We start from the raw sequence: 72,089 nt of genomic DNA, 5'->3' as shown, positions 1-72,089 counted from the left end.
GACATTCTACCTTTTTACCAGTATCAAATGGACTGTTCTGGTCAAACTGTAAAGGATGTATTCCTGATATGACATTCTACCTTTTTACCAGTATCAAATGGCAGCACAATGGTTTATGGAACATGAATAAGAAAGGATTATAATTTTATATTATTGCTTGTCCCCCCCCCCCCCCCAACAAGGTTAGCAGTGACATTTAATGGGCCATTGAGTATTATAAGGATTACTGTGTGGTTTTCCTCTAGAGACAAGGCTTAATGTTTTAATCCTTATGTGGAGCAGATAAAGGCTAATCCTGTGCCTGAATGCTGAATACTGGCCCATATTAGGCTGAGAGCTTTTGGACATTTCCTATGTAAATCTTTCTCCTGTTTTCATGGCATTTTCCCACTGGGGACCAAGGCCATCCAAAGGCTTTTCCTCAAGTGTAGGTATCAGTGAAAAGCCTCTGTTATGCATTTCTATTTCTTTAATTGGGAACATTCATAAATATCGAGAACTTGCCACCAGGAGTTGGAGAGAAAAAGGGGCTGTGCTTTGTGTATCACATACCACTCTGTCCTTAAATCAATATACTGTAGATACATTTACTAATTAAGTTAATTTACCTTTAATTTGAAGTAGTGTCCATGTTTGTGTACTTGTATAAATCTAGCAGAAATTTTGTTTTAATTTAATTGAAGGACTGTCCATTTCTACTGTCCACCGTCCATTTATGTTGCTTCTATCTCACCTAATCTACCTCACATTCACACATCCACATTCCTTTGGATTAAAAAAAAAGTCAATGTGAATGTGAATGTAATACTCTCTGCAGTGTAACTGACTGGTTACTCATACTGTATGCATATGGTACTCTCTGCAGTTTAACTGACTGGTAACTCATATTCATCAAATCAAATCAAATCAAACTTTATTTGTACGACGCATTTCATACACAAAGGTAACACAATGCGCCTCACAGTAGGAAAGAAAGAAAGGGGGGGGGGGGGGGGTGTTACAAATACTTGTAAAGAGACACAGATAGAAAAATAAGTATTCATACAGTTCTCTTTGACTGATACCTACACAGTTGCACTTGCACGCTCCGCACCCCAACACACCTGAATGATAATGCCCTGTGTACAGCTTCACTATTGCAATGACAGCGACATTACGTCTCTAACTTTTCCCACTGCTTGGTCAAATCTGTAATTGGGTTTACATAGTGATATGGATAGTAACCTGAAGGGCCTACATTCAATGGCATTTGATATGCACCATCCTGCTCAATTTCTCTCTTCCCCTGTACAGTGTCTTCCTCCCTCTCTGTACACAAAGTGCATTCAGTGAAGGACCAGCTAGCTCAAATGAAAATGGGAGTTCCCAATGTACATTTGCGAATCACCATAAAAAGGTACAAGTTGTGTCTGTTGCCTAGCAACTAACATTGCATACATAGTCTATTCTAATAGCTAAACTTCATTGCTCTTCAAGTAGTTCTGGCAAAGCTTTGATGTGTGTTTTGATCTATTATCCTGCTGCTTTATGAATCACTTCTCCACAAAACACAGTCCAGAGGGGATTGTAAATCTCTTCACTGTGTGAAAAGAGCACACACCAGTATAATCCGTGTATACCTGTCTACTCCACAGATTCTCAGATGTATCCAGGAGTTGGCTCTCTTGTTAGGCAGACTGGAATGCTCCTGGATATGGACCAGATTTGGGAACCTGTCTGGAGCCACTGTTGCCATGGTGAGTAATCTCCTGGGGGCGTTTGCAAGGGCACTTTTACATCTGACACCTTGGGCCACCTCAATTCACCTCACCTGACCTCACCTCTCCAACCCCTCCCCACTGGGCTCCTCTGGCATGTCCTGATAGGAGGTATTGGGGGCCAAGCAGGAAAGCTGTGTAGGCACCAATTGTGTTTCTATCTTTTCTTATTATCATGCAACATGCAAAAAGGTACCTCTCCTTCGAGACAGTCACCTTGTGCCTCAATACACAGCTCCTGCCACGCTTAGGACGCGTTTCTACTTTATAAAATATAAAACTTCATAAAACTTAGTGTCACCAACATGTCAAATTTGGAGGTGCATTTATGCTTGTAACTTCAATTAGTGCTTGATTTTTCAAAAATACCTCCTTAAAAAAGGACCTCCTTTCCTTTCTTGGGTCAAGCGGAGCACAACGCAGCCCATGACGCCAATTTCTGCTCTTTTGAATAGGCCTACATTTTTTTTTTTTATCAAAATGTACCAATCTTCACAAAAGTTATCAGATGGATTTTAATTGTCTCTGTCATTTGTCCTTTACATTGAATCAAAATGGGCCACCAAACACAAAGTGAAGTCATCTATCAGCAACACTTAAAAACACTGGGCTTTCATGGGCGTAAGATCACACTGCAAGGAATGGTGTTATTAATCACTAAAATCCCATTTTTGAGGCTAAAATAATACTTAATAATAATAATGATTAATGAATAATTGTTTGCTCATTTATTTAGAAATGGGATGCTCAGATTTTTTTAACTACAGAGTGCTGGATTGAATTTACAAACGCACCCCGAGCAAGCATGTCTATCCTGTAGTTCATGGGTCAGCAACAGGTGGCCTGCCAGCAATTTCTTTTTTGACACATCAGATTATTATGATACTAGCCGAGTTTTTTTTGTATCCTGTCGACAGGCTCACGAATTAGGCAAGCTGAGGCTAAGAAGAAATGAGCGAGAACACCAGGGCATCATGATTTCCATTCTTAATTTCATCATTCGTCTTTATTTAACTTTATTCAGCTAAAAATGTGTGTTTAAACATATATACATGGGCTTTCCATTAGGCTCGGTTTTTGTTGTCAACTTTCCTCTTTTTGTCAAAAACATCGCTCCCAGCTAATTCTTTGCTAACTTCTCTCTGCATGCTATTTTCCCCAAACAATAAACATTGCTACATTGTAAGGAGGTCGTCAACCAACTATTTCGAAATAAAAGTAGCCTAAGATATAATATAAGTAGTATCCTAGGGCTAATTAGGAGGCTCATTGTTGAAAGAAGTCCATCATTGCTATTATTCACAATAGGCGAGGCTATATTGACAGAGGGGGATAAGATAGAGTTCATTCAAATAATAAAATGATTCAAACAGACCACCATGGGCTCATAAACATGGTTTATATCATAAGCTATTTTAAGTAGACCTATCCATTATCCGTGTAGGCCTAGTTGTTGCAAGTGCACGTAAGGGGCACCTATCGCAGCGTCTAAATTGGCAGTAACCCAGACTCTCGCCCGCCACCTAGTGGTGAGGAAAAATACTGGCCAGCGGCCCAAGTAACTTGCCAACCCCTGCTGTAGTTTGGTAGCACTAAGTAGCTCAGTAGCAAGCCCATAAATGGTTAGACTGCTCAAAAGCTTGAACATTTGAACATCTGAATGAAGACCTACCAGGGTCTGATTGCCTTGACCAAGTTAATGTAACATAAATATGAATCATAGTTGATGGAGACGATAATGGAAGCCCGGATATCTTTCAATCATAGGAAGGCTACATCTGCCACCTAAGCCAAACTTTTTGGTTTCTTCTGCAAAAGGAGAGGAGGTATGAGTGCACAAATGTAGTGATGTACTGCTCCCAATCTGCTTAGGGTGGACAGTATTGACTAATTGACCTTGATAGCTGAGCCAGGCTTACACATACTAGCTAGTTAGCTCATATAAGCACATATTACCCATGTTTCTATAGATACTGGGGTAACTAGGGGTGTAAAAAATAACCGATATGTATCGATATCCGTTTTCAGCGTCCAATATCGGTTTTAAAATGTCATGAACCGGTCTTTGCCCATTAAAAATTATGAATCGGTTCACAAGCGTTTGTTTTTTTAAACATAAAACACTTGCTGGCCTGTTGCTTTTGATCTCAGTCAGAACAATGACAGCCTGTCATTGGCCAAAGCCCGCATAGCATAAACCAATCAGGCTGTTTCTCAGTATTAACGCCAAGACCTGGAGATATAATTCATTCATTTGATCGGCCAATGCTATGCTAGCTACGTTATTCATTTTTGATGGCCAATGCTATGCTAGCTACTTCAGCCAAAGAAGACACATTGTTGTTGATTGCGTGTTTCTTTTTTTATATATATGATTTATTTGTAGAAATTTCAAAACAAGACTTAAATGTACAATAGTCCTCACTGCATGAAATGTGGGATTTACGACAGTCTTCGACCCTGTGTATTGCCGTAGAAGCCCACATTGGTGTGAAAGCCTAATTAAAACTTCACATAAGTCCACTAAACAATTCCCACTTAAACTAACTATAACTAGATCAGAAGCTCCAGTAACAGAAGAGAAATACCCCAGAGGAGGGGGGAATGATACACCAGTGACATTCTCGCACCGACGAGCTGAGCTCTTAACTAGCACAATGGCTCAGTGGCGAGAGCACAGAACCGGGAACCTGAAGAATGCAGGTTCGAAACTCGCGAAGCTCGCGCAAGATTTCATAATCTTCCTGAGGCCCCCTTTACACGGAGTATAGATTCACTGAATCTGGTTCACTTTTCACACCTATCGAATCTTTTAATTGCGTAAGGATGGAGCCTGGTAACGAGAGACTTGCGTAAAGGAGCCACCAGATTGTGTTGAACTGGCTGTAGAACATACCCCACGCCTGTTGGTGGCGCTTTAGCGCTGCTACAGACAACTGAAAAAACGTAGAGGAAGGATTACACAGCACATGGTAAAGGAGCACAGCACACGGATAAACACATTACACAAGACATTCAAGCTCCAATTAGCAACATTACATTATGGTGGTTAATAAAATCAGTGGTCAGATTAAAGGTTATGCAAAAATTCTACTTTCTATTTTCTACTGTTAATAAAGAGTTTGGAACAGTACAACATGATATGTCTGTCATCCCATTTCCCATGAGGCTTTGCTCTGACCATTTTACATCAATTTATGAATAAAAAAGCAAATTAAATCGCTGGCCAATTTATATTTGTGGTCGTGAAAGTTATGTAACGTCTGAATAAAAAGAACTAGATCAAGATAGGAGGCTAAACAAAAATCAGTAGGCTGTTTTTTTTTAGAGTGAATTCGAGACCCACCACAAGTGAGATGTTGAAGGAGAACAAGTGATATATATACTGGTTGGCGATCGCAAAGCGATCACGTGGGGCAATGACGTCATCAGGTTGCGTGAATCCGTACAGACCAACACCAGCCCCCGTACCGATTCAAATCTACTCACTTTCTACCCCCGATTCGGATCGTTGCGGATACCGTGTGCGGATTGAGAGTTTTCCTCTAAATGATAGGGCTATCTGTATTCTGAACTTTACGGACGGAGACAAACTAGACTTCGTATAAACAGCCTCTGAAAGACACAGGTTTGATACTCACGAGTGGCAAACATGTCCCAAGTTGCGAAATGAGTACCTCAGTATCAGAGTAAGCGCGACTCTGTATAATTACATGCCAAAAGTGAATCTCAAGAACATTACAGTAAGGAAGCTCCGGAATATGAGTGGAACAGCCTCGAAAGTACATTGCGATCCTCGAACTCTGAAAACGAAAGGCAAATCAAGAGTTGTGATAACCCTGGAGCAAAACCCTAAAGACAGAACTCTGAAACTCTGAAAACGAAAGGCAAATCAAGAATTGTGATAACCCCGGAGCAAAACCCTAAAGACAGAATATCAATTAAATTATTATCGAGTAAATTATTAATTTCGTTTTTATGGGGCAATAGCTGTAAATGGGAGGGAATACGTTTTGTCAGTTGAAAGCTGACCAATAGACAGAATCTCATTCCGTCTCATCACAAGACGTTTTTATTCAATTCCTTGTCGTTTTCAACCAATGGCTGCAGCAGGGTGTGTGTGGCTAGACTGCTGACAGTCAATATGCTAATAAGAGCATTTCGCACCTCTGTCAGCGGGAGGTGAGAATGCTAAACACATCGCCCCCCCCTCCCCTCGCCGGTCTGTTTCCGGGAAATTCCGTTCGTATGCGGCAGACGGATATTTCAGGGGAATGGTGATCATTCGCGGCTGTATCACAGCGTGTACGGGCCCGATAATCTTGCTTTTCGTGCAGTGCCTCAAAGATAAGAAGTGAGAGGATAACATATCAGACAACCAAATGGTGAGGATACACAATACAGCCCCCCCTCCCCCCTTCCAAAAACAAATATACAACTAAAGCAATATAAGACACAGACAGAAAAGAAAATTATAAAAGCAAACAAAAAACACATCAACAACAATAACTGGCTATTAAGTGCTTGCAGTGGCAGATAATATTGTAGAAACATATGCTTATGCTCATTCTTTCTATCCCACCTTCTCTGACCTTCAACTCTCTCACTCACATCCACACTCTCACACACACACACACACACAAGCACATCCACTTGCATTAATTGAGCCAAGTAAAGACTTTACATAAGGAGACAAAAACATATACATAACAATAAATAATACAACATTTAAAAAAAGACAATAATACTGCTGCATGCTGCTCATATATGCTACCAATAAGCTAGTTAAAACAGGGCACTGGTGCGTTGTTGGGGCGAATCAATCAATGGTGGCAATATCTAGTTGGATAGACCTGACGTGGTCTAAGAAGGGTTCCCAGACCTTACAGAACTTAGAAGAGGTGCCTTGCTAAGAGTACTTCATGTTTTACAGAGTCATAAAATGAAGGGCATCTCTAAGCCATTGAGAGTTGGAGGGGGGCTGGGGGTTCTTCCAATGTAGCAAGATAACACGCCTCGCTAAAAGTGAGAGAAAGGCCACAAGTTCACAGAAGTAAGATGGTAGTGAGTTCCCAGAAGGAAGGACACCAAACAGGGCAACTAATGGTGAGGGACAGATATTGGCAGAAGTGACAGCTGAAAGAGTGTCAAAGACACCCTTCCAGAACGGCGCAAGTACAGGACAAGCCCAGAACATATGGCCAAGACTGGCTAGTCCTAAATGACACCGGTCACAGCGTGAGTCTACACCTGGGAATATATGAGCCAGTTTACTCTTGGACCAGTGGACCCTGTGCACTACTTTGCATTGCAAGACTCCATGCCGGGCACAGACAGAGGATGAGTGGACCCATTTCAAAGCATGATCCCATACTGCAGGGTCTATCTCTAAATTCAAATCAACCAGCCATGCAGTGCGCAGGGCATCAGAGGTTGAGGATTGGTGTGTAAGAAGAGTGTAGTAAATCCTTGATATGGTACCTTTGCGGTAAGGGTTTGAGGATGGTGTCTATAAGCGTGGGAGACAAAATGGCTGGAAAATTGGGAAAACGGTTACGTACAAAATCTCTTATCTGCAAATACCTGAAAAAGTGGGTTGAAGGCAAGTTATAAGCCTTTGCTAACTGACCAAAAGAAGCAAATTTACCATCAATGTAAAGATGGTTAAAGGATACAATTCCTTTGTCTCTCCAGATTAAGAAAGCATTATCAATAATGGATGGAGTGAACAGGGGATTAGAGTAAACAGGAGCCAGACCAGGTATAGATTGCAATGTAAATTGTTGTTTAAATTGTGTCCAGATTTTAAGACAGTTTTTCACAACAACACTGTCTGAATGCACATATGATGAAATAGTTGTGGGGAAGCACATGAGGGACATCAGAGAAGATGAACCACATGAGGCCTCCTCAACCTGTAGCCAGGGCGGGGGTTGGTCATTAGTGCAACAGCAGTGTAACAAGGCCCTAATGTTTGTCACCCAGTAATAGAGTGAGAAGTTGGGGAGGGCTAGCTCACCCAACTCCTCAGGTTTTTGTAAAGTGTCTTTTTTAATTCTAGGGGGCTTCTTGTTCCATACAAATTGGGAGATTGTGTGGTCAAGTGAACGAAAAAAACGTTAAGTAAGGAAAATGGGTATTTATTGGATGAGATAAAGAAATTTCGGGAGCACATTCATTTTAACACAGTTTATCAGCCCTGCAAGATAGAGAGGCAAAAGAGACCAACGCTGAAGATCCAGACTCAGCCTTGCCAGAAGAGGGGAGAAATTAAATTTATATAAGTCTGAGTATTTTTTGGTTATACAAACACCTAAGTAATTAAAATGTTCAAGAGATGTTTTGAAAGGCAGGTCAGACAATGGATATACATGGCTGCAGCATTGATCGGCATTAATTCACTTTTTTGAAAATTTAGTTCGTAGCCTGTAATTTGACCAAACTTCTCCAGTAAGTTTAAGACAAGAGGGAGAGCACTGTCTAAATCAGAGACGTAAAGTAAGAGGTCATCCGCATACAGGGACACTTTAGGTTCGTCGCCACCCCTTGTAATACCTGGTATCTGACTTGACCTTAGGGCCACTGCCAATGGTTCAATGGCAATAGCGAACAAGAGTGGAGAGAGTGGACACCCCTGACGGGTCCCACACTTGAGGGGGAAGTAGTCAGAGTAATCATTGTTTGTACGAACACAAGCTTGGGGGGACGTATACAAAAGCCTTATCTATGATATGAAGGTATTACCAAAGCCAAAGGGTTTCAACAAAGAGAACAGGTAGGACCATTCTACACGGTCAAATGCCTTCTCTGCATCCATGGAGATAACCACCTCAGGGGTGCCAGAGGGAGTCGGTGCATAAACAATATCAAATAAACGTCTAACATTATGAAAAGAATGTCGGTCTTTAACAAAGCCTGTTTGGTCCATACCTACAATAGTTACAGTCTCCAAACGCCTAGCCAACATTTTGGCCATGAGTTTGACATCTGCACATAGCAGAGAGATTGGGCGGTAGTTACCACAAAGAAGTGGGTCTTTGTCCTTTTTTAAAAGGAGAGAGATAGTGGCTTGTCTTAACGTGGGGGGAAGATTGCCATTTGGCATAGATTCATTGAACATGTTAAGTAAAATTGGAGCTAATTGATCTGAGAATGTTTTAAGGAACTCCGCAGGTAGGCCATCCGGTCCCGAAACCTTACTACTCTGCATCAGCATTAAAGCACTACTGAGTTCACCAATCGAAAAGGGTTCATCCAGTCTAGATCAGGGGTTCCCAACCTTTTCGACTCCGAGGCCCAACTTTTCGTATTTGTAACAGGTCGGGGCCCAACAGACACCCCGCTTATTTTAGCGAATCTATATTCCATTAGGCTAATTTAATATATAATCCATTCATTCTAATTAATAAGCGATTGTTATGTGTGAGAAAAAGCAACATCAGCACCTGCCACAGTTGGAAGCCTATAAATAAATAAAAGAAAATCTAACTCTAGATATTGCATTGTGCACCAGAAAACACAAAAATACACACAGAGAACTCAATTGCAGTAGGCCTAGGCCTATTTGTGCACAGCAAACAAGCAAGGAAATCAAACCAGAAAAGACCCAAAAGATAGCATGCACTCAAAACAAGTGATGGAACATGCAAACAAGACCACTCAGCTAGGCCTAATTAAAATAGGTGATGCTTCAGACATGCAAACAAATAGGTTCAAATAGGTCAATATAATGATCAGAATAACTTAAATAATGAATTAAATCTGTGGCTGCAATCTATTTTCAACATAAATAACACCAATCATTCCTGGGCAGTCGTTTGAGTTGGTAGCTGTCCACAGAAAAGCATAACCACTCAAATGATAACACACAAAAACAGCACTAATGCAACTTTCCTGACGTCCGTCGAATCCTATACATTTACGAGTAATCACTTCAGACAGCGTGTATTTTAGACACTGTTGTTTAATGTTATTTATTTCGTGCTCTCTCGCCGCAAGGAATACATGCGAAACACAATGCTGCCACTCAACGGTAAATCCTAACAATTATCCCCTGAAGCAATTCGGGAACACCTCAGTCAGCCCACCGTCTTCAACTATGTTGAAGAGCCGACAGTCACCACCAACCCAAACTGATACAGCGTTGGTAACCTTTTCACGGACTGGTCTAGTTATTTACCTAGAAACGTCGTGGAGTGTGGGTTTGCAATCATCTAACCTGGGACTCTTTCTGTCGGGTGCTTTGCATTAAGGTGATAACTAAAAGACGAGTTGCTTCTGTGACAGCTAAATTCAGCTTGACAAATGCTACATACAACTTTAGATTTGCCTCTTAAACAGAAACTTTCCGCCAAACAATCCCTCAGCCCTTCATCTTTCACTACCGTCTCGGTCGCTCCTGCCTAACTGACTGCAGCCACACGCTGGTTTCATGCCAGTGGCCAACGCACACCGGAAGTAAACAAAGTTGTACGCGTAAACCATGTAAACTATGTACGCGTTAACTTTGACGTCCTTAATTAGTATTGTTCTCAATTTAAAATCAGTTACTCGCTCCGCGGCCCACCAATGGGGGGGGAAAAAAAAACTGAAACATTTTCGCGGCCCAATGGATAGTGCTCCGCGGCCCCCATGGGTTGGGAAACCCTGGTCTAGATGATGCTGCGCTGTCAATGGAAGGAATCTCTAAAGTGTTAAAAAAAAAACGTCATATTGTTTCTCATCAGCCACACATTCAGAGGTGTATAGTTTGGCATAGAAGTCTCTGAAACGGTTGTTAATTACCTGTGGATCAATAGTTGTTCCATCGGTAGAACTTATCTGAGTTATATGTTGTGATGAAGATGCTTGTCGGAGTTGGTGTGCAAGCAGTTTACTAGGTTTGTCTCCAAACTCATAATATTTATGACGTGATTTTAACAGTGTTTTTGCAGCTTCATTGGAAGCAAGGAGATCAAATTCAGCCTTTTTTATGAGTAATTCTTTTGAAAGATCTGCATTAGGTGAGTCCACACATTTAGACTGGAGTTCTGATATATCTCTAGCAAGGCTGGCACTTTTCTCTGATGTGATCTTTTTCTGATAAGCTGAGTAAGATTTTATCTCTCCTCTCAGGTAAGCTTTGCATGCCTCCTAGATGACTGCTGCCGATGTTTCTGGGTTAACATTGGTAGAGATAAAAAGATCAATGCAGCTCTTAATAGTCAAAACAAAGTTTGGGTCAGAAAGCAATAAAGAATTAAAGCGCCAGGGAGAGCGTTTCATAGATCTACCAGGAAGAGAGATGTGGACAAACACTGTTGCATGGTCAGATATCACAATAGGATTGTAGGAGCATGAACTGACAGATGGTAGGAGTTTGCTATCAATGAGAAAGTAATCAATACGGGAGAATGTGCCATGAACAGGAGAGAAGAAAGAAAACTGTTTAGTACTAGGGTTGAGAAAGCGCCAGGCAACTGTGACTGCATATTGCTCCATAAACATCTGAATTACTTTGGATGATTTAGATAGACCAGAGGGCTTATTGGATGATTGATCGAGTGAGGGGTCAAGACAGCAATTGAAATCACCAGCAAGAATGAGTTGGTGGGAGTTCAAGTCAGAGAGAGAGAAAAAACATTTTTGATTATCATTATCATTGTCCCAGTTTGGGCCATACACATTTGCCAAAATCAGGTTATGACATCCTATATTGCCTGTGATGATGACATAGCGCCCATTTGTGTCAGACACCACTTTGGTCATGGAGAATGGCACTGATTTGTGAATAAGAATTGCAACCCCCCTGGCTTTACTTGAAAAAGAGGAGTGAAAGAATTGGCCCACCCACCCCCTCCGGAGTTTAAGGTGATCTGATGGCAGAAGGTGAGTTTCTTGCAAAAAGTAGGGGTGGGTATTGCCAAAGAAGTCACGATTCGATTCGTATCACGATTCACATGCCACGATGCGATTCTATCACGATGCATCGCGATACTTGAATTATTGCGATGCATTGCGATGCATTGCGAATTTTCACTGAACACTGTTAGAAAAAAATGAAGCCATTACCAGTGGCTGACTGGCTGTGTATGATCTGGATAGTGTGTTCAATTGATAACTCAAAGCAACTCAGTTCATACATAGCTGTATTTATTTAAACGACTTTTGGAGGTTACTTAACACAAATATTATTATTACTGGATACACTGCATGTTTGGTTTATGAATGACTTGTCGCAGTATTGCGCAGCCAGAAATGCTTGATGTTCACCAACCATTCATGCAATTTAAAAAAAAAAAAAATATATATATATATATATATATATATATATTTTTTTTTTAATTAATAATCGATACTTGGCGTCAACAATCGATGCAGTAGATCGTGAAAATTAGAATCGCGATGCATCGTCATGACGATTATTTGGCACACCCCTAGCAAAAAGGCTATTTTAGTATTTAAATGAGTAAGATGGTTAAACACTTTGTTGCGTTTGACAGGTGAGTTCATACCCTTAACATTCCAACTAACAAATCTCAAAGCGCCACCAGGTGTACGCAGGGTATTTGTGTTCGCCATCATATGATATGGTACTTTTGGGGGTGTGTGGGAATAACACACAACGCCTGTTCCCATCTCAGCACCAAAGATGAGAGGTAAAGCACTAAACTAAGTTGGGCACTAAGAGCAGCATGCACGTATGATAAAAGAAAAAACACATAAAACACATAACAAATAAATGATATTACATTAACCCAAAACCCCACCCCACCCCCCATAATTCCCGCTACTACATTGACACGCAGTAACATGAAACACTCAGATTCTCTGATCAGCATATTTTCCAAACTTCCTAACGTCAACGCGCTGCTCCCTTTTAGAAATAGTAATAAAAAAAGAACAGTTGCAACAGGCATAAACCGGTTTACATTTAGAAATTGCGCGCCAGACAAATGCCAGACAAGCACGGTCCAGCTCAGGGAGAGAGCCAATCACATTTGCGCCAAAGACATCCAGTAGCAGTTGAGAAAAGAAAGTGGACGGACGATTGCCTTCTGTGTTCTCAGGTAGGCCGATTATCCATATGTTTTGATGTCTGCTACGACCCTCAAGATCAGCCATCTTGGTCCTAAGAGACTCATTGTCACGATTCATGGCAGAGCACGCCGTCTCCAGTCCAGTCTCCAGTCAGATGCGTTGATCAGTGTCGGAGGCATTATCCTCCAAAGAAGATATTCTTTGACTATGGTCAGCGACCTTTGTGTGCAGGGTGTCCAGTGTTGAAGTCAGCAAATCGAAGGATTTCTTGAAGTCAGCAGCAAGTGCAAGTCTGTGTTCCTCCAGTAATGAGCTAATCTCTGCCACGCTGATGCTAGCACTAGCAGACGCAGAAGACAGTGCAGGATGGCTTTTATCTACTTTGCCCTTAGGTTTGGACATTGTGAGTTTGCCTATATGGTCAATACTATTTCTAAAACTTTTTGCAAGAGATTATTCTTTTAAAAGGCTAGCATAAAAAGGTAGATGAAAAGTTTAGTTGTGGGAGCGAGCTGAGCACACATCTACTCCACACGCTGCATTCCGGAAGCCTCTGATTGCATGTTTCTACAGACATCCTCAGATTTAAATTATTTTGAAATAGTAAATAGGAGAATATTTGTATCATTAACAACTGTGTTTAACATTTATAGTCATGATTCCGAGACCGAGCCATCATGATGTCCTAACATAAATATAAGCACTGATTGAATACTGCAAATGACAGTGCAGACATCCCAAGCCTCCTGGAAGTTCCGGGAGTCTTCCGCATATTGATAACGACTCCCTGATACTCGCAAATTACTTAAAATCTCCCGGAATCTAGAGCAAGCGAGCAAGACCGCGCACACGAGACAGACATGCTCCAAACTGCGTTAGCATCTGTGTAGCGCGCGCACGACAGAGAGGGAGAGGCATAGATATATATATATAAAGGCTAGATATCTCGCCCGCGTTTCTGGCCGACGGAGTCGAATGACCGCAGATGGAGGCCATTTTGCGACAGGATAGCTCGCTCACCCTTAACATTGTGTTGCTAGTGGTACATACTTTTTAAATAACCAGAACTTGCTCAATTTTCAAACGGGTTGGTTTGTTGTAGTTATGATACTGCTTACTTATGAAGAACATAAACATGGGTTTTGATATGAAAATAACATTGAACAAAACAGATAGATGCAATAAATACACATGCTAAAGCTATTTATGTATCTAGGCTACTAAAACTCAGAATGGCAACAGGAGATAAATGTATACTATTATTATCACCTTTATAAAAGCAATATTACTGATATAATAAAATAAAGGTGATCCCGCTTCTCGTTTCAAGGGAACGTTCAATAGAGCAGGCTGCACAAAAGTCTGGCATCTTCATTGGCAATAAAGTCAGCAATTTCCTGTAGAAATCATAATGTAAGATGTGTAACAAACCAACCCGTTTTCAAAATCATGTGCAACTTCAGTTGTATTATGTGCAACTTAAGTTATATTGAAAAGAAAGAACAATTATGCCTCGCCAATTGATGTAAAATGACTGATACACAATAGCCGTGATACACAATTAAGCTGCACATTAAAACATGTTCAAGCATTCAGATTACCAAGGTAATGACGTTTGTAAATCAAGTAATTTGTAAATCCGTCAAGATTTCCGCGAGATAAGAGTGAAAACGATTGTGAAGATCACTGACGTTACCTAACGTACCACTGATCCCTCCCAGAAGCTATCCTGTCGCAAAACGGCCTCCTGTGCGGTCGTTCAAGACTCCGCCATGAGTCATCTAGCCTTTATATATATATATATATATATATATATGGGGAGAAGGACCTAGATACTGTACATGTGTGAGGCAGTGTGTGTGTGTGCCTCAGTAGCATCCTGATTGGCCTGTTTCGGTAAGTCAACCAATCAATTTTCAGTGTGGACGGGCTTTTATCTCTTCTGCCGAACCGAATTAATCAGTTCAGTGTATCTAGGAACAGGGGCACCATGGCACAGGGAGAGTGCCCCCCAAAAAGAAAATATAAGACATTTTACAACAGACTATACAAAGGTGTACCCCTGTCTTATAAAAGTAAATCACAATGACAGTCTTGTATGCTGTACTGTGTATATGCCAGGTTTGTTGGGAATTGTAAGGATCCTTGGAGCCAATCACAAACTGGCTATTGGCTACCTGGCTATGACCTGGCGCGCCATTGGCGGATTTAAAATTAACCACGACTACGTAACAAAAGCGACGGCAAACAGAGTTTGAAAACATTCGACATGGAGGCCTCCGAAGCACAGCACACAGCACTTCGATACTGCTCTCGCGGCTGTCTTGGATGATTTCAAAGTCAAGTTTTCTTTGAAAACAGAACAGAAACTGCAAAGTACGTCACCTGTATCGTTGGTCTGATTGGTTAAAGGAGTGTCCAATTACTTGACTGAAGTGGACCGCCATTTCGTAGTTCGCCAGACTAACTGAGCAAATGAAATGCAGTGAAGGGGGTGGGGATTCCCAGACAAATTTACATCCCTTCTGTCAACCATTTATGTAGCTTCTTAAGCTTGTTAGGTTCAATTTCCCTGTCACATGCAAAACCTCGGCTGAAACATAGACTGTCATTAATCCTCATTGGTGGTGGTTTCTTAATTGATTAAAAAACGTAGCAGCTGAGCAGCAAAATGTTGGATGGCTCTGTTTCCTGCTAACCCTGGGAAATAAACAATCTATCCCATTAAAAAGGTAAAGGTCAGTAGACGCTTTTGTCCAAAGTGACTTAAAAAAAAACATTCTGCTTTCGCCAGGAGACGAAACAGTCAGCCGCACTATCCACTGTGCCATCAGTTTAGTAGTACCATGGTCAGTCTCATATCAGAAAGTGTCAGATAACAGCCAGAATGGGAACTGAATACTGTGGTTGAATCTTTCATTTAAAGTTTTTGGAAAATCTCTGATGGGAATAGTGTGGTTGAAATAAAAAAAAGATGACGTCTAGCCTATAGCTGGCAGGGCAAGGAGTGTCACAATAGGCCAATTGTCCACCATTTATTTCAACAGGAAATAGTTGCCATAGTTGGAATGGTGTCAATCTTTCAAAAGTGCTGGGTGGAATAAGAATTAATAAAACTTAAGAAAGGCAATAGTGTGCTAAGCAATGCTGTGTGATTGAGCAATTAGACTAATATGAAAATGTACAAACACAATGGTTGCCTTTCTGCTTGGCCCCCAGTAACTAGCCTAGACTAGAAGGCAGTTTGTCCAGGGCATCCAGACAAGCAATTTATGCCTATATATATATATTTTTTTTACTTCTGGACAAACGAATATGAAGTAAATTAAATTGCAATTTTGTGTTATAATGAGGTAAAGGCTTTCATTTACATTTTATTGGTTACCTTAACCAATTAATTGTACAGCACTTTGGTCAGTGTGAGCTGTTTTTAAATGTGCTTTATAAATACGTTGGCTTGACTTAACCTTCCTGCAGATAATTTAATTCAGTCCATCTACAGATCAAATTCCACCCTCTTCCCCCACAAAGGACAGGGTGGTGTCAGTGTGGAACAAAGTCTCTTATTGTACTTCTGAGCAATTTGACACAAACTGTTTTATTTTTTTAACACCTCACCATCTTACTGAGGGATATGTGATTAATTAAAACAAGATGTCTTGACTTGACAACGGAAATTGAAGACTTTGATTGAGGGTAAAATTACTTTTCTGTATCTATGATCATTGTCTCCAGCTTATTTTTCTAAAGAAACAAAACCTGAGCACAAGCCGTGATATGAACCCTTCGTAGCCATTTTAAAGTAATTCATAAAGGTATGAGGTTTCAATAGTATTCGTTTTACGATATTAGTCTTTTGGAAGTCCGGTTCTGTCAAAGAAAATGTTATTTACCTATTGATCATTGCAGGTCTGTCCTCTCTGTGGTCTCTTTGATTGGTCCACAAGTCAATGTCACTATAGATTCATCTTTTAAAATATGAAAATAAGCAAAGGACCAACAAAGGAATTGTGCAGTGAATTAGGGTCTTGACTGGTAAAGTAAATGTAAATGTTGCTATCTCAGGGTACTTAAGGACCTGTTATCTGTGTGATCTCAACCCTGTTGTCTATGTCTTTCAGGGGAGTAAATCCACAGTGTGCGAGTGGAGCAGGAGGAGAAATCAGTTCAGTTGAAGCGGACATCAAACCTTTGCTTGGAATGGTGGGAACCATTGCTGTAGATCTGTAGAAGAGTGGCGGCATCCGATAACGGGGGAGAAAGCACTTCAGCAGCTGATCACCTTTCAGCCCCAGATGCTCGCCTTTCACAGCATGGCCCCAGAAACAGATTACTCTCCCCTGCTCTGAGGGAACAGAGAAAGAGAACGAGACACTGGATACACATGCATGCACTTACATGCGCGTGCACACAGACCATCAAACTGCAGTAAAGGGAGAAGGAAAATGCAGGATCAATTGCTAAAGCACCAGCCTTCACAACTGTGTGTAAGGCCATTTGTTTCTTAAAACAAGTAGTTTAAAACACACAATTATTCTATGATTTGCTGCTTTGTGTGTGTATAAGACTTGGCGACCTGGAGCACATGTTGGATGGACCAAACATGGTGTGGCTACTGCTTAAGATCCAGCGCTACTTCCGGCGGAAACCTCTGCGTTTTCTCTCCGTCCTCCTCTTCTACCTTGTGGCTGGAAGTCTTGTTTACCTCCACACTGGTTTCTCTAGCAGAAGCCCCGCCGGTTCCAGGAATCTCCTGGTGTCTGAGAGGGGCATGGGGGTGCCCTCCTCTGAGGGGGGCCAAGGTGTTGGTGTCATGAGGAGGGTGTTTAAGGACACACAGAGGTCCCCTCGTTGGCACAGACCCCACTGGATGAAAGAACATGGCCAGGAAGGTCCAGAACGGGGAGGAGGCCAGGAAGGGGACCACAGCATGAGGTTGAGCCCAGTCAACCATAGGAGTACCAAAGATCTGGAGGACGGACGAGGTGAGTTTGTAGTCAGTAGGGAACTGTCAGAGGGAAATTGAAAAATAAGATCTAGCTTTTCATTTTCATGTTTAGTATGATGTAACCATAAAACTTCTAAGCTTGTGACACTTTATTTAATCTGTTTCCCCCTTTTTAGTAGTTACCTGAACAGACAGCAACTCCCTTCAGAGATATACCCAACACAAATATGTTCAAGGAAATGTGTTTAACTGCATTTGATTAAGTTGCTGAGGCAGCATTGTAGCATGTGGAAAAGGGTTCCCTTGACAATTCTTGGGTAGAACTATATTTCAAAGTGTGTACTTAATTTCAACTAAGGTATACAAGTCAAATAAAGGAACATAGCCCCAGACCATTATGTCTCCACTTCGAAAGCTTTGCTGATTGCACTACGGTATTCATGCAGGTAGCATTGCCCTGTAGCGCTAGATAATAAAGCATGATTGCCAAAAAATAAAGCATGAGTTATTACTTCAGACAATACATTTTCAGTCAAGATTCCAATGCCAGTGTGACTCCCTAGTCTATTCACAAGCCTAATATGAAAGAGGAGGTATGTGAAGATGGTATGTAATGTGTGTGGATGGATGTGTACGTGTCAGCTTGGTAGTGATCCTAGTGAGAGGCAACATACCTGCCTGATGGTGACTGCCCCCAGTCCACCTGGGCAGGGGGTGTGGTCCTGTGAGGATCATGCTCTTCACCTCCAGTGTCTTCAACACCATCCAGCCCCATACTGAGAGACAAGCTCACAGAGATGTGGGTGGTCTCCTCTAGGTGATCTGCAGCATGGACTTTACCGGGAGACCACAGCATGTCAGGCTGAGGACCTGCTCCTCTGCCATTGTGGACAGGAGCACAGAAGGGGACTGTGCCCTCCTCTGTCTTGGCCACCGTATTCAACTCTAGCTTCGAGCACAGCTCTGAGTGGTGCCACATGTACAAGTTCTCAGACAACACTGCTATTGTGGGGTACATTACCAATTTTCAAAAATAAATACACAGATACATGCCAAAAGAAGCGGCACTTTTAAGCACTCAAGTACGCTCTAGTGTTAAATAGGTTATTGGTGAACGGGACGATTGAGCCCAGCGGCTGAATGAAACCGTGAATTGAAGAAAGGTAGACGTTTTTAGATGAAGAACAAACTTGGCTCTGATTGTGATCCGATCACAAGTGGTAGGCGGACCCGCATGTGGAGACACATTCTAATGCCAGATGTGAACTGACATACCTAGAGCGGTCCACTTGGGAACGGATCATGTTAATACCAGATGTGAACAGCCTCTTTGTTCTGCTGCTGAATATCTCCAAGACCAAAGAGATGGTGGTGGCTCAGGCCCCTCCTGCTGTGTGGCTGAGTAGGCTGATGAGAATAGCTGGCACTGTGGGTGACATGGAGCTGGGCTCCCTGGTGTCAGTTGCAGAGAGAAGGCCAAACTGAATTTTATGACCTGGGCCCTATTTTTAGATAGTGAGCAATGGTATTAGTGTTCTGCATGTTCAGAGCTGATTTGACCCAGGATCTCTACACGTTTCTTAACACACTTTTGTTTCTTCTCTTTGCTCTTGTCAAGTTGACCAAAATTGTTGCACCTCACTTAAGTTGCTTTGGATAAAAGCATCTGTCAAATTAATTGCTGTACATTTTGAAAAAGCTCTCTCTCTCTCTCAAACGAAAAGTTACATTTTGCTGTGTTAATGTGGCTTGGTTTATGTTTCCCACAGCAAAATACATTGGCTGCTACACTGATGACACACACAACAGGGCACTCAGAGGAGTGTCATTTTTTGACTACAAAAAGATGACCCTCTTCCGTTGCCAGGACAACTGTGCTGAGAGGTAAGATAGAAGCATTACTAATTATGTTGAGTGTCAAGTGAAATTATTAAATGGTAATTGCATAAAGACAGTAACGTTAGATCAGTGTTTGTGTAACACTTTTTGCTATGCATAAGAGATGGCTGAGAAGAGTAACATTCAAGGGGAGTTGCCCATTGGCTACTTTCACATGGCCAAACCAACCCAGGGAGAAAACACAGAAGAACAATTACTATAGACTTAGACTAAGGACTTTGGTACAACCAAGCCAAGAGAAAGATTCAAGTGGACATCACTGTGGCTTTCAGAGAGAAACCAATGGGATTTCAATGAATGAAGATACCAAGCTTTCTGTTTTTGGCTGGAGAGGTGAGTCATTACTTAAATTTCATTGAATAGCCAATATACCTCTACATTGTGTCTATCAGTTACCCAATCACCATAATAACGAGTATCAATTCAGCTAGCAAGCAAGCCAGCTATAGCTAATCTATGGACTGTCAGATAAGTTAGCTTATCTCCCTCTGGAATGAAATACTGTTTTCTGATTGGCTAATGGGGTGTACATTAAGTTCGTATAGACGGATACCTTGGACGTAGTCCCAGTAGAAAAGTTAAATCGCCGTTCCATATCAACGCTCTTGAATGGTTACCATTGACAACCAACGAGCTGTACAGTTCTACAAAGATAATGGACTTCGCGTCGTGGAGTTCTTTGCCCCGCATCGTCTATTATCTTTGTAGAACTGTACAGCTCGTCGGCCGTTATCCCTTTCCTGCTTACCAATCGCTGTGGTAGCTAGATATTGTATTTTAGCTAATTTTGACCCTGGCCTTCATGTCTAGCCTTCGGAACATAACTTCATCACTAGCTTTTGATCAAGAGTACAAACATTAGTTGGCTATCACAGCTTCCTAGCTTGCCCAGCTCAATAAACTAACTAACTTTGGTCTGACGATGTATGATAACTGGCCAGTTAACCAATTAGTTAGCCATGCAAATATATTAACTCATCTACAAATAAGAAGCGTTTTGGACCCTCTATGATGTTACCTTTATAGTCCTTGTCATCACATTTCAGCTACTGTTGTCCTCAGAACATGAGCCCTTTTGATATGGTTACATTGTGTTTGGTTTCTCGATTATTCTTTAATGTTGCAATATACATCTGTGTTTCTATAGTTATGAGAGATACTCGCACAGTGTAAGTTTGGAGCATCAAGACCTCCATCCTGTCCCTTTCTGACAGGTGAGTAACTTCTTAACAGAAATTGGTATTGGCTATCGAAAAAAGTAGCCGGAAGTTCTAGATTGTGTGATGAAGTCATTTTACGTAATTCTGTCTACTTTCCATAAAATCAGCAGATTTCAGTGGTTTCAAAGACTTTACACATAGCTCTTCTCCAATATCTTTGATGGTCTTGTTGTTTAGATGTCACCAACACCAATAGTTCACCAATAGTTGCCATTGAAGACTCAGGAAATGGTCAGGTCAGGTCTCTGGTCTCTGTCTTCTTAATAGCGCTATACTTATCGGCAAGCAATAAGTAAGTAAGAAAGTAAACAAATCAATACATTTAATTAGTAAAAATTAAATAATAAAAAAAATATATACTTTTTGACCAGGAGTCCATTAAAACACTTTGGCTGACACCACAAGTATTTTAAAACCAGCACAACCAATCAGACAGGCTAGTGAGAAGAGGTGGGTCATCCACAGTGCAGTGGCCATGAATTAGAAGGCCCAGTCACCCCTCAGACTTCAATCTTCCTCAGGGGATGTGAGAGGCCCAGTCACCCTCAGACTTCAATCTTCCTCAGGGGATGTGAGAGGCCCAGTCACCCTCAGACTTCAATCTTCCTCAGGGGATGTGAGAGGCCCAGACACCCTCAGACTTCAATCTTCCTCAGGGGATGTGAGAGGCCCAGTCACCCTCAGACTTCAATCTTCCTCAGGGGATGTGAGAGGCCCAGTCACCCTCACACTTCAATCTTCCTCAGGGGATGTGAGAGGCCCAGTCACCCTCAGACTTCAATCTACCTCGGGGGATGTGAGAGGCCCAGTCACCCTCAGACTTCAGTCTTTCTCAGGGGATGTTTCAAAGCAACTGTGAAGAGGGTCTGAGAGGCCCAGAGGGCAGATGCTGCCTGAAATATAATGGGTTGCAAGTCCATTTAAAGCTTTAAAAACAAAAAATGAAACATTTTGTAAAATCCCAAATTGCACTGGTAGCCTCTACATGATGTGATGTGCTTAGTCCATTGTAAAAGGAATTGCAGAAGTCATGTCTGGAAGTAATAACACATGAATAAAAAGATTGGAAGAAACCTACCCCTCAAAATTAATACCAGATTTATCACATATGCTTTATTTTAGAATTCCGAAGCTGTTTTGGAAATTAAGGACCAACAAAGATGACTTCTTCATGAATCTTGCCCTCATTTAGCTAAAAAAAAAAAATTGTTAGCCCTACAAAGTCTAATGCAAGTAGACTAGCTGCAAATCTGTCAGCCTATTAATAGTCATGTTTATTTCTTTACACTTCAGTCAGATCATTTTCCTTTACACACTAAGTTGGTTGGCCTCAGCATATTTAATTCAACTTCAAGGTTAAACTTGTTTTCTTTTTGTAGCCATGTTGAGAATCACTGTGAGAAAGCTTTCTATTTTCTAGAGATGCAAAACATATTCCAGTTAGAAAGGTGAACAGCCTAAACAAACAGTGAATAGACTATACATTGTTTTGTTTTGTCAACTTGAACTACCTTTTCAAAAGCAGTGCTATTTCTTTTTTTTATAACCACAAAAAATAAATATCAATTTGACTTTTTATATCACTGAAAGGGTGATTGGTGATTGTAATAGGCTTGACTTGTGGATGACTTATAATGTTGAGGCGAAAACCTTCAGTGTCATGGCATCAATACCAACCATGTTTGAGAGGTCATGAGCTATTGTGTAGGAGTCGAGCAGGATTATGTTGGCAGAATTTCTAGTCAACTGAAAGTAAAGAGGTCATTGGTCACTTTAAGGAGAGGTGTTTCAGTGCTGTGACATACTGTCATCAAATGTTGTGGCTGGAGAAATAAAAGGAAAATTGAGAATATAGTATTTGTCAGAAAGTGTCATGGTTTTGGACGTTTTTGTCATTGTCAGCCTTTGTACATACTGTACATCTCGCTTACATCTAGTATAAATCCCATCCCTTTGCAAGAGGAGGTGGTCTTGCACTGCTCTATCACAAGATTGTAAAACTAACTGCAATCACTCTGCATGATCAAACCTCCGTTGATCCCCCTTCTCCTGCTCCATGGACCTACACCCACTCTTGTTGCACCTTAGACAGTGGTTCTCAGACTGGAGGGTAACCTCATATCGGGGTGCTAACGGACCTTTCACTGCAAAATGCAGTTGCACTAACAAATCACAGACACCTGTCTTCAGCCTGGCGAATAAAAACTGAAAGTCATCATTTGAAATTCTGGAGAAGCAAACTTTAGCAGATGTCCATAATTACAAAGACAGTTCAGACATCAGGGGCCGTATTCACAAAGAATCTTAGGGCTAAAAGTAGCTCATAAGTGGCGAATTTAGGAGAAACTCCTAAAAATAATGGGCGTGTCAGTCTTAAATTTAGGACTCCTATTTTTTTTTACTAAGAGCAATTCACAAAATATTTTATCCCTAAAAGTAGCACCTAAGTCTAGGACAGCTTAAAACTCCTCATGAGGACTCCTAAGTCACTAAGACCTATTCACAAAAAGTCTTAAAATGGCTGAAGCCAGACGTAACGTGTTGGAGACAATGAACGACTCTGAATTATATCGTTTAAACCGTGAAGGCATCAACATTTTACTAGAATTAGTGCGGGATGCAATCACGTCTCCAACTATCCGAAACAACCCAATCAGTCCGGAAGTTAAATGTTTGATAACATTAAGATTTTTGGCTACGGGGAAAATGCAACTTTGCAACGCAGACGACTTCAGAATATCGCAATCACCGCACTCTGTAGACCACACATTGTACAACAGTTTATCCGGTTCCCTTTGGACAATCGGCTACTTCAAAGGATCAAGGTCAATTTCATGGCGTTTGCAGGAATGCCCGGTGTCGTGGGTGCCATCGATGGAACACACATTAAAATAATTGCTACATCCAGAGATGAGGACGTCTTTGTAAACCGCAAAAAGGTACATTCAATTAATACACAGATAGTGTTTGATCCAAATTTCACAATCATGGATATTGTTGCGAAGTGGCCTGGATCTACTCACGATTCGCGCAGTTTAATGGAGAGCGCGGTCTGCGCCAGCTTTTTGAGCGGCACCATGTACCTGCTGGATGCCACTTGGGTGACGTGACAGTGGCCATCCATGCAAGACATGGCTTTTGACACCCTTCCTCAATCCACAACCGGGAGCACAGTTGAACTACAACATGCAAGTATACGCATGAGGCCTATTTTGGTGACACAATACCTGTAGCCGCGACGGCTCTTTTAAAGTCCACTCCGCAATCTCCATCCTACATTGTGACTGGAGCGCATACCACCGCTTCTCGCAGTCATCGACAGAGCGACACACGGCAGGGAATGAAGCATTTATGTTAACACATATGTCCTCCCATGCCTCACGCATAGTTTGCAGGGTGCTTTAATTATTACTTCTTTGATTTCATGCAATTTCCGTGTTTTTTTCGGCAATTTCTCTTTCTCTTAACGTGCAAAGCGTCATTCTCGTTGGATGCACAAACTTGTCATCATGCGTGTGCATTCTGCTAAGTGCACTGTCCATAACTATTTAATATGACTTAATTTGAAGCCTAGGTTATTCTCTTATTTTCTGTTTATTTAGTGGGATCGTTAGGGGGATGTTAGGACTGAGTTTTTAATGAGAGAGCCTGTCAACAACCAATCACCGTCCTCACCCTTTCTAAACTCGTGCATGAGAAGCGACGTCATCCATAGCAACGGAGTTTTTATCTTAAGCTTAGGAGTTGGTATTATCCTTAGTATGAGTAGGTCTCAGAGCCGTTGTGAATCACTTTTAAGAAATTACTCCTACGTAAAAGGTTTTAGCGCGAGTTAGGAGCACTCCTAGTGGTAAGATAAAAGGCTTTGTGAATACGGCCCCAGTAATATAGATAGCTATTCCTATCTCCTCGGTTCAGTTCCAAAATGTAACCTTAGCCTTACAAGACTGCTGCTGCTGCTAATGTTTGATCATTTCCACTGCATTATCCAGCATACTTCATCATTGCATCTCTTTTCTCTTCCTTCAGAGCTCAGCCTGAAGATCACCAACACTGGTTTGAAAAATGTTTCTTCATGAAAGACTTTTAGGCAATGCTTTGATATCACACAAAATGTGGACTTTTCCACCAACAGCTAAGGCCATATTTTGGATCTGGTCTATGGACAGAGTTCCTACAGCTTAAGACAGGTTGGATTTAAGACTTCAAGACTTTTTTAGTGCCACTCAGAATTAAATATAATTTTACAATAACCAACATTGAATTGGTTTGGTTGAGGGGCTCATCAAACATTAAAACAAATGTGTCCATTTTAGCATCTTCAAGTTCATCTGAATTTGTGGACTATACTACTCGTGTTATTTAGATGTTTCTGATTGGACGAGAGACGTTCCCCGCCATGGATTATCCAAGAACAACCCAACGGGGACTTTTCACAGCTAATAATAAATCACTCCACGTTAAAATATTCTATAGCGCACTGATGATAACCGCTAATTCAAAATTCTTATAATTCCAAACCAAGACGTTGACAATGGAACAATTTTTTGTTGCGGAGAAACAATGGCGTAATAAACCATTTTTAATCAATAACTTTGAGTTGAAATGTTAAATTGTTGACTGTAGAATTGTTTTATAAAAGCAATATAACACTCGTGGGAGTTGGGTTGGTAAGGGATAATCCCAAGTGTGTTGTTGCCTACGCCACTCGGCCTCCGGCCTCGGTGGCTACGGCCGAACACCACCCGTGGGATTATCCCTTACCTACCCCACTCCCACTCGTGCTATATTGCTTAAGTGTATAGCTGTTTTCAAGACTTTAATGTACAACTGATATGGCTATTTTTAAACTTAACCACCCTACATAAAGCTGCACTCAAAATTATCCAAATTTAATTGCCAATAAGCAAAAGGCTGGAATTCTAATTGAGAACTGTGATTACTTGACCCTCAAAATACTGAATATTTGGGGCCGTATTCACAAAGAATCTTAGGGCTAAAAGTAGCTCATAAGTGGCGAATTTAGGAGAAACTCCTAAAAATAATGGCCGTGTCAGTCTTAAACGTAGGACTCCTAATTTTTTTTACTAAGAGCAATTCACAAAATATTTTATCCCTAAAAGTAGCACCTAAGTCTAGGACAGCTTAAAACTCCTCATGAGGACTCCTAAATCACTAAGACCTATTCGTAAAATGGCTGCAGCCGACTTGGAATTGATAAAATACATTGCTTAAACCGTGAAGGTATTAATATTGTCTTAGAATTAGCGCGGGATGCAATGACGCCTTTAAACAACGATGTGTCCCGAAGTAAAATGTTTGGAAACATAAAGATAGCCTATTTGGCTTTGCTGAAAACGCAAATGACGACACTGGAAATCATCAGTCAGCCGTTTAATTCATCAAACTATCAACGCACTGTAGACCCCACATCATCCAACAGTTTATCCAGTTGCTTTTGGACAATCGCCAAATAACACAATATCAAAGTAAATTCCATGGCGATCGCAGGAATGTCCAGTGACAGGACACACATTACAATAATTCGTCCACCGTGGCCTGGATGTACCGATGACTCGTGCATTTCAACGGAGAGCGGTCGCAGGTTTTTGAGAATTTACCAGCTGGATGCCGCTGGGGTGACAGTGGCTATTGGTCCTGGGACCAGTAGGCTTTCGCCTAGGCTACGGTTCACGCTCGTTTCGCTTTGATCAATTAAGATTGGAGGGCTTGAAGGGCCGTATGTGCTGATATTTGAAGTGGTCAAGGGCTGGAAATATAATAGCCTAACAGTTTGCTGGGTGCTTTAATTATTACTGCCTTGATTACATGTAATTGCCATATTATATATTGATCGCTTTCTATGTATCTTATCGTGCAAAGTGTCATTCCCGTTGGATGCACAAACTTGTCATCATGCGTGTGCATTCTGCTAACTGCACTGTCCATAACTATTTAATATGACTTAATTTGAAGCCTAGGTTATTCTCTTATTTTCAGTTGATATAGTGGGATTGTTAGAGGGACGTCACGAATGAGTTTTTAATGAGAGAGCCTGTCAACAACCAATCACCGTCCTCACCCCTTCTAAACTCGTTCATGAGAATCGTCGTCATCCATAGCAACGGAGTTTTTATCTTAAGCTTAGGAGTTGGTATTATCCTTAGTATGAGTAGGTCTCAGAGCCGTTGTGAATCACTTTTAAGAAATTACTCCTACGTAAAAGGTTTTAGCGCGAGTTAGGAGCACTCCTAGTGGTAAGATAAAAGGCTTTGTGAATACGGCCCTTGGCGTTGAATACATTTTTTATGTTCTCAAAGTCTTCCCACCACTTATTTTCAACCCTGTTTAAGATTCGGAAGTGTAGAGCTCATGGTGTATTTTTTGGTATGCTTTAAATTATTGTCCTGTTGTAGAAATCAACTTCTAGTGGACTTACATTTTTTTGACTGACTTTATGACATGGCATACAGAATGTGTTGCTATTTAGTGGAATCCCTCCATTTATACAGTGTTTCCTGTGTCACTGGCTGCTTGAACATTCCCAAATAGACTAGATCCACCCATATGTTGTCCTTTGCATCAAATGCTGTCGCTTTTTACTCCAAACACCTTTTGGTGATGGCCAAAGAACACAATTGAATTTCATCCGTTCACAGCACTTATTTCCAAAATGACCCTTGCTTATCTAGATTTGGCTTTGCACAAGCTTCACTGCACTTTACTTCATGCACTGAGGCCCTGATTTACTAAAATGTAAATTCAAGAGTAGGTTAGATTTATTTAAATCCTTATTTAAATACTGGACTTTGGGCGTTTCGTTGGAGAAGGCAAATTGAATCATGGACAAGACAGCTAGTGAAGTTAATGTACTGGCAATATATCAATTTTTTAACTGGGATGCTCAAAATATCCCGAAACACAATGATCAATTCTTTTTCAGCTTTAGCTTATCGGTAGCATGCCATTAATTTAACAAGACAAGACAACAGTTTGTTACCAAACACAGACGGATAACTACATTTTAAGTCACCAAACTAGGTTTTCTACTGCTGTTGTTTCGGTCAGACCTTATTTTTGCTAAATTTGTGAAAACCCATACATTTTTCCGTAGGGATTTTTTCTTTGGAACTAGTAAATGCTAACACTAAAAACAACCAAAAATCCGGTACACTTCCTTACTCTATTTGCACTTTCTCACGTGCATCTACGTGATGTTAATGCAAGAGGCATTTGTTAAATTATTAATTATTATATTTATAGTTACTTTCAATTATTTAGAGATTTTAAATTGCGGTGTCGATTCATACAATCCTACTTTCCATTTGTTAGCACTTTTAAAGACATTTGAAAGACTGATTTAAGTCTTTTTTAATACTAATTAAGGCGTAATTTTCAGATTAATAAATTCAAAGCCTTTTAAGACTTTTTAAGGTTTCGCAGGAACCAGGGGCGATTTTAGGATCTGGTCTTTAGGGGGGCCCAGCCCCCAGTGCTCACAGAGGCACATTATTTCTCGCTATATGAGGTGAACTAGTTCATTTATACATTTTCGAGCTGCAGTATTAGATTTGCTATGAGTAGTGTTTCCCCCTGCAACAGTCAATTTTAAACTCTTCATTTCAAAAGACTGGCTTGAGATGGGTAACAGAGAGACTGAGACAAATATTGAAGATAACTCAACATTTATTATGGGAGTAAAGAGATAAAACAAAAACAAATGCTAGAAAAGAAATAAAATGGTCACTAAAATAATTAATCATTGAGCCAAAAAACACGAACACCACACACTTGGTTGAAAATAAATAAATAAATAAATAAATAAAATAAACAAATAAGGTCTCTTTCTGTGTGGATTAAGAATAGAAGGGCCCTTAACAGAACAAGGACAGGGGGTGGTCAGGAGGACAAACTGAAAGTTTTTAATACCTGACAAAGGCGGAATAAAGATCTGTCCACTCATATCCCATTCACTTCACACAAAAACATACAGTAATAAGAACTAAGTGACTAGTATCTAAGCAACCTACTTCGGAAGAACCAAGCGGTGTCGCCTCACCTTAAGGTTGGCAAACCTATCGATCACAGCAGCATGACTAATGCCATCAAGAACCTCTGCTTCAATTGCCATCACAGCCAAATTACAGCTGCTAACTGGGATCGTAAGAGCAGCCTGAACAGTAGCTTTGAGTGTAGGGAACATGTCAACATCAAGTTGCTGATAGACAGCCAGCATGTCCTCAACATGTCCCCCAGTCTCCTTCTTCCGCTTAAAAAAGCTGCTGGCCACCATCACCTCCGCTGGCTTGAGGTCTATGTTGTAGTGCAATGCCAGTGGTGACAGGAGAGGCTCAGACAAGAAGTGCTCAGATTTGGGAGAGCAAGCCATAATCCCACTGAGGAGCTCCTCACTGACGTCAGAAAACCTCTTCTCCAGTTCAGCTACCATTCTATCTAAGCAAGGAAATAGCAGCCTCTGTTTTAGGTCATCTGGATTGGAGGAACCAGTTGCCTCACTGCCTGCCCCACATGTAGATTCCACCATATAGTCAGTCATTCTTTTGGTTTTGCGTCTCTGCTAAGATGATTCATCAGAGACGACCAGTTTGTTGGCATCGCAAATGGCCATTGCTCGGGCATGCAGCTCACCAGCAGTGGAGTCACTACGCTTCTCCTTAAGGGTGTGGGTTACTGCATCTTTGTACTCCAGTGCTCTGGCAAGGTCAATGTTCTCCTTCTGCAGATACAAGTGCAAACCTGCACATACCGACAGGAGAGCGTGGAACATGACAAGCAAGTACACAGAGGAGAATTTGGAGAGTTTCACTCTCAGTCCCACAGCCAAAGGTGTATTGATGCCAAGGAGGCATTCAATTATGGCAGGGAAGTTCTCAAGAACAGCGTTAACTGAACGGACTTGGCATGCCCAACGCGTTGTCGACAATTGGACAAGTTCAGTTTGCTGTAGCCCAAGGGTTGCTTTCGTCTCTGTAAACTTGTGGTGATTCACAAGTGATGAACTGAAAAATGAGTACACACTCTCCAGCATTTCGAAAAACTCTCTGGCCTCAGGAATTGCCCTGCATGTGTGACATAAGACAAGGTTCAATTCATGGGCATAACAGTGTACATACACTGCTTCAGGGTGTTCCTTTCTGAAATGGGCCTGGACGCCGCCCACAGCCCCACTCATCACTGCTGCACCATCGTATGTTTGAGCCACACATTTGAGATCTCCAATGCCAATTAGAGCCAGCTGTTGCTCAATGGTGTTGGCCCTGTGACATACCTCACACAGAGTGATATCTGTTCTCTTTTTCCATCCCTGGCTTCATCAGCCATAATGGCATACATCTGCGCCTCCCTCATCTCCTTAACAATAGTTGCAGTGACCTCTTCTGCACAACACTGCACCATTTCATTCTGACTGCTACTTGAAAGATATGTAGTGTTCAGTGGAGGAGTGTAACTTTGGAAAAATGGGTCAAATTTATGAACCAGTTGGAAGCATTCTGCAAACATCCCTTTATTGTGGCTTTCACAAGACTCATCGTGACCCCTGAATGGAATTCCCTCTTTCCCCAGCAGGGAAGTTACTGCCACAATGCGTTTTAAGTACTCCCTTCTCTCTTGCACTTCAGAGGAAGTAGCACTCTCAATTTGTTGTACGACACTACCCTTCAAAAGACTTGCTTTGTAGCTCTGCCAACGAATGACACTATCTTTATGGGACTGTGAGGATTCATGTTTGTGGAAGAAGTCCAGTGCCTTCTTCCAATTTTTCACACCACCACTAATGAATACGTCCTGTTTTAAATTTCGCCCAAACACCCTACAGCCATAGCAGAATGCAGCATCCCTTTTGCAGGAGTATTCAAGCCAATTAAAGCTTTGAAACCATTTGTACTGGAAGGCCCTTTTGTGTGTGCCACACACACTTTGTTGGTATTGGGCTAGCTTTACTTGTTTAGGTCCTGTGTTTTTGTCACCTAAATCCAAAACTGTCTCTGTCGAAACTGATGCTGCTGGCTGTTCCTGTTCTCCGCTCACCTCCCTGTCACCTTCACCTTCAACCTGCTCTTCCTCCTCTGCTTCTGTAGTAACATGATTCAGAATATATATATATATATATATATATATATATATATATATATATATATATATATGGGTCAATGACGTTTCAGTATTAGAAGTCAGGGTGGTGCAACCACAGCTAATGCCACTATTGTATAAATTAAATGAGTGAGTTGATTATCTAGACAGCACATTCATTGACCCATATATATATATATATATATATATATCCGAAACTATCTCAGCATTTGCTTCGCTCACCTGAAGTTGAGCGTTGGCCTTTGTTCTTGAAAAAAGAACGTACGTCCATCTATGGAAAGACAGAAAATCGGTCAGATTTTCCCAATGTTCCATTAACATCTCAAAATGTCCGGTTTAACGTCGGGGAATTGCACTCGGCCGCACTCTTGACCCCGTATTCTAGGTTTCAACCTGGCTAAATGCACTCAGTGGCTCCCACATTTGCCAGCTATTTACTTCTACTGGACTACGAAAAGCTTTTGCATACTGACATTACCACACACACACACATACACGCTTATAACCGGACCAACATAGGATTAAAATTAGCAGTGAACCACAGCGCCATGATGCCCAAATAAGCCGGGTCGACACACTGTTGTGTCTGTTCAGTTCAGTTCAATTGAATCCAATTGCTAATGCCTTGCAACACACTCGGTGCGAAAATTTTCAGTTGATAAGTTTCTCAGTGAAGTGAAGACGCTTGCATAATCTGGTGTCGGTGTATATTTTCTTACAACACACACGTCTACTGAAGAAGAAACACTTACCTTCTCATCTCTTGTATAGGTGCTCGCAGCTCCAGAAATGTGATGTTTATGGGCGCAACTATCTAACTACCAGATCAAACTGTCAAGCCGTAGAATGTGCAAACCAATCAGAAGAGATGTAGTCGATAAGTGGACGAGTCATAAGCTTCGTTTTGAAGCAGGGTTGCCAGACATACAAGGTTGCCAGATTGGCCAGTACAACCAAAGTATTGCGCGATGGCAGAGCAAGATTTTCGCATAATATAATATTTTTAAAATGTGCTGAGCCAGGTGGAGCCAAGTTATCTCACGGTGGGGCCATGGCCCCTCTAAGAATAGCTTAAACTCGCCCCTGGCAGGAACCCTGATGGAATTAAAAAAAAGACCAAGAAGTTTTGTGACTATGTAAATCAGATTTGTAACTGCAAATACACTTCAATATGACTAGCCAATTAAAGAGCTATTTGTTGACTAGCCATTCAAAACAGCTTTCATCATACATTCAGATGTGGTTCGACATGAGCGCTTAGCACGCTCAGATTTACTTTTGCCACAGATGCACTATATGACTTTCAAAGTTGTCAGATCAATGTACTGTTCACACAACACAACTTGCTGTCACACACAATAGTGTCGTGTGAACTCAGCATTACTAAGCCTCAGGCATGTGCACAGACATCATGGGGGGCTGGTGCTCAAAATTATTTATGAAATTAAAAATAATAAATACATTAAAAAAAAATGGATATAGGATAGGATATTTTGAACTTCATATATTTATTTGTATTTTGTTAACAAACAACTCAAATTATCATGGGCTCCTCTGGACCAGGTAGGGTTACTGATTCTCCCTCATTTGTTTTTGTAGTTGATGGCCTGATCCAAGATAAAAGAGAGCTGCTACCCTGAGATGCTTGCTGCAGTTCCCTGTGCTTTTGCTTTTGGAGTCTCTTTTTTCTTGGCATTATGCTGCAAATTTTGTAAAGAAGATCAATCAATGTTGTGCATAATAATCAAGAGTGACTTACATAATCTCTATAAAGCTGACAACACAGTACACACACAACTGTTTTCTGACAGAGTTGAAGCATAAGCAGCATTACACTAATAATATACCTCAATATACCTCACCAGACTGTCATGTAGCTCAACTTAAGACCTACCTTTCATTTCAATAATTGCAATTTGAAACGAAACAAAACTAGTGAACTTGTCTAATCTGTAGAACAATACAACTGCCATTAAATTCTCTGCCTTCCTCTCTCTTCATTAAACATGACAAATGTCAGTAAACAGCTGGACAAGGCTTTGAAATCACAAGTTTTTTGTTCATTTATTTTTTAGGAAACGTTGGACCAGTTGCGATGTAATGTTTTCACCGGCGCTTCACCGGATTGCACACACACTGTCATTACCTGTTTGTCTGATGCTGCGGGTCAGAAAAGAGGTAGGGTGCAGCCGTTTGGCCTGGCGCTTTGGCCTGCATGAGCAATAGGTGGAGGGGGTTGAGGGAGGGGCGCGGTGGGGGCTTTTGAGCGCCCAGGAGCATGTCGGGGCGAAATTCTCACAATTCTGCCCCGTCAGATATCAAAACACATTTGGGAGGAATTGATGAAAGCGAGAGTAATTTTTATTCTCAAATATTGAATGAAAAAAATATTGAAATTGGGCTCCAGCAGAAGGGGCACTTTTCTCATCCAGGGCAAAAGGGCAGGTGCTTGAGCACCACTTGGGGTCTACCTGTGCACGTGCCTGCTAAGCCTACAACCCAGACATATGAACCGATAGACTGCTCTTAGTCCACATTGAATGCTGCACCTGTGCGTCTGGGAGACTTTTGCTTACTTAGGTTGATCAAGGTTCAGTATTTAACAAAAGGTTTTCAAGCGCTGATACTAACCGTTGGGAAATCTACTGTGGTTTACTCTGAAACCAATCATGTTTCATGTTTCATCCCTTTTACTTTACTGGAAAAACAGCATCTTTTCCATAATTATCCTGTCACAGGTGATCCTGGAAAGTGCACAAGTGACCCAGATGAGGACAGAGTGAATGATACCCAATAAGGGGAACCTCAGAGCATGGCAGGCTGTTCTGGGTGAAACCAGTCATGTATTCAATTCAGAATGTCTTACATGCGTTCAATCATCCCCGCAGCAGTCCTGCAGTGGACTAATGTTTGGTGCCTACCGCCTTGAAAATGACATACTGGCTTGACACAGGACATGACGGACAAACCAACCAAGGGGGGTTTCAAGTTGTTAGTGCTCGCAGACTCCAGCAATGGGTACACTGTTGAAGCTTGGTGTCCTTATCAGGACTGACAATTTATTGGTCTTTTAATAATTTCTTATTTAGTATTATTCAAATAACACAATGTCATTGCACTTTCTATTCATCAATTGTAATCCATTACATGTTTGGGTTTAAACAGTGTTTTCAATAAACTTTAAAAAGGGTTTAATTGTCTCTTCTTGTCTTACAATTCATACTTACTTTCCAAACGAATGTAGCTACTTTAACACTTAAGCAGTCAAACCACATGAAATTTCTGAATGATTTGATCACCTATGTGTGGCCAGCACCCATGTTCACAATAGCCTGGATACCAGACCGAACTTAGCCCCGCCAACAACATTTGAGGTCTGGAAGTTCGGTCTGGCACTGCTCCGTTGGGGAGAAATTATCATAGATCAGAAACTGACCTAACCAATCAAATTGTCAGGGCGGGCTTTATACGATGATCGACAGATGATAAACAGTAAGGTAATCAACCACATCACCAAAGACCGCTTGGTTTGAATTTGTTTTCAACAAAGATGGCTGCCGCTGGAGAGCTGAGATGTGTAGGCTAGTTTCTGCCATCAAATCTGTTGTAGAAGACATCGACAGCGAATTAATTCCGAAAGAGGAACAGAGAAACGTGATTAATGCATTTGTCGATCAAAAAAATTAGTTTGCCGTCCTTCCTACGGGATTCCGTAAAAGTTGAATTCATCAGCTGGCCCTGGTCACATACTACGTTGCTTTGATTGGTTTAAGGTCTATCCAATTTAGTGAAGAGGCATTTTTTTACCTGATTCGGTTGAAACACGCCCCATAATTACAGCCCAATAGAGCAGTATCAGACTCATATTCTGACTAGAATTATGAGTATGACATCGTCAGGCTATGTTCACAAGGTTCCAATGCACAAAAAGTGAAATGAACTGGGGATGCTGGATTGCTGAACTAGTGTGTATCACGCTAAGCATGTGTGCAGATCTTAGGAAAAGGCTTTTGATCCAAAAAGAACAAAAGATATCTCATCGACAAAACAGGCCAGATAGATCACTGGGTGAAAAGATTGCCAAAAGGCCAGGTATAAATACTTAGTGAGGTTGGTCATGTTACTGTTTGTGGGTACACAAGTACAGATGAACAAATACAATTACAGACAAATGGAAAAGGTGCATTATAAAAGTAATACATTAAACAAAACAGGTAAGTAATTGAAAGCAATTCTGATGCGAAGACCAATTTGATTAAACAGAATAAAAATATATGGGAATAAAGAATAATGATCCCATGACCCCCACCTGTTTACCTTGAGAGGCCCACCAATGACATCAGTAAAAAATACACTATAAGAACTGTACTTTCACAGCGGGAGATCTCGGGGCATCTGCTCTCCCGCTGTGAAAGTACAGTTATTATAGTGTATCTTTTACTCATTGGTGGGACATCCTCATATTGAATTAAGAATGGACACATCTACATTCTGCAACAGTACCTCCACCTCTAAACTGGAGAAGTTAGGTCTACGTTTACTGGACCAGTGCTCGTTTTCCGCTCTGACATGATTTTGATCAGTCTCAAGTTGCTTTCGCGTTGCCTGTGGAGTCTGTGGATTCTGCACATGTCTTTTTAGTTGCATGAAGGAGCTGGCGGGGTATTTATGTATGCAAATTCAGGTGTACAAGAACGGCCGTTCGATTTAAGAATCAGTCTCTGTTATGATTTATTTAAAACTACAGAAATGTTCATCCGCCCTCTTTCAAATGCCTGTAGAAACTGTTCTGTGGGGCTAGGTTATTTGTTATTGATGAGAGATGTGGAAAAAGCTGTGACTCTTGTAAAAGCAAAAGCATGTAACAGCTGACAACTTTATGAATACATATTTATAGGCTATAGTTAGGGCATGTGCCTCGTCCTATTGCAAAAAGTGTGTAGCGATAATACTGTGACAGAAATGTTAAGACAGCAAATGCGGCTGGCTCTGTTATGTGTGTTAACTCACTACCCACTGGCACATCACCCATCCAGGGGCGGAGATCCCGGGGGGGACACGTCCCCCCCTCGCATAACGTTGCCCCCACCCCCAACAAAATTGAAAAAAAATATTGTCAGGTCACTGGAATCAGAATGCGAACCCGGGTCGCTGGCGTGGTAACCAACACTTAACCCAGTGTGCTATTGATTCTACAGTCTTAATTTAAACAAATAAAACAATAATAAATATGAGAATATGTCTACATTTATTGTTTCCATCAGGTCCGCTTCACCTGCTCTCTCTCACCTGCTCTCTCTCTCTCTGACAGCCGGTCAGTCATTTCCCTACTTTCACTGGATAAAGGCATTTCCCATGAGGCTTTGCTCCGACCATCCTACATTAATTTATGAACAAAAAACGAATTAAATCGCTGGCCAATTTATATTTTTGGTCATGAAAGTTATGTAAAGTCTGAATAAAAAGAATTAGATCAAGGTAGGAGGCTTAGCAAAAATCAGTAGGCTGGATTAATGAAAGTGAGTTTATCTCACCATAAGTGAGATGTTGTGAGACAGCAAGTGCTATATATATTGGTTGGACCACCTCGTTTCATATCTAGGACTTCTTGGAGATTATCACGGGAACTTGACCTGATTTTATTAGTTTTAACTCAATGGACGGCTCATGGACTCCACACGGCTGCGCAGGGCACTAGAGAAGACCTTAATTTGCATGCAGCTGAATTCCTCCTTGAAGAGCCTTGGTATGCGTTTGAACTTTCAACATTATTTGTCTGTGAGTAGATGTTGTGTGTTAGGACATGTATTGCCGTTTAGAGAATTAAAAACTGACGTCGAATTTCTGTTTGTCACTGTTATTAGAGAATTCGGTATTAAGCAGCTAAGTTATGCTAGCTCTCGTGGCAGCAATTTTTTTCATGTCCCCCCCCCCCCCCCCCGGAATTACTCTCTGAAATGTTCCCATGTATTGTCCCCCCCCCTGCAATGAAATGGGATCTTCGCCCCTGCACCCATCTATCTTTAAACCACACTTACTTTGTTTAAGAGAAAATACAAGAATACGTCAGCAGATTGTTGTCATACCTAGATAAAATGTAAATATTATATATATGATATACTGTATATATAAATAAAATATTGTTTGCATCATTTTCCCTGCAAAGTAGATGCTAACTAATGTTACGTGGTAGTGTAATGATTACTATAGAGATGTCTCTTCTTATCGATATTGATAGGTGAAAATTCACCCTATTTAGTTCAGGGCTCCGGAGCTGCATGTAAGTATATTTATTAGACAGACAAACAAAAACAATTGCAATCAGGCTCCCCTCCCAGAACAAGGCTGAAAGTGAAGGCAATGATAAACCCATCACACAAGGTTTATATAGTCAGAAGTTTAGCTTTCAGCAGGGATAACCACTAGTGGATTTCTCACGTCCGAGGCTCCCTGTCTTGCAAGGATGGCAGTTTTGCACAAGGTCGGAAGAAGCACAGTTCCCTTCTTATCTCCTCTGGTCTAAACATGCTCTTGTTCATATGCAGACTAAGTGGCACCCTAAGAGAGAAAAGCCATGTTCCTACTTGCATAAGTACATGATTCATAGAAGGTAATTAATAATACAAGGCACTTGATTATTATTTCTTAAGTCATTAACTTAACATTAACATTAATCAGATATGTGATATAGATACAATTTTATCACAAACTCCTGTGCACTGCTTTCATTCATACTGTTAGTGACCCTCTCCTACTGCTGCACAATCACACTTGCATCGTGCGCCAATTCATACAGCAAATTACTGTCTCTGTTTTGGTGTGATGGCAGGGACAAAAAATACATTATTTGTATAGATCCCGTGGCCAGACGTATGGGGAAACGTAAAAACAAGAGAACCTAAGCAGTTCAATGGCAATTCTCATCCTCATTACTGAGTGTCAGGTAATTAACAAGTTAATGTTAGCATACTCTAGATAGTAAAGAAGATTAAAGCGCATTTAGCATAAAATGAAGGCAATCTTTCAATTATTATACACAATGTCGGGACACTTATCCATCCTTAAGGTGTCCAGTTTAGCTAGGTATGGTAGTTTCTCATCAGGTCGTTTTGCTTTTTTTTTTTTCCTTGTTCAGAGATGGATGGATACATGCAACGAATAAGCCCCTCCCATCAAGCCCTACTCATTCCACACCAAAACAGAGACAGCAAGTTGACCTTGAAAAATCTGCACTGAAAAAGACATAAAGAAACAAACTAAATATTGTCATTGAAAAAGCACATCAAAACATCTTTTCACTGCCACATCCTTTCACTGAGTTAATTTCAGTAGTTTGTTTCAATGCCAGTGTTCTATTTTTCAGTTTAGATTTTTCTTAATCAATGCTGATTTCGCTTTTTTCCCCCAATGACAAACAGACTCTGGTCTCAGAGTGAGCTGACAGACAAATTAAATGGCAATGCCAATGCTAACATGGCAAAACAGGCCGGAAAGGAGGGATTTCATTAATTTACGATCTCAAAAAAGATTAGACTGCACTGGTGTAGAAGTTACATTTAACCCCATGTTAAGATGTCAGTAGAAATGTGTAGTGGATTTCATGGGGCCTTGAAGCCCAGCATGGATGTGAATCATGGGGGAAAACTCACTCCATACTCACCATGTCCTTCTGCACTATGCCACTCCATACTCACCATGTCCTTCTGCACTATGCCAATCCAAACTTACCATGTCCTTCTGCACTGTGCCACTCCAAACTCACTGTGTCCTTCTGCACTATACCACTGCATAATCCATACACACCGTGTCCTTCTGCACTGTGCTGTGTGCTAGGGGGTACTGGTATGCTGGTCTGGAGTTTGGAGCCGAGTGCTACTGTGGGCACAAAATCCAAGCGCCGAACGCCTCAGAGAGCGAATGCAACATGGAGTGCAAAGGAGAGGGGAGCAGCCTCTGTGGAGGAGCCAACCGCCTCTCCATCTACCGCATGGAGCTCAGCCAGGAGTCTGCTCGACGCTGTGAGTCACAACACTACCCCATCATTCCTTCCCAAACTTGAGGTGTACATGCAGTTTACAGAAGAGTTTTGTGTCTAATATACTGTGAGGACATCTTTTGTGGTTCCTGTAAAAAACAGTAATGAAGCATGTCGTCACCTTCCTAAAATAAAAGTAATTTTTTCAGGTTTTCAGATGAACAAAAAACAAAACCAAAGCGTAATATATGATATTTATTGATATGTCACTCGATAAGGTTATGACAAAAGATAACTTTTGACATACCAATAACATTGTATGTCAATTATGTAACACAAGAGGAATACGTGTATGAGATGTTTAAGTGTATGCTATGTTGTCTCTGTCTGTTGGTTGTTTTCTTCCTCTGGAACATTTGTTCATGTTACTAAGTAACTGAAAGATACAGTAAGTTGACACTAAAAAGCACTGGCATAAAAAAGAAAAAACCTGCTCTAGGTTTAGCAGTAGGAGTATTATTAAGAATGGTTTCACACCTGCAGGACCGTCAGTAAGGCAATCAAGCCATTACCTACCAATTGAACATTGGTACATGAACATGGAATTGTATTTGCTGCATGAAAGGGTGCATGATGCAAGTGTGATTGTGCAGCAGCAGGAGAGGGTCACTAACAGTATGAATGAAAGTAGTGTACAGGATTTTGAGATAACATTGTGTTCACACATATATCGATAAGAAGAGACATTTCTATAGTCATCATTACACTACCACTCAACATAAGTTAGCATCTACTTTGCAGGGAAAGGAATGCAAACATATTTTATTTATATAAACAGTATATCATATATATAATATTTACATTTTATCTAGGTATGACAACAATCTGCTGATGTATTCCTGTATTTTCTCTTAAACAAAGTAAGTGTGGTTTAAAGATAGATGGGTGACTGACACTGTAGAACTGGCACCACACTGCTGTGACCCTCTGTGGCCAAGAGGTGCACTCACTGGAAAGACTAATCATGTAATCTGACTTGTGTATCATATGAGGAGTATCAGTAACCAATGATCTTGTATGCTTTCATTGTGTTCAGATGGAAGTGCTATCTTCAAAGGATGCTTCCGTAGACCAGAGAATGCCACATTGGCTCTACCCATCAGTGAATCAATAAGAAATATATCGGTGGATAAATGTGTTGACAAGTGTACAGAGAAGGTAAGACAGTTTGTACATCTCTGTTTGTATGTTTGTTTGGGTGTTGGGAGGTCCTAGTTATGAAAAGCTCTGTGGTTATCATAAAAAATAAAAATGAAATGTAATGTATATATTGGCCCCTTTTTTTAACGACTGTTGGAAGCGGGAGCACATGCGCACTGTTGCTCAAGCAATGAAGTGAGCAGTAAAGGCTTGGTGTGCCAATGGGTCCTCATCTGATGGGCTTTGTACTGTACTGAGAGCTGCTATAGTGACATCAGGAAACTGGAGCAGATCCATATATTTCTGTTGTCTTTGTGGTGCCCCTGCCCTTTTCAGCTAAGGCTTTCATCGCATGCTTGGTGTCTATTGTATCCGGATAATCCATAGTGATGGGAGAGGCTTTTTCATATTCCCAGAAGTTAAGGCTTGCACACATGGGGGTAAGCCTTGTGCTTCATGATCGAGTGTGGGACTGTAGTATGTGATTGATTGTTTCCCTTTACCCATCCGCTGTTCTGGGGTCAGCACGGTTGGCATATAGGCCAGCCTGTTGCTGCCTTTTTTATGACTGACAAAAAGCTGGAAGTCATGCTTGTAATTAGGCTGAGTAAGAACAGTGGCTTGAGCCAATTCCTGTTTGACTAAAGTAAATGCTTGTTATGTATCACTGTTCCACAAGAGTGGGGTTCTTGGTTGTTTTTCAGTTTGCTGAATAAGGGATTGCAACAGGGCTATTTTTAGTTCATGATGCTCAATCCATTCTGCACAAAACCCTATTAACCCAATGAATAACTGCATTGGTGTCACTGGCCTTGGCTTTGGGGCTTTTGTAATTGCTTCAATGTGTTGGAGGAAATGGCCATTCCTTTCAGCACTTATATCCTGCACCTCGGTGCTGCCCCCATAGGGTAGCAGTATGAACTGCAGTTGGGGCAATTCTTTGTGTATTCAAAGCCCTGCTTTATGTCACATGTGGTTGGAGTTATTTGCACTACCTGAGGTTGCCCTGTCACCACCCTAGTACATTTGATTTTCCACATTGTGCCATCACTAGACTTGTAACTGTGTGCCATCACTAGACTTGTAACTGTGGTTTGGCTGTGCCATCACTAGACTTGTAACTGTGGATTGGCTGTGCCATCACTAGACTTTTAACTGTGTGCCATCACTAGACTTTTAACTGTGGTTTGGCTCTGCCAGCACTAGACTTTTAACTGTGGTTTGGCTGTGCCATCACTAGACTTTTAACTGTGTGCCATCACTAGACTTTTAACTGTGGATTGGCTGTGCCATCACTAGACTTTTAACTGTAGATTGGCTGTGCCATCACTAGACTTTTAACTGTGAATTGGCTGTGCCTACCACCCACTGTGCTTCCGAAGTTGGCTTGATCATTGGCCCTATCTGGTGTGCCTTATAACCCTTACCCATTAGTTGATATGTTGCTCGGTTCCTGTCATCTGAAAATGTCTTTGTATTAGTTGCGTATGCGCTACTCCTACAGTTATTCCTTTTTGTTCCAGCGTATGAGACTCTACCATTAGCATTAAGCTGGATTCCTCCCCCATTGTTTTGACCCACATCTTTTCCCTGTCTGTAAGGTACAGTATGGGGGGCACCTAGGGGATTGTGTGTGGGTGTCTTTTGTAGGGCACATCCATTAATGAGCCATGTTCCTGGACTTTTATCCATTCTTTACCCAATTCCCAATCCAATTACCTGGAGCTGTGGCATTTGCATAACTCCTTTGGCCTGTACATCTTTGTACAATCCTTCTGCTGTGCATTGATTTTTGAATTTGAGCTCCCAATTTACACAATTCATCTCTCACTGCTAAGTTTACCAGTGTTTGGTCTGATAGTAGTATTGGTACCTGGATTGCTAGACCTAAGGGTGAACGTGAAACTGGAGTTCTGAAGGGTATTAGCTGTACTTGTTATCGGCTGTCCTGAGAATCCTACTGTCTTTGCATATTTGCCTGACTTGGGGAGGTGGCATCCCTCACTTGGTTTCAGGTATACGTGGCTCCAGAGTCCACCATCATGCTCATGGTTTTACCCTGTAACTGGACCTGTAACATAGGCTCCTCATCAGCTTGGTGAGATACCCTTAGGATTCTCTCAGCACTCTTATTAGTGTGGCCCCTGTAAAGAGCTGCAGGTCCTCTGGGACCCTACTTTCCTCAAGCCTGACCCTCAAATGCCACCTGGTTTGTTTATCTCTTAAAAACTACAACGTTTTCAGTTGCTGTTAATTTTGAAACAGTCAAGGCAATAATAATAATAATGATGAATTTTATTTATATAGCACACTTTAACAAACCGAGAAGTTTTAAGGTGTTTAAGATAAGTCGTGACTAGGGTCTAACAAATTAGTATAAGCATCCCTCAGTATTCTCCAGACTACATCTGCCATCTTCATCTGAACCCCCTTAGAGCAGGCACACTGGTGAGAGAACTCAATGAGTTTCCATGGGCACTAAACTTTTCTAATCTAAATATGTAGATGTTCTCTAATGCAAATAGTCTTTCAGATACTCTGACCATCTTGTTAATTTAATCATTTTTATTGTGATTTTACTGTGATTTTGCTATAGTAAGCAAATTTACGTTTCTGCTCATATCTCGGGAACCGTATGGGTTGAAACTAAACAAAAATTCCCTTCAATTCCTTGACAGCTCCTAAGCCTTATGCAGCCATTCCCAGCAATTTCTGCCTGTCAACTTTTCCCCGCCATTTTCGGAAAAAAAAACTAACAAAAGTTGGCTGGCTCACAAAAATGGCCCATAAAAGGGCAATCAAATTTCAGCAGCCAATATTTGCTAGTGTGAAAGACCGATCTTCATGAAAATATATAAGCTCATTCATAATATACATGTAGAAGCTATGTGTCAAATATAGTCCACAAGGTGGCACCGTAATAAGCACATTTTATCCCATATCTCATCAGCCATATGGGTAAGACCACATTTTTTCCCCCCGATATTTCAATTTCACACAAAAAATAGGGAAAATCTGTCTGAAGCATTTAATCTGACCGTCAAAAAAGTTGGTGTGCTTCATCCTGATAAAAAGTTTGATTCTTTAAACCGTTTCAAGGTTACGCATCAATCAATTGGGAAGGCTTTGCTGATTCAGACTCTAAGATCAATATCTTGTCAGATAAAGGTTCAAACATAACCAAATCTGACAACTTTATCACTCCCACAATCTTTGGATGCCATTACATTTTGTGGTGCTGCAACTAACATATTACAATATCTCAAGAACTGCTTGAGCTAAAAATCAGAAATTCTGTTTACTTACACTTTCACTGCATTTGCTCACAATCTTCCACTTGGCTCACTTAACAAAATGGCTGCCAATGGCCAATCAAATTTCAGCAGTCAACATAAGCCTGTTTGAAAGGCCAATCTTAATCAAACTCTGTAGGCTCATTCATAATGACATATGAAATAAATATTGCCTTTATAAATATTTACAGAACATTTGCAAAATGTACCTGTTGTGTTGTGAGCGATTCAATTCATTCAGCCTTTTGCCACCTGGGGTGCTCTGCACATTCTGCCCGGACATTTATTGTATTATGCACAATGCTTTATTTCCCACTGTTGATATTCTATTTCTTCAGATATGTTTTGGATAAAAGAATCTGCCAAACACCTTAAACATTTGGTTGTATGTACCTTTGATGAATAGCAAACTGTCAAGATGACAGATTCATTCTTGCAGTTTTATTCAAATTGTTGCTGTATCTGAAATACTTTCTCCTTTATGTGTATTTCTAATGTAGGAGCTTCCTCTGGCTGCACTGTCAGGTCACCAGTGCCACTGTGGCTTCCCCACCAGCCTCTTCACACTGCACGAGCGGGAGGATGAGGATCTGTGTATGCAGCGCTGCACTGGGGAAGATTTTGAGAGCTGTGGAAATGAAGAATTCTTTGTGGTGTACCAAACACAGGTTCAAGGTGGGCAAAACATTGTATTCTGTTTATGGCTGATATATTTACAATTTTCAATCTATATCTCTCATGTTCATGTCAACTCTGTATGTCTTGTGTGGTCAGTAGTTAAGTGCAGCGTGGTGTGCAGGCATTAACTCGGTTTAGTGTTCATGGGATATTGTAAGGACACTTTTGTTCCTGTTTCATCAGATAATCCTTGTCTTAGGCAGTTATAAAAGGTTCTCCTTTGTATGGGAAACTAGATGCATGCATCTAAGTTGTTGAAATACCTACAATCAAGCATTTAGGCAGGCAACAAGTCGGCCGGGGAGTAGCCTAACTGCCCCAGTCGTGAACACCCACTGCCCATCGTTGCCCCCCTCATAACTAGTGGTGTAGATCTTGCGATAAAACTCTATCTTAGCTTACTTATCAGGTCTCCTGGTTTCCAAGACTTAACTGTCCCAATTTCTGAGCCTAACACTAATACAAAAACTGTATCACTCCACTATATAGACTACCTGACCCCTACTAGTCAGAGTTCTCTGACTTCCTACCCACCTTTGTTATAAACTCTGATAAAATCCTTATAGTAGGAGATTTAATATCCGCATGGATAGTGGGAGTAATAGCCTTACAATCGCATTCCAATCACTGATAGACTATCAGGTTTTGCCAATATGTAAACAATCATTACAACAACCACATCATTGACCCTAGAAATTGACCACCTTTTAGTTCTACGTCAAAATATTGCCCTTTCAGAACATCACCTAATAACATTCAACATGCAATTAAAACTCTGTGCAACATCCAAATTAACCCACTTCTACAGTCGTTGTTTATCTGACAAGACTACAACAAAAATAATGTCAACACTACCAGCCGTGCTTGCCTCAGCTCTAACTTTAGGGGGCTATTCCACGTAAGTGGTTTAGTGACAAACCTGGATAAGTTAACACAGAGAAAGTGGTAAACCTCCTAATAAAAGAACCCCCATTGGTTTATTCTCATAGCAAAATAGCGTGAGAGGGCTCTTCTAGGAGGTTTACCACTTACTCTGAGTTAACTTATCCAGGTTTGTCACTAAACCACGTACGTGGAATACCCCCCTGGTGTAAGTGGCGTAAGCACATCCCCACTTTATATCGACCTACTAACAGATGGCATCAAATGTAACCCTTGACACTGTAGTTACCACTGAAAAAGAGAATAAGATAACAGAACAGACTTGCCCCATGGTACACTGACCAGACTCGTGCACTTACACAAATAACTGGGAAACTAGAAAAATACATGGTTCTCCAGCAAACTTGAGGTATTTTACCTGGTATGGATGGATAGCCTAAGATATAAAAGAGCTTACTATTCTTCAATGATTGAAAACAATCAAAACCCTCTTTAACACCATTTCTAGGCAGAAACAGAATACAATGGAATATTCCGTTCCTATAACCTGTAGGCTGTAGCAGTAATGATTTCATGACCTTTTTCAATAACAACATTTTAACAATAAGGGAAAGAAATGCAGTGTCCATGACCCTGGTAGATTATACATGGCAGTGTACATGATCCATTAAAAGAAGGATTTGTGATGGGGGTGACATGACACCAGAATGTACATAAATTGTACTTTACAGCGACAATGAGTTCATAAATATTCTTCTATAATTTCCTAATGAACAGATCCCAGTGGGCAGTAGCAAGTCAGCCCAAGAAGTTCTGAAAAAAAGAGTGAAAAGATTCTTTCTACAGTCAAAGCTATTTAGTTCTCCAGCATCTACATTACATTACTTCATTGATCCAGTTTAACCATCTCCTCTTCTTTTATGTCAGATCATCGATGTATGGAGCGCCGGTTTCTTCCCACTCGCTCCAAGCGGCTGGTGGCCTTGGCCAGTTTTCCTGGGGCAGGGAACACTTGGGCCCGTCACCTGGTGGAGCTGGCTACAGGCTACTACACAGGGAGCTACTACTTTGATGGTTCCTTGTATAACAAAGGTAGCGTACCTATGTCAGTTATTGGACAGTGTGAAACATCGGCCATTCTGTTAAATAATCAAAATGCTAAGTTTAATAATGGATTAACAATCTATAACTTCATTTTAATAATGGATTCACATGACAACGCGAACGTTTGCCGATAACACACGCCGTTCGATAAGTACTTTGATGGTTCCTTGTTTAACAACGGAGAGTGTTCAAAACGATGAAGGAAATGTGAGCTGATTTTTGTGGTATGGCTTCGCTAAGGTTTCAAGGGCGAGCGTGACCACTGGCGCAGCGGCAGGACCATCTGCATCAAGACCCATGAGAGTGGCAAGAAGGAGATTGAGGCCTTTGACTCCAGCGTCCTTGTCATCCGTAACCCCTACAAAGCCCTGATGGCTGAATTCAACCGCAAGTATGGTGGCCACATCGGATTCGCCTCGCAAGCACACTGGAAGGGTAAAGGTTAGCAGTCGTATGATGTTCAGAAATGTTTGTCATCTGCTGTTGTCTCATTATACCAAAAACCTTGGTGCAAAGGTTATAGCTATTACAGCTAAGACTACTACTACTACTGTTGCTAACAATGTTTTTAGTTATAAACAGTAAAACATGTTACATTTCTTGTGCTGTTTGTTGGGGACATGTCTCATTGCTACATCCCTCTCAAGTGTAACGCTCTTCTGCGTTGTGTGTGAGTAAAGGTGTAAAGTGACACACGCAACTTGTCTGGATGTCACTGTGTCTATTGCGGTCACACACGGGAGGGGGAGAGGGTGGCTAACATTCCCAGTTCAAGTCCTTTTTCACAGGCATTAAACATATGCTTCACCAACACACTCTGCTCCACTCACACACCCTGCTCCACCCACACACCCTGCTCCACTCACACACCCTGCTCCACCCACACACACTCTGCTCCACGAACACTCCCTGCTCCACCCACACACACACTGCTCCACGAACACTCCCTGCTCCCGACAAAACTGTGGCAAATATTTCCCAAAAAGAAAGACACGACCCAGCAGTGGAGAGATTCAGAGAAGCACACTCAATTCACCCTAACTGGTTTTACTGAATTTAAGCTAAACTAAACACGGAAAACAAATCACAGCAAAAAAACTGTAATAATAAAAAAATATATATATAAAACGATGCAAGAGAATACAGAATGCGAGCAAGGGCTTCGAGCCAATCGGGGCTAATGGTCTGAGGCCTCAAACCACAAGGACAAAAAACATTCAAGAATTCAACATTTGAGATATCATGCGATAAAGTCTGGATTCTACCTACGACCTACTGCAGAATAAGTTAAGAAAAGGAAATATTATGGAATATTGTTTTGTGGAATGAACAGTTAACACTCAAATAAAAGATATCCATCATAAGGGAAATACATTCATCAGACTCCTATTCCTTAAAACTATCATGTTTGTAATACGGGGCAAGTCCACTTTTTTGTTCATTTCTAACCATAAATTATACTGTAATTGATAGTACCCTGGTAGTTCTGCAAATTGAAATGTCTCTGCTTTTATGTCACTGTATGTTCGTCATTGATCAATAGAAAATAGCAAATGTTTACGTGAGATTATAAATTATATGGCTGGGACAGCAGTGACCTGCATGGGCTAACATGTAATCGATAGATCTGTAAAAAAAAAAATCCACTCCCTCCATATTATTGTACCCGACCTTGTGCTGAATAAAAGAATGGGCTCAACAATGGGCACAATGTATGATTTTCCCCACTGCATCCAAGATTCGTCTTCACTTTCTTCTTCCATATTGGCCTTGGGGAAGTTTGTGCTCTCAGGGTTCCCTTCAAGTTATCCCATGAGTTTTGACGGATGTGAGACTGTTGTGTGTTGAAAATAATAGCAGTGTTTAGGGATTTGCAAAAGGCCGTTGTGTTATGAAAATGACATGGAAATCTTGATATGTCCCTGTTTTGTTAAGTAAGTGCAGTTACATGGATTTTGACAGGAAAAATCAGTGGAATTCTACAGTGGAATTGTATAAAACACAAAAGATGAACCTCTCCGATTTCAGTTTCAGTTTGTTTATTTGATGAAGAGGGACAGTGTATATTAATAAACATTAAAATGTCAATGCAAACAATAATAGCCAAAAGGCTCCGATAGCTGTGTTAAACAGATAAATATCAGAGGACAATTTACATCGATTAGATAAGTAAATGATTGGTAAGGTGATATCTCTGTAAACGTAGAAGATAATGAAACATACAGCTACAGACTTACCAATAAATAAAATAAAAATGTCTTTATATCCATATAATCATTTGTTCTTTTTCCATGTTTGTCTGTGTGTATTTTACAGAATGGCCCGAGTTTGTGAACAACTATGCACCATGGTGGGCCTCGCACACTCTTGACTGGCTGAAGTTTGGGAAGAAGGTGCATGTGGTCCACTTTGAAGACCTGAAGAGTGAGCTGTTCATCCATCTGAAGAAGGTGGTGGTATTCCTAGGTCTGGAGGCGTCGGACGACAGATTGCTCTGTGTGGAAGGGCAGAAGGATGGAAACTTTAAGCGCTCCGGCCTGAGGAAACTTGAGTACAATCCCTACACTCCTGAGATGCGAGCCACAATCGACGGCCTCATCAGGACAGTTGATTCTGCTCTTAGAAAGAGGAATATGCCAGGTGTGCCTGAGGACTACAGACCGAGATGAGGAAGACTTTGCCCTTCTCTTTCCTCTTACTTCCTTACACCATTGATACCTTTATTGTTCATCACCCAAAGAGTTTCATGGGACAGAGTGAAAAGGAAATGGAACTGATCCTTACAGAGAAAGTGCAGAGCAGACTAGTTAGACTCTAACTGACTGGTTAGATGGTTGATCAGTTTAAACTGACATTGAAATGAGAGAATACAATGTAATTCTCTTGTGCCCACTTGTCTTAACTCTATAACTGTCGAACTGTGACCAGATGTGTCACTCCACTGCATACTGCAACTGTCTGCTGGCACTTTATTTGCATCTACCCAGAAATGTACTTAATTTTTCTCTCACGCAAAAGATAACCCACTATTCAACAGCCATCCTGTAAGTAAAAACAGTAGAATAAGTAGGTACAAAATCTTTAAGTAACTTATTTTATGTGTGTCCATGTTTGTCTGATATCAACATAAGGTTCAATAAAAGAAGAGAAGAGGTACTACATGTAGTCATTTTAGTTTAAACCATTAAAAAAGAACTGAAAATATACAAAGAATTTTTTTTTATACAATGGCAAAAAAGGAAATGCACGAGATATATACTTAAACAGGCTAGCCGTTACCACTTTGATACTCAGGCTCAGGGTCATACCCCTTTGTACCTCAAGACGCGTTAGTGAGACACTGTTGTAAAAACAGCAGGCAAGCTTGCATTTCCTGTAATTAGTAGCAATCCCATCGGTTACAATGCACTCACACGTACGCATTGCACTAACATTTGACAGTGGACTTGCCCAACTTTTGGGGGGGTGTTGATAACGCAGATGTTTATAGCGAGATTGACAGGTCAACAACCTATCATGGTACAATTCATTGCTGACTGCTGTGTAATTAAGTTAGCAAGCTGTTTACCCTGTGGGTAGTTAGTTACCTTAAAGCGTCTTAGATTGTTGGCTCAAAGGCTTTGCAAATCACCCCAGACGTATTTGTTACAATAATGGGGGTTTTACACTGTATTAGGGACGTGCACAGGAATTTTGAAGTGCAGTTGCTCTGCCCTGGAAAAAAGGGGCAACACGTAATTTTTTGTCACTGCTGCTGCCACGCCCCCGTCCCCAGAATGCACATTTTGCCAATATCATTTTAAACCCTCACTAACCGCAGCTGCCACGCCCTCGTCCCCTGATCGCAAATATATATATTTCCTTCGGAGGGGCACCTTCAGTCGAGGAGTGCAAGCGGGCAGTTGCCCGAGCAACCTTAGCCCACTCCTGTGCACATCCCTGGTAACCATAATACTAAAAGGAAGGCAGAGGCATTTGGAATGCAATCACAAAATGATTGATTTATTAAATAATCAAAGTTGATCACAAAGTGATCAGTAGTTGTAATGTGTGGAATGTGCTGTGTGCATGTCGAATGTTCCAGAGTCATGAAAAGGGACTCGGGTCACAGGGGCAGCTCCTTGGCGCTGGTGTAGTCGATCAGCTGTTAAGTGACAATCCCGCCCATGAACACAAATGAAACCTATGCTTAGGGGAGCAGACACAGAAAAAGTCAGCGAGTAACAGAGAAGGCCTGATGACTATCACAAAAACAGTAGATGTGCACTCAGCTACATGAATGTCGCATGTTGTTTCAAGGCCTGTCTTAGTAGAAAGCCCTCTCACCAACATCAAGGTACAGGCCATAGAGAGTTTTTTTTTAATTTTTTTTAATGAAAAACATCAAATGTAATAATGCATTAATCAACATTTTAGCGACACCACCCTAATTCCTCCTTCACGAAGTGAAGTGCTGTCTGGTAGGCTAGGTGTGTGGGTTAGGGTTAGTGTAAATGATGTGATTAACACATAAAACTATGTAAACAATTTAAATTAGGCAATAACCTTATTAAACCGCATTAAACCTATTCTAATGAATCATACTAGAGCTACATTTTCTTTTTTTCATTTGTTTCCCCCCCTGATCCTAACTGATTTCCATGATGAGTTAGAGACATTTATCCTGGGTCTCAGATCTGTTAACATGGGGATCATTAGTGAAAATCAAGAAACACTGCCACCGTCACAAAGCCCATCTTGTTTCCTTAAGGCAAACCAATTAGCAGTGAACAACAAACATGAACAAAGGAACAATGAGAACAACAAACTTGTATTGATAGCAATAAATAAACACAGAAAAAGATTGAAACAACAATTATAAATAACAGAACAATATAACTTTGATCACTATAGGCCTACACTTTTTACATAGAAACAGATGACTGTAAGGAGAGATGCAGTCCTGATGGAAGACCTCCACACATCCTCCACAGGCTACCACTGCATCCTTACCTCTCTCTGCAGTAGCAGTGCACCTCCATCTCCATGAGGTAAACAGAAACAGCAAAGGCACTCCTCCTCGTGCTGGGGAATGGTGCTAACTGGCCAGCCTGTAAAGAGGAACAGAGATGAGTCTGCATGTGGTTATGACCATGCAAGGATCCTCACCTCTACAGTCTTTCAGTTTTGGTCAACAAATTAACCTTCTCCTCTTCCGACATCACCACTCAGACAGGACCCATCGCCTTGGTGGTACAACGCATCACCTGTGAACGGACACAAGTTGTTTCCCGAAGTGTTCGTAAATCGACATAAATGTCTTACTGTCTGTCAAAACTACTTAATAACATAAGTAATTATACCAATTAGTCAGGTTGCACTAGAGCCATTTCCAACACTTTGCTAGCACTGAGCTACAGCTCTATCAGTTAGCTGCACTCTACTCTTGTTACTCCTGCTAACTAGAGGTGGGGAATTGCTACATGCATTCTCAACTTGTAATAAAGCAATTCAATATCAAAGCAGTTGTTTTGAGATACTTTGTGGTGTTTCAGTTTTAGTGAAGAGAGGCGGGTACAAGAGAAATGTGTGTTTTTTCCGTTCTAGTAACTCTGCTGGAGGCTCTTTAGTGAATCTACTGCATTCAGAAAGTCAAGCATTGCTTTTCTGCGTCTTGGAAGATTAATTTGGAAATATTATGTAGGTGTATCACTTGGGTTGGATGTCAATGAGAGGACATTGAGTGTTAGTATGTGACTAGATAATGTGCCTCTCAAATTTTCAGGGCTTATAACCATAGCTTCTGTTAGAGGTGAGACTGTTAAAACTGTAAATACAAATATTGATGTGCTAACGCTCACCCAAATGAACAGTATAGATTAGCCATAATAGCGGCCACTCCCACTTCTTTTCACTTACCGCCAGGGCTGGATTGGGGACATTTTTCAGGCCGGGCATTTTTAACCAAGAGCAGGCCACCACCAGGTATTGACGGGGAAAAATGTAAGCGCGCTGTGTGACAGCATGGGTTTTTTCCCCAACTGCTTTTGACATGTGTACCCCTTAAGCCTTTTTGTCACACCATGAGTACCCCTTCACTCATGCAGTGACTATGCTGCACACATTCGTTAATTTATCCACATACCCCCTGCAGTTTGCTTGCGCACCTCAGGTGGTATATGTACCACTTACCCCTTGTTGGGAATCACTGCCTTAAACAGTGTGCACTAGGAGACACAAACATTTTAACACTATGAGAAGCATTATGAAAAGTTCTCCCAAAATACTGTAGAGAAAGTAGCAGAGGCCAATATAACATTTTATACCATGAAATTGCACACAATCACATGCACACTGAAACATTTTGTTTCATGATTATAAATGGATTTAGGATTGTGGCCCAAGTAGGCATTAAAACTATATTTGAGCTTTTCATAAATATTTACCAAGTAATAAACTGGGCCCACTATTTACTGATCTCACGAAAGTACAGTAGGCTATGTTTTGCAGCTTCTGGAAACTGGCAGCAGCCTGGAAGTAGCCTACTACTGCAACAACACCATAACCATACCACAAACACCATACACGACCTTTAAATGAAGTATCTTATGCAGAGTTTATGTTTATTTAAAAATTATAAAACTACATTACTTTTAATCCCGTGCAGTTATTATAACATTTTATACACATGTCAGTCTATGTAATTACTCCCCTTTCCCTTCCCTCTGTAACTGACACACCTTTGGAAAGCACACGAGCAGTCAGCAAGTTGGGAAAATAGAGCAGAGTAGTGCTTTTATTAACCCCGACGGAAATTAAGGAGTTGAAAAGTTGGCTAAAATAGACGAGAATCAAAGATACAAACACAGAGCTGATCAGACTTTCTGCCGCACTCGTCGGCGCCCAGATTCTTGATGAATGACAAAATACATTCTACACAGGGAAGCCGTCATACCACACACCAGCAGACGCCACTGCATCACAGACGGTGCAAAACAGCAAGCTTTTACTTCGTGAGGCAGACGCACGACAGTCACACAAACAGAATGAAGAATAAAGAAACAACCTGGCGGCAGCCACCGCGACAGTCACACAAATGCAATGAAGAATAAAGAATACATTAAATAAACAACCCGGCGGCAGCAGCGTTGTAACTAGCCATGCACACAATTTGCACAGGTTACATTGCTATGCTAGGTTACGTGACTGCACTCGTAGGTGCCCAGAAGTGAGGAGTGAGAAAATACATTAGTTCTGTTCTATAGAAATGGACCGTCCACCCAATCGCTCAGTAAGACTGTGCAAAATAGCATATTTCGTAAGGCCGACGCACGACAGTCACACAAACAAAATAAAGAATAAAGAAGCAACCCCGCGGTGGCACAACAGTCACACAAATACAACGAATAAAGAATAAATAAACAACCTGGCTGCGGCAGCGTTGTAGCTAGCCATGCACACCATTTAACCTAGCCTAGCCTACATTGCTGAGGAGGCTGAGATGGAGGGGTAGGCGTAATTGGCCTGCCCCTCACCTCATTGGCCCAGGCTTCAATCAATCATGATAAAGGGCAGATCTGCCAGTTTAACTTGCATTAACTTGAATTGACGTTAACGTGGCCTGCTACGTTAGACGCGAGTTTGGCATGAATAAAAAATAATAATAAAAGGCTTCAGGCCACCGGGCATATGCCCGCCATGCCCTATGCCCAGTCCAGCGGTGGTTGTGGGATTTCTCTGCGGAAGAGGTCATGACCCGTCCCTCAGTCACAACCTCCGGCTGTTTTCCGACCCCCTCCGGCTATTGTCCAGTCTGCATCCCCTGGACCAGTGAGAGTCACTGCCACACTTGAAACAATGGTCACAGTCTGGTGCTTCCTCCTGCTGACACTTGTTGCACTGTCTTCTGGGTCTTCTACTCACTGATGTCGCAGGTCTGGTAGAAGGCCAATCACCAGTCCCTCTCTCACGTTGGACGGTCTGGACTAATGATGCTACTTGACAGGTAAGCTACCTGATTGCAGAATTGCTCGCCTCCAATTTAGAAAACAAGGGGTTCTCTCTGGCCTGTTTGGCAGCTTGGACTGGAGCCACATTAGACACCTCGGCATTGTCAGTCATTTCCACTGAATTTACACTAACCTTGAGAGATGCTCTGGCGGCTATTTTCGTTTTCTGAGCCCGCTCACTTTCATAGTACTGTGCAATCTGCATCTTCTCTAGCAACAGTTCATCACTGATATCGATATTTTGCAGGTGATTTCTCATTTCTGCTCTTATGTTATCATTTGACAAGCCTGTCACAATGGATTGAAAACACTGGCGTTGGACTAACTCACAGTTGTATTTCAGGCCTGATGGAGCTCGCTCTGATGCATTCAAGACTCTCTGGCGCAGGTCAAGCACTCGAACAATAAAATCCAGCGCTGTTTCACATGGACCCTGCACAGCTTTAGTTAATTGCTGGTACAAATCAGTGGCATCTTTTTCAGCATAGTGAGCACTTAATATGTGTCTGAGAGTCTGTAAAGTTAAGTCTGTTTTGCCCTCTAAATAACTCCTCAGTTTCACTCCAGGACTCACTGCACGGATTACCGCCTCCACTATTTCCAAATCAGGATACCCTTTTCTTAAACCATTTTCAATTTGATGTTCAAGGCTGGTAAAAGTCAGTTTATCTTTTTGGTTTGCCTCACCAATTTGTCCGCTGATTTTGAAGTCCTTCCTCCATGACACACTGTGGCTCCCGATCGACTCTCTGCCCATATAAGGTGCATTGTTCCTCCCTCTTGGCATGGTCTCGGGCTCCCACGCTTGTGGTGACTGCACGACTTCTCTCTTCGATTCCGCAGTAGGATCTGTGTGTCCCTCAGGCTCATTAGCCGGCTTTACCTTCCTGACGTATGTTCTTCACAAAGTCCATCAAGTTCAAAAGCACCGACATGCCTGTATCCTCTGACTCCAATAAATCCTTATGGTCACAGAACTCCATCACATGTTTAATCAACGCACGTCGGCTTTTCCTATTTATGTCTTCCTCTTCACTGTCCTTTGTCTGACAATGTAGACATACGTATTCACACACACCTTGCAGTTCTTCCACTGATAATCCAAGCAGTGCTTTTTCAATGTCATTTAGCAGTTCTTCGCGTGTTTCAGACATTTTCTGACTGTAGACTGACTGTAGACTGAATGTAGAATGGCGTCTTGGGCTTCAGCTAGATATCAACGTTATCCGACGTAAGCTAGCTCCAGACTTTTGCTAACTCAGCTAACCGTTATATCTCATACAATTCCCTCAACAGTTTCCGTCTCCGTAATGTCTCTCACTGCAGAATAAACATCCCAGCGGGGCCTCCAAATTATTACACCTCTGGCATCGACTTCAAATAAGGATACCGGTGTTAGAAAAAGTTTGGTTTATTCTGCTGTTCAGCACACTTCAGAAAACGTTCAACTGAATACATAACGTGCTCTCGCACTTCTTCTTTTCCTAAGAGTACTACCATTGGTATATTGATAAATGCTCTCTACTGCCACCAACTGGACACATATTATAGCTGTAACACTAGACCAGGGGTCGGCAACCTTTTGTATCAAAAGAGCCATTTTGGCCCATCTCCCGCAAAAAACATTTTTTGGAGCCGCAAACTTTTTAATTCACCCCCTCCCCCCTCCGGAGACGCTAACGCTGCGCACCGCACAGACATTTTTTGTGACACTCTGTAAAAAAAAACATAGTTCGTTGCATTCATGAAATTATAAAACAACAAAGAGAAAGCTGTTGAAGAACATTTTATTGCTGTTTTAACAGGAAAACCTCAAACTCTTATGAAGAGGAGAAATAACTTTGAAATAAATCAAACATAGAACGAGTATAATAGGCTACGTCTAAACATAAAGAACACCTAAACAGGTAAACATAGGTTGGTTGTCATCCTCTTGATTTTTCCTCGGCCACAGCAATAAACCATCGAATCTGAACAAAAAACAAAACAACACAACATCTCAGTTTCTAAAATATATATATTTTTGGTGCAAAAATAATAGCCTATTAAATGGTAGTGTCCTCACCTGTTTAATGTGATTTCTGTTTCTGAACATCACTGCTGAGCTTTTCTATGTCGGGGCTGTATGACGTGACCTTCATCTTAACGCAGGATTGCAGGCTGACATCTGTGAGGCGTGAGCGATATTTTGATTTGACATAGTTCATGTTAGAAAATATTTGCTCGCATAAGTATGTGGATCCAAAGATGGACAGGACTCCAAAGGCATACTTCTTGATGTTGTGATCAGGGACGTGCAGTCATAGGAGGCAGGGGAGGCAGAGCCTCACCTGTCATTTTGAAAAGTAAAAAAAAAAAAATATTAAAAAAATATTTTTTTTTAAATTATAATAATCATATATATTTATGTATTATAAAATAAATATTCATATTTCTCTAGTTATAGTGTTACGAGTGTCATTTCTGCATGATTCCGATCATTTCGAGCATTTTTATTATCAAAATCGCTGAATTTGAGCATTTCCGGTTCCCAGGGACAGTAGACGTACCGTGTACTGAGGCAAATGCATTGCTGTCTATGGACAGCTGAACCAGTGCCTCAGTAGGGATTGCGCAATCACTCCAAACTGGGTTTTACGCATGCGTGCGCAAGCGCAGAACCTTTGAGTTGAGCTCAAAATGCATTGAAAAATATTGCTTACTGAGGCAGGCAGTAGCACTGATTCAGTAAAGGGGGCGAGCGAGAGCGCAATTCTCGGGTATATAGTCTTACGTTGGACTTGTCTTCTTCTACACACTTCTACTTGACCTTGACGGCGAAAATGGAAGATTGCATTGCTAACCTGAAGCAGTTCTCAAAACTGGACTTTCAGTCCAAACAAGAAATGATTGATAACAGTGCTGGAGCTAAAAGGTTTGCTTCAAACGACGGGACAGAAGGTATTGGAGTGTTTCACGTTTCCCAACGGGACTACATATTCATGCGAAACACGGACCTCGCTAAGAAAAATGCCTTGAAGTTGTGAGCAGAATAGGTGCTATTCCTGAGCTAAACTACTGACTGCATTCGCTCAAGAAGAGGAGGGAAATCGCGGGAGAAGAAAACGGATTTCCACTGAACTATACGGACATTCGTGAGTGGATTACGTTTGTTTCACCTCTAATTGACGGTTACGAGCTCCAACAAAAGTGCACCAACTTAACTTTAAATTATACTGGTCAGTAGAACATTTTGGTATTGTGTGCTATGTCTGCGGTGTTTAACTGTTTGCTTGTGAATATGTTGTGTTAATAAATATGCAATTGTTTTTGTCTAAACTGCGAATTCAAAACTCTGTCCGAGTCATTTAAATTAGCATCCCAAAACCGTAGTTATATTGTCCCTAGACAAAATGAAATGAGCCACATCATTGGTGCGAGGGATACATACTCTCGCTTGATACTATTAATATCTTATTTGACAGGGTGTAAAAGTTCAATTAGCACACCGGTTGTACGTTTAGCTGTAAGCCTTGTAAAAGTTAGGTTAACAAGTCAGTTAAGTATTGAGCCGCATAACTTCTTATAATAAAAAAAAAAACGATCGTTTAAAAGTAATAGTATTAGACAATGAAACATAACGTTTTTTCAGTCCTGGTCAGATGATTTTAAACCATATGCATTTTTACATGTATGATGTATACCTTTACATTTTTTTTAAACAACTAGAGATCGGAATGACGTAATCACTTCCGGTTTCTGTGCCTCATCAGGTAGGAACCTCACCGCACGTCACTGGTTGTGATAGGTTTCGGGAATTGCATTCCATGTCTCAAACAGTTTGTCGGGTTTGGGAAGGTTTTCTATTTCGCTCCATTTGTGTTCTCGAGCGAGAATAGCCTTCTGACGGGCGACGTCTTCGAGATCAGCTGTTAGACTTTTGAACTTGGACACCAATACCTCTTTGTCAGCTATGTCAGCCAGTTCAATTTCAAGATCGGGTTGACTCACGAAAGTGAATGCTGACATGTTCAGCATGGACGGGTCGATGTCCAGGGGTGTGACGGGGAAGGATAATGTGCTTTTTTCCTTTCTGAACTCACTGAATCTTTGTCCAAATGCAGTTTGCATTGCAATGATCGTGTGCTGCAAGTACTCACACTTGATGTTGTCGTGTGACGTTTTGAACTCTCTCAGGGAGGGGAAGTGAGAGAACGTACCTTTCTCCACATCTCTGGCAAACACTGTCATCTTGCGCTCGAACGCCAAAACATACTCCAGCAGCTGAAGGGCAGTGCTTCCTTTTCCCTGGAGACTTCTGTTCAGCATGTTGAGGTGACCTGTCATATCCACCATGAAATGCCGCTTTTCCAGCCAATCTGGGTGTTCCAGTTCTGGATAGGTGAGGCCCTTACTTTCCAGGAAAGTTTTCACTTGTTCCAGACAAGCCGCAAACCGTTTAAGCACTTCTCCCCTGGACAGCCACCGGACTTTGTTATGCAGCAGGAGATCCGAATATGCGCTGTCGACTTCATCTAACAATGAACAGAACTGTCGGTGGTTTAACCCTTTTGCCATTATTTTGTTGACTATCTGAATTACAAGGTCCATCACCTCTTTGCATTCGGGGGGAAATGTTTGAGCGCACAGTGCTTCTTGGTGCAGGATGCAGTGAAACGTCAGCAGCTCTCGACCTAGCGACTTCTGAAGTAAAGTTATAAACCCCTTCTGTGTTCCTCTCATACTAGGTGCCCCATCAGTAGCCACTGACACCATGTTGGTGGTATTTATTTCTTTGGCTTTTAAACAATTCACCACAGCCTCACAAATGTCCTCCCCCCGTGTTTGGCCTTTTAGCGGTATCAACTCAATAATTTCCTCCTGCGGCCCGTCAGAGTTCATGTATTTGCATAACAGCCAGTGGTGGAAGAAGTACTGAAGTTTAGTACTTAAGTAAAAGTAAAAGTACCCAGGAAAATGAAAGTAAAAGTACTACATCAACAATCCTAAGTAAAAAGTAAAAAGTACTCAGTTTTAAATGTACTTTAAAAGTAAAAGTACTCACGCAATAGGTTGTCTTTCAATGTCTAGGCTGTGCCATTTTGATAAAGAAATAGCGACTGGTAATAAATGCCTCTACAGATGTCACTACTAGTAATAATAATTATAAGCAACAACATTTGTTAATTGGAAAGGCTGGTGTACTTATTGGGCCTATTGTCTGTAAAACTGTTCACACTCTATTTTATAATTCTGCAGATGACAAGTTATCTACCAGGGATTATTTGTAAAGTTAATACCATTAAGCCAAACCAATAAAGACACAATTTTGTATCTTTTATTTAATTGTAAACGTGTAAAAAATGGAAATATGAAAAACAAATGGAGTTGTTAAACTGGTCAATGCAGAGTTTTATGCTCTATTGATTGCAGAAAAGGAAAAAAAAAACATATTGAGTAACCCAAGACTAGGCATTAAGTTTGCATGCCAGGCAATAACCAGTCAATAAAAAAGGCAAATCTTCACGTTAGCTTGACATGGCTGAACTTCCAGCTTTATCTTACCACTACGTTAAATAAATAATCAAGGTACAATCGTGTTATTTTGATGCTATTGCTGTTTGTCCACATGTATTTTGCTAGATAACAGTATAAAATCATGTCAGTAACCACATACGATATGCAAAAGTCATAGACATTAACTTAGCATAGCAAGAACTCCGCATAACTCGACCTGTTTCTCCAAATTTGAAGGCGAATTTTTGAAGGGTAGCAACTCCTTTTTTGAGGTAGACAGGAAACGCACTGAAACCTCCACGAGTTGTTCTTGTGGCCTCTGAACTTGAACATGTCCTCAGATGAGGCTGACTCTCAATCCATGCTGAAAAGTTGTTTGTTAGTCAGACTGTTTGTCGAATGTTTAAGCAAAACAGGCAAGGCTACCGTAGTGCTGCCAGTGCCAAATACACACTCTGCTGTCATTGGAGCTGATAGAGCCACCTGATTGGCTGAAACGTCCTAAAGCAACGCAATCCATATTTTTGTGTAGGCAACATTTTGGGAAACTGTGTTCATAAAATGTAACGAATAACGACACATATTGTAGAAATGTAACGAAGTAAAAGTATAGATAATAGCTGCAAAATGTAACGAAGTAAAAGTAAAAAGTATGCACTATTATTTTTACTTAAGTAAAGTACAGATACGTAAAAATGTAACGAAGTACAGTAACGAAGTAAAAATACTTCGTTACATTCCACCACTGATAACAGCGCTAGTTGTTCAATGTCGTTCACATCACTGGACTCATCACAGGCGATGGAGAATGCTGGAGCTGAATTGATGTCGTTAATTTGTTGACCGGTGATATTTTCTGACATCTTAATGGTCCTGTCCTTTACGGTTTTTGCAGAGAGAGGCATATCTTTAATTTTCTGAACAATTTCATTTTTGTTTTTAAAGTCCGAGAATAGATGTTCTGATATTTTAACGAATGTCTCTTTCAAGTAGGCCTATTCTCCATCTGTGAATGGCTTTCCGCACCTGATGATCTCCTGAGCTGCCGCAAAACTATAGCAGCAGTTGTTGAATTTGGAGACTTGATCCATTTCTTAAAAGTAATTTTACTCTGCTCACCTTTCCGCAGCAGTTCCGAAATCGCTCTTTTCCTTTCATCTCCTGCTTGGTACTTTTCAGCAAATGCTGAGTGTTTGTTCTGGAAATGTCTTTCAACATTACATTTTTTGTTATTGGCTAATTTCTCGCCACATAGGCTATCAAGCATATTGGTAGGCCTGCATCAGTAGTACTGAAAGGAAATGAATCTGTCCACGCTGAATTAAAATCTCGATTTTCCTCTGCCACTTTTCTTTTCTTGGATTTATCCATAGTTAGTTTACTCAATATTAGTCAGACAGGGAGTTAAAGGGTTAAACTTTAGTTGTCATGTGGAAACGGGGAGTAGCCTACAGTACAGTAGACTACAGTAGCCAGTCAGCAGCAAATATGACATTTTAAGAAATCTTAACAAGCCAAATTTGCTTAACGCACTGGCAGCCAAATTTGCTTGTTTTAATCAGATTTTGCTTAAAACAAACAAATTTGGCTGCCAGTGCGTTAAGCAAATTTGGCTTGTTAAGATTTCTTAAAATAAGTCATATTTGCTTGAAATAGGCAAAAATAACCTTACCAAGAAAGCACTAGGTAAGTACAATTTAGCTAGAAACAAGACCAACTAGATTTTTTTCATCTCAATATAAGAGTAATAACACTAGGTTAGAAAAGCATTTTTGCAGTGTGCCTGCTGCTCCCTAGCCTGACGATGTCATACTCATAATTCTAGTCAGAATATGAGTCTGAGACCGGACTATTGGGCTGTGATTATGGGGCGTGTTTCAACGAACCAGGAAAGAAAATTCCTCTTCGCTGAATTGGATACCTAGAACCAATCAGAGCAACGTAGTATTTCCATCTGATAGATTAAACTTTTACCTGATCCCGTACACTGCAAAAATGCTTTTCTAACCTAGTGTTATTACTCTTATATTGAGATGAAAAAATCTAGTTGGTCTTGTTTCTAGCTAAATTGTACTTACCTAGTGCTCTTTGGTAAGGTTATTTTTGCCTATTTCAAGCAAATATTACTTATTTTAAGAAATCTTAACAAGCCAAATTTGCTTAACGCACTGGCAGCCAAATTTGCTTGTTTTAAGCCAAATTTGCTTAACGCACTGGCAGCCAAATTTGCTTGTTAAGATTTCTTAAAATAAGTAATATTTGCTTGAAATAGGCAAAAATAACCTTACCAAAGAGCACTAGGTAAGTTCAATTTAGCTAGAAACAAGACCAACTAGATTTTTTCATCTCAATATAAGAGTAATAACACTAGGTTAGAAAAGCATTTTTGCAGTGTAGGAAGGACGGCAAAAACATCTTTTCAATCGACAAATGCCTTGATCGTGTTTCTCTGTTCCTCTTTCAAAATGAATGCGCTGTCATATCTGTTGATGTTACTTAATTAGCACTCAAGGCTAGAAGCTACCATTCGTTTGAATGGTTTTTTTTTCTACGCGTTAGCATAACCTATCAATAATGCTCTAGAGTGCTTCAGTTAAGACCCATAATCCTGGGCAACACTCGTTTTGCGTATACACAACTAACCGAGTCAATGTAGACATATAAAAGTCGTGTAGATAGCTTAAATCATATAAAATATGTCCCACTAAGCTTCCGAGACGGCGCCATCTTTGTTCGATGTATACCGGTATTCTATCTATACCTGTCCATCAACGTATAAAGCCCGCCCTTACAATTTGAATGGTCAGATCACTTTTCGGGGCCGTTTAAACCCTCCCAACTAACTCGACTCCAGACTGAATCTCCAGACCAAACATTTTGTGGGCGGAGTTCAGGCTGGTATCCAGGCTAGCTGCTCCCAGGAGAAGACACAAAAAAACTTCTTGTATTTTGATGCTCTGAAAAAAGAACATTCTGACATATTTCTGCTCCTTCTTTTGGTGAGTACTCATTTGTTATCAAAAATTAAGAGATTAGTGCTTTAAATAAAACATATGTTAGAATTTTACTAGAATTAGACATATATATATTTTAAGTGAAAATATGCATATTAGCATACTAGCAAATCGCCCAAATGCTGCATCAATACAGTTGCTGCATAGCATTGTTCATTGCAATGACATAAAGCATTAACTTTCTTATATGCAAAATATATAATTATACTATTAAATTGATAATATATGTGTGTATTTATCTTTATTTATTTTTTATTACACATTTTTACCAAGTGGGCTTAAAGGGAACACAAGCAAAAAATCACACCATTTACGGCGGATGTAAATGAGTATAGTTAATTACTTAAATGCATGATCAATTGATTATTTTCATGTTATGTTAGTGCAGCATATATTCATGGCATGTAGTTGTTTCTTTAATGTCATGTGTGTAGAATAAAATATTCTGACTTTTTAACCAGATATTCACTGATGTTCCCTTTAAGCCCACCTGCTCCCATTAAGCCCACTTGGCTGTGTTTCAATGGAGATTTTCTCCCTTTTGACTTTTAAACCATTTTCTTGCCTAACTTTGACCTCACCTAATTAATCAGCTTCATAATTCATATAATGAAATACCCAAATTTAACTATCAGTGATTGCATAGGTCAATTCATTCTGGATAGGCCTATATTCTATCCTACCATTAGCTAATTTTCAAAGACTTTTCAGATGAGATGACTGAAACGCGGAAAAGGTACAGCTCATGCCTACGCATGGCAGAAGCATGCCGTCTTTTCAGGGAGGGAACAAAGAAAAACCTCTCAGTTCTGGTAAGAACGTATGGAGTCGACAAGAAGTCGTTGAGGCAAAGAGTGAAGGGACAGCTCAGTGTTGATGCTCAACAGGGACATGAGATCTACCTGGGTCCAGGAGTAGAGGAGGAGATTTCAGAGTGCCTTCAGGTAGGGTTATAGTGACTGAAAGGCTAATAACAAGACAACATGAAACAGTGAGGTCAGGAAAAATGTGATTTGGCCTAATCCAGAGGTGCGTGTGTGTGTGTGTCCAGGACTAATGCTTTGTTATTCTCCATGCCTTCAGGTCCTTTGCCAATGGGGTTGAGGCTTGACCCGGACGGACCTTCTTAATCTCGTTCAAGAGTATGTCATAGCCAACAATCTTCAAACCCCCTTTACAAACGGAAGACCAGGTCGGAAATGGTTTGGCTGCTTCATGTGGGACCCCCCCCGGAACTGACCATTAGAAAGACGGAACAGTTCCCAGAGGCAAAGGCAAAAGCCACGTCTGACCCAGCCACTCTCACTGGCTGGTTTGTCCTTCTGGAAAAGGAGATGGTTAAGGCGGACTGCATAGATAAGCCTGAGAAGATTTACAATGCAGATGAAACAGGCTTCTTTACAGATCCGGCAGCAGGCAAAGTCCTGTCAAGGAAGGGGAATAAAAATGTATATCAAAACACAGATGGGAGTGGGAGGGAACAAATCACTGTCTGTATAACAGGGGGTGCAGCCGGACAGACTCTCCCACCCTATGTTGTTGACAAAGTGAAACACCTTTATGGGTCCCGACAGTGCCCGCTACGCAGTATCAGACCATGGGTGGATGGAGAGAGTCGTATTCGAAGACTACTTCTCGCACCTCTTCCTCAAGGAGTCTGAAAAGTGGTCCAATTTAGCATTCCCACGGATACTAATATTTGATGGACACTCTTCTCACATCTCCCTCAACCTTGCCTTAAAGGCACAAGACAACAACGTAGTATTGTTGAGGCTGCCCTCTCACCTAACCCACATTCTCCAGCCACTCGACAGAGCAGTGTTTGGGGAAGAGGCAGTGGCGAACAATGCTGCGGAGGCACTCAGGAAAGAGGGTTTCCCATCCAAACTGAAGGCGGTGTTGGAGATAGGTCTCAAGGGTGAGAATCTGAAGAGTGGGTTTAAGAGCACTGGAATTTACCCCTACTGTCCAGACAGGGTGATGACAGAAGAATACACACCGTTCACTGCAGAAGATGGTCAACAACAACCACAACTACAGGCTCTGGCAGAATCTATGACAGGCAGCAATACTCCTCTGAGTTCCCATGTGGTCACTCCATCTCTACCTGCACAACCTCATCCACCCAAGAAAACATTGAACTTTCCAGGGAAATCCTGCGCCACTACTGTATCCCCCACTACGCAACCACACCCATGCTCCATATCTGTGGACGTCGAATCCATGTCCCAAATTATCCTCAGTGTAGAGACAACAAGCACTGTCAACATCACAAATATTGAGATTGCAAAGCCTGCAAATCCCGAAATTTCACAACCCCAGCCATCAACTTCTGCAACCTCAAGTCCTCCACCCCCATCAGGCATCAAAGATTTCTTCCTGCAACACATCATGCCAACAAAGAAGAGCAATGTAGCCAAAAGACAGAGACCCAACACTCTAAAACAGTGGTCCCCAACCACCGGGCCGCGGCCCGGTACCGGTCCGTGAGGCATTTGTTACCGGGCCGCACAGAAAGAATAAATAATTGATATCAATTCCGCTGTATTAATTATTAGCGTCTGAAAGGTGTTTTATTTTGAAAAACTACCGGATTTTCCCGGACGTCACATTCGCCTGTGGCTTTTGTCACGTCAAGACGCTTCTCGTTCAAGTGATACGTCACTCACATAAGCCCACAAACTAGCGAAAATGAATTAAAAAAAAACCAAACATCTTTGGAGAGCTTCTTTGCAAAGGTGAAAAGGCCAACTAAGGAGCCAGAAGAGGAGCCTACGACCTCAAAAAAAGAAAGCTTCTTTCAACAGACAATACCAGAAGTCATACTTAAAATACGGGTTTATCGCAACAGGTGATTCTCACGCACCAATTCCGCTCTGTTTAATATGTGGCGACAAGCTAGCACCAATGAAGCCTTTAAAACTGCTTCGGCACATGGAGACCAAGCAACTGATTCAGAGTTTTGGTGAGTTGTATTTTTCATGCACTTACCGTTTGTAATACAATGGTGTTGGCAGCAAATTAACTCCACCTAACGTTAATGTTAGCTTTTGTGTATGAGCAGACCGGGCTTCATTCTATCAAATTCGCGGTTGCTTCACGGGTGCAATTGAATGCTTCACATCAATATGAATGGATGACGTGTAAAATGACACCTTGAAACCGGTCCGTGAAAAAAAATCCCTACATTAAACCGGTCCGTGGTGCAAAAAAGGTTGGGGACCCCTGCCAGGGGCGGAGTGGGACACAAAAATCCACCGGGACAATTCTAACTGCACCGGCCCACAACGTGCCCGCAACGTGCCCACAACGTGCCCAACCCGCATCCCCTCCACCTCCCATATATCAACTACAGAAACAAACGGGCGGCTTTTGATCATTATTGTTAGATTTAGAGTTGATGTGTGGGTGACAGACATGACAGTGACAGTGACAGTGTATTTGTATATGTACATTTATGGAAATACGGAACAAATCGACTCCCGTATTGGCTCAAATGTTATGCTAATTCGCAACAATGTGTCCTGTCAACTCACTCGCATCTAGTTGACGGCTGGTTGAATAAATCCGTAATTCTTGTACATTTTGATGCACTTTCCTCCTGCATCCGCCTCTTTTTCAGTCTGGCCTTTTTGCCCCCTCCTTTCTCCTTTCTCTTATGTCCCTCCATCAGGTACGCTTCACCTGCTCTCTCTCCCTGAACCTATAGGTTCACTTGATAAAGGCAGAACGATACACATTTCCCATGATGCTTTGCTCGACCATTCTACATTCAACAAAAAAACGAATTAAATCGCTGGCCAATTTATATTTGTGGTCATGAAAGTAATGGAGCGTCTGAATAAAAAGAATTACATCAATATAGCAGGCTAAACAAAAATCAGAAGGTTGGATTAATGGGAGTGAGTTTGACAGACACCACCATAGGTGTGATGTACAGAGACAAATAGTGCTATAAATAGTGGTTGGACGGCTCAATTCTGTAACTTTCGGAGAATTTAGAGATTTTCACGGGACCATGATTTGACGTACATGCAAATTCGATGGGCCGCTCATGGCTTTGACTCAACGGCTGCGAAGGCCGGCCTGCAGGCTGGTTCTCGAGAGATAATTGGCCGACAGGCCCACCGGGAAAAATCCCGGTGCTCCCGATGGCCACTCCGCCCCTGACCCCTGCTCTAAAATATGGAGTCTCTAACAACTGAAGAAACCTTGTTGCGTCTTGAGGAAAGTGAAAGGAAGAAAGCGGCAAAAAAGAAACAATCAAAGGATGGCAAGACCAAGAGCAAGAAGGCTCCTCTGAAGAAGACAAACGCATCAGAGGCAGTGAGTAAGAGGCAAATGAAACCTGTGCCACAACCTTCACAGTGGAGAGAGACGTATACTATGCTGTCATGTTCACAAACCCAGCAGCATAGTACATTGCACGATCACTCAACGAGTCAGCACCACCAGAGGGTGAACGCTATGCGATGACGTTTTTGGACAGAGGGCCAAACAACACATACTTCCTCCAACCCAGGGACAAGATTGAAGATGTAGAGCGCAAGTTCATCTTCTGCAAAGCAGACCTGGATGGACATGCACCATTCTACTTGCGCAATCATGAGGTCATTGAAAATCTGTACAGAAAAAGGATGAAAGACATCAAAGACTTGTTAGTGTGAGGCTGGCAAGCAAAGACAACCACAATGTGGGCAAAAGGTTGAGAAAACAAACACAATTAAGCTACGAGAGTGTGGTTGTGAGTTTAGGGGGCACGTCATCCAGAGCTGTAGTTGGTGTGTGTGTTTGTGGGTGTGTGTGTGTTTCAAGATGTTATGACTGTTGTATACAATATGTTGTTTTTTAAATGGATATTGATTGTTATGACTAATGAACTGTAGTGTAATGAACTGTTTTGAAGTTGACCCACTACTTTTTCTCCCTCTCTGATGATTTTACCTGTTACTCCACAATGGTTTTAATTTCTTCTAAAAAAATCAATTAAAGTTGTTTGTTTAAATGTCAATACTGAAATTGACTCATTTATTAACCTTAGAATATGACTATTGAACCAGGAAACTGTCTTTCTTTCAGTCATTAGGTCTTCAGATATCTAGATAAAAACAACTACACCTTTAACCAGCTGTCTGGACCAGACATTTTGGCCAGTTGTAAATGCCAACAGTACAATGTAGGATATAGAGATACAGACAAAATGGCAACACATATTGAAAGATGAAGTATTGAAGATACATTTCCATTCTAATTTTGATTTTGTTCATGAATAGTTTTTTGGCTATATTCCAAAGAAGACATGTTGTAAGTTTAGCTTTGTCTGTGTTGAAAAGGCTGATCACGCATAATCACGCCTATTTCAAATGCCATTTGCAGGCCAGAGGAAAGGAGTAGAGACAAAATGAAAATAGCTATTGAGAGCTAAGATATTGCATATTTCAATAGAACAAGTTTGGATTGTTAGTACTTTTGAATACATATTTGTATTTATCAACAAATCATGAAGTGGGCTTATTGACAAATTAAACTATATAAACATTAAAAAATTAATTATTGACACTTCAAATGAGACAGACTATCATTTTAACTAAAATGTTGTCACTTAAATTTGGGCGGTATATATTATTAATGTCTGAAAAGCAGATTTGGTGGGCTTAATAGGTACGTTTACCCAAATGTATTTTTTGTAAATTCTCTATTTTCAAGGACATTAGACTGATAAGACATTCTTGCCACCTTAGATCATTCTGGTCTATTGTTCTCTGAGGAGAGAAGATGTCACTGTCACTGTCTGTATAACAGGGGGTGCAGCCGGACAGACTCTCCCACCCTATGTTGTTTACAAAGTTAAACACCTTTATGGGTCTTGGTGTGTCGGTGGCCCCGACAGTGCCCGCTACGCAATATCAGACCATGGGTGGGCCTGGTGAGAATTTTAGTTTCTCACATAATGGAGAAACTTGGGGAAACGTAAGTACATTTATGTCAATAACGTTCAGTAACGTTCTTCAATACCTAATTTTCAACTTGACATTAAGTATGCAATTCAAATTGTTAGTAAATGAACATTTGCTTTCCCCTTTTCAAACCTTTTCGAATGTGTTGAACCTGTACTGTAAGTTGTATGGTAGCAACTCGTGAAAATGATTGTTTCGCTACATCCCTGGCATTTTTTTAATTGTTATTTAACAGACCCTCAACTGACGCAAAAATTGCCCTTGCTGATTCCTTGATCAAGACATTCCCAAGACTCAGGGATTCCTCTGACACTGGCAGGGTGAGTTAGCCTGGTGACACCAGCCTACGTATTTCCGCCTGAATTGATTTCAAGCTCATACTCAGTCTGGCCCAACCCCGTTGACAATCGTCTCCAGGACTCAAAATCCAACCGCACCAATCAGCGAACAGTTCAGAGCTGTGACGCAAAACTCACCTTGGAGGAAGAGACACGAAAAGCTATCGGGAAAGTTGTCTCAACTCTCGAGAACATCAGAAAAATAAAAAGGAGAACAAGAGTATTGTCTTGTAAGTTTTATGATTGGAAAGGACGTCGTAGCTCTTCTCCCAACTGGCTTTGGGAAGAGTTTAATCTACCGAATGCTTACCAGACGTTGCTGATTGGTTAAGGGAACTCCAATGATTTTAAACCTCAAGCTAAGCACCCGCCCATCTCGGATGCTCTTTTTGATAATTGTTTATTCATCTTCTTCATAGTCCGTTTTTACTTTCCCTTGAATGACTTCGTATTTTATATTTGATTTGCATTTTCGCTCTCTTCCGTTATCAATTCTGCTTAAGTCTTCATATGGTGGCACAGTTAAGATCAGTCATACTAAAATCTAACCCTGCAAGCTTTGGCCTCAGCAAACATTCCGATCACTGACTCCATATCCAGTGTTCTACTGACTTCATGTTCAATAGCGGTGGAGGCAAGGGCAGACAGCCTGTCCTGAGACATAGTGGATCTCAGATATGTTTTCAGCCTCTTCAATGCCGAGAAGCTTCTCTCACCTGAAGTTAGTCACAGGGAGAGTGAGAAGAAGTCTGAGAGCTATGCTCAAATTGGGATAAATATCCAAGACATTTTCCTTATACGTAACATCTGACATGGTGATGAGATACTTGGGGGAAAGGATCTAACCGCACCTATTATTTCCATCTTCAAGTCCTGTGCATCGACTTCCTCCATTGCCTTCTCCAGTTTGTTGCAGCATTCATCTAACTTTCCTCCCTGTTCTGTGCTTCTCAATAAGTCAGTGGAGTAGAGAAAACCATATAAGTCAAAAAAGGCCTGCATGTGTGAAAATCTCTCCTTTATTGTGACCTTAGCTGTATATATCAGGTGGAGGAAAAACTCTCTTCTGAAGAGATCCTCTGGAGAAGACAGTGTTAGCTCCAGTGGCGGCTCGTCCATAAGGGCGATTGGGGCGACGCACTGCCTATGGGAAAAGGAAGAAAATAAAAAAATACAAAATGATAATTCCTGATGTAGAAATTCAATTGCACGACTACATGTAAATGTAAATTTCATATTTTTTTTCTGTCGGATTCTACCACTAGACCGTCTGATATGCCTCTGTATGTCTTTGTCGAATCAGGTAACAGTCATTCAGTCAGCCTAGAGTCGTGATTCAAATGGCCCCGCCCCTTCAGGGCGATCTTGGACGAAATGAAAATCGCCCCAGACCTCTCCCATTGACTCCCATGTTAAATGCGTTTTTTTCACAAAACAGAGCTCTCAATGCATTCTCTATGGCTTCCGGGAGGGCTCGCCCCTCCAAGTCTAGTCATAAGTAAGCGACGCAAAAGCCTATGGTAAAATGCAATGAGGACGTCACACAGCTTCGACAAAGGCATGTCAAGATGGCACCTGTTCAGCACAACAACTCATCCGCTCTTTGACAGAAACTTCTTTTTAGTCAGCGTAATATTGAAGATAAATTGACCAAAAAACCCTAGACCAAAAGTATCCATTCAACAGTTTTCTACAAAGGGAGGGAAATTGGAACAAAAGAAAATCGCGGTCTGTATATATACCACTGTCACTTTTCATAGGTTTCACAGTGTGAACTAACTTTAAATAATGTTTTATGTGATGACTTATTTTGCTTTTGTAAGCCAATACTTTCAAGATCAGTCAATAAATATCGTTGGTTTTTATTGTGGAGAATTAAACTATACTTATGGCTAAATCTGAGTTCGAAAATCAGAAGAGCCAAGAGCCATCAAGGTTGAGGAGAACTGGAGCTGGTTTATTGACACACACACACACACCGACAGAAGACGAACAGGAGACAGAAGACGAACAGGAGACAGGACTCCGGAATCCAAGATCTAACTTCACACAGATTGCATGCACATTTTATAGTCAACAGGTACCCTGAAATATACGTGACTTTGCCTCCTCTCAGATGACATTTCACCAAGTTACCTCCAAATAAGAGAGAGATTGTTCAAAATAAGTGGAGACGGTTTGTCTAATGGGAAGTCACAGGTGGCGTCCTGCTGAGTGTACTTCTTAAGTAAAAACCTCTCTGTCTAGCAGTTAGGCCTAAAATACAGTGAACTCTGAACTCTGCTTTACCATTTAAGGTATACTGAAAGCGCACATGAGTGTTGTACTATTCATAAGTGACTAGGCTATTTCAGTTTAACACAAAACGCTAATTCAGGACTACATTTTGACGTAAGTTGCCCCCTTCTTTATGTTGTTAGTGGACATATCATGTGTCCTGTTCAGCTAGGTTACATCATACAACATTTGAGACGTGTGCATAATGAAAAAGTGGAATCATTTAATGTTGAGCCACATCATGTTTGCTTATGAAGGCTCCTGAATGTAATTTTCTTCCATAGCGTTACACTTGTATCTTGCTACTCTAGCTATGTAGAAAGAGGGGAGATATTACTGTTGGTTGCTGCCAATAGTGGACAAAAAGGTTTTGCTGTATGAGTAAATCGGATAACTTAATGTACCTACTGAATAGGTCGCCTTAATCATTATCAAAAAAATTGCCCCCCCTGAGAATTTTTTCTGGAGCCGCCACTGGTTAGCTCTCACCCCTCATAATCAAACTGCCTCTTGGTCTTTCTCTGTCGCACCTCAGGCCAGCTCATCTCCACCTCCATCTTCTCTGCGATCTCCATGGCATCTGTTTTTGCAGAATTGAAACCATGCTCCCGGAATTCCTCAAGCCAGTCTGACACTGCCATGATTTATTTTTGTATGGTCTCGATAGAAACACTCGGGCTCTGCAAGATTTTACTAACCCTATTAATATGGTACAACACATTATACCACACAATGGTACTCACGATGAAGGTCCATTTCATCATGTCTTCAATGAGGCTTTCAGCACTAGAGACACATACTGGATCTTTATTCACGCTTGCATGCTCTTTCACAGCTTCCGGTTGTTAGATTCAGTTAGATACATAGGTTCTAGTTTACATAATATAATCTCATATGCATCATGGCAAGGCCCATTCTGTGAATATGCATC

The 72,089-nt window shown here is 41.2% G+C and overlaps 1 protein-coding gene and 1 long non-coding RNA gene across 3 annotated transcripts; one reads left to right on the top strand and one right to left on the bottom strand.

Moving 5' to 3' along the window:
- The first annotated feature begins 17,101 nt into the window (after positions 1-17,101).
- On the top strand, positions 17,102-49,225 carry wscd2 (WSC domain containing 2). 2 transcript variants are annotated; one of them, XM_080854306.1, is made up of 8 exons: positions 17,102-17,761; positions 19,494-19,608; positions 38,790-38,974; positions 40,028-40,149; positions 43,925-44,099; positions 45,912-46,076; positions 46,329-46,523; positions 48,405-49,225. In XM_080854306.1, the coding sequence occupies exons 1-8, from the start codon at positions 17,362-17,364 to the stop codon at positions 48,755-48,757; spliced, it is 1,710 nt and encodes a 569-aa protein (XP_080710432.1). In that variant the 5' UTR covers positions 17,102-17,361; the 3' UTR covers positions 48,758-49,225. The 2 variants fall into 2 exon arrangements, with proteins under 2 accessions (XP_080710432.1, XP_080710431.1); XM_080854305.1 differs by having other exon boundaries at positions 46,329-46,529.
- LOC308377590 lies at positions 21,091-31,798 on the bottom strand. The gene is made up of 3 exons (XR_013968952.1): positions 31,709-31,798; positions 31,179-31,227; positions 21,091-21,736 (listed from the first exon to the last, which is right to left on the bottom strand). It is a non-coding gene; the product is annotated as an uncharacterized lncRNA (long non-coding RNA).
- Positions 49,226-72,089: the final 22,864 nt, after the last annotated feature.

Source organism: Sprattus sprattus, assembly GCF_963457725.1.
Source record: "Sprattus sprattus genome assembly, chromosome: 16".
In the NCBI taxonomy this organism is placed as follows: Eukaryota; Metazoa; Chordata; class Actinopteri; order Clupeiformes; family Clupeidae; genus Sprattus; species Sprattus sprattus.
This window is presented reverse-complemented; position numbering and strand designations above follow the sequence as displayed.

Coding starts and splice junctions, on each gene's coding strand:
- wscd2 (XM_080854305.1), top strand. CDS start 17,362: ATGTTGGATGGACCAAACATGGTGTGGCTACTGCTTAAGATCCAGCGC. Junction 17,762..19,493: donor AGATCTGGAGGACGGACGAG/GTGAGTTTGTAG, acceptor TGTTTCCCACAG/CAAAATACATTGGCTGCTAC. Junction 19,609..38,789: donor CAGGACAACTGTGCTGAGAG/GTAAGATAGAAG, acceptor GCTGTGTGCTAG/GGGGTACTGGTATGCTGGTC.